Raw genomic sequence first — 72,089 nt, forward strand, 5'->3', positions numbered from 1 at the left:
TCAACTAGCACCATTAGCTCCCGCCTACAGAAAGCGTTGGCTCTCATGATGGCAATGATTTTTTTACACAAACCAGTTTTAATAAAGGTCCTAGAAAAATGTTGATTGGCTAATGTACTTTGTAAATTAGCAGGAACAATTCTATCGGTTAGTGTATGAGTCATGTGACCTACACCCTCACAAATATAAAGTGAGTTATGATAGGCTTGATGCAGTGACATGTGTAAGCTAATTTAAATAAAAAAAAAAAAATGGAAAATCTGCATTTAAAAAACAAAACAAAACATTAGTAACATTCAAACAAACTTTTACATTAGAAAAACCATCCCCTTGGTCAAACCGTACGTATTCTGCGGAAGAAATGACACACACTAACAAGAATAAAGTTTATTGACATTGAAAAAAAAACCAGGATTGCAAACATGTGAAACAAACAATTAAGGTAATTAATATAGTGATTTCCAGTAATCGATTCAAGTATGTTTGCAGAATGAAATAGCAGGCAATCGAAACTGACAGGGCCACTTCCGGAATTGACTTGTGCGAGCGCTCACTGCAACCAAAGAGGAGACGGACGCTCGCTATTTTGTACGTTCGCTAGCTAGAGGAGGGGTTGGGAGAATATGGGGCGGAAGGTTAGCTACGAGCGAACATACGAGCAAGCGCTTGGATTTAAATATTTCCGCTCGTACGGCGGACGAGCGATCGGCCACTTGCATCCGGCTCTGAATCAGGCCCAGTGTACGCACTGCCGACCATTCTGTCTGATGCTTCTGCCCATACTCCTCCAGCAGCAGCCCTGCCTTTGTGTCGTTTCAGCAGATATTTTAGATAGATGATTTTCCAGGATCGCAAGTTAGATTGTAAAGTTGTGTACCCATGAATCAGCACTTTGAACGTGACTTCCGAACGTGACTGTGATCAAAAGTAAAATTGCATCAAAAGTATTAAGTGTGTACCTAGCTTTAGATCTTTGTCCAATCTCTTTTGTAAATTGAATTATAAAATTAATATTATTATATTATAATATAATATTATTAATGTTATAATATTTAGCAGATTTTTTTAAAACTGTACATCTTGCACTATTGCTGTGGTACATACAGGCAGAGGAGTAGCGTGTAGCCAGGGCACCCGGAGCACGTGCATGCCATGGCGCCCCCCTCAAGTGTTCCAGGGAGGAGGCGGGTCCATAAGGGATTAAGTAAAGATAAATAAAAATAAAGATATGGGGCAGCCCCCTGTAGTGGTGCCCATATGCAGTGCCCCTTGTAGTGGTGCCCATATTCAATGCGCTGTTGTGCCCATATGCAGTGCCCCCAGTAGTTGTGCCCCTTAACGTAGTGCCCCTGTAGTTCTGCTCCCCCCATACTGTGCCCCCTGTAGAAGTGCCCATATGAAGTTCCCCCTTGTTGTGGTGCCCATATGCAATGCCCCCTGTTGTGGTGCCCATATGCAATGCTCCCAGTAGTTGTGGGCAGCACAGACTGTGTAATGGTTAACATTACTGCCTCACAACACTGAGGTCATGGGTTCGATTCCCACCATGGCCTTAACTGTGTGGAGTTTGTATATTCTCCCTGTGCTTGCGTGGGTTTCCTCTGGGTACTCCGGTTTCCTCCCACACTCCAAAAATATACTGGTAGGTTAATTGGCTGCAAACATAAAACTTAACCCTAGTGTGTATATGTGTGTGCATGTGATAGGGAACATAGATTTTAAGCTCCACTGGGGCAGGGACTGATGTGAATCACTAACTATTCTATGTAAAGCGCAGCGGAATATGTGTGCGCTATATAAATAACTGGTAATAAATAGATAATAATAATAGTTGTGCCCCTTAAAGTAGTGCCCCTGTAGTTCTGCTCCCCCACATACTGTGCCCCCTGTAGAGGTTCCCATATGCAGTTCCCCCCTGTTGTGGTGCCCATATGCAGTGCCCTCTGTTGTGGTGCCCATATGCAGTGCCCCTGTTGTGGTGCCCATTTGCAATGCCCCCTGTTGTGGTGGCCATATGCAGTACCCCTTGTAGTGGTGCCCTTATGCAGTGTCCCCTGTATAGGTGCCCATATGCAGTGCCCCCAGTAGTTTTGCCCCTGTAGTTCTGCCCCCCATACTGTGCCATGTGCAGTTCCCCCCTGTTGCTGTGCCCATATGCAATTCCCCCCTGTAGTGGTGCCCATATGCAATGCCCCCTGTATAGGTGCCCATATGCAGTGCCCCCACTAGTTGTTGCACTGCATATGTGGCACCACTACAGGGGGCATGTGATAGGGAACATAGATTTTAAGCTCCACTGGGGCAGGGACTGATGTGAATCGCTAACTATTATCTGTAAAGCGCAGCGGAATATGTGTGCGCTATATAAATAACTGTTAATAAATAATAAATAGATAATAATAATAGTTGTGCCCCTTAAAGTAGTGTCCCTGTAGTTCTGACCCCCCATACTGTGCCCCCTATAGTAATGCCCATATGCAGTTCCCCCCTGTAGTGGTCCCCATATGCAATGCCCCCTGTAGTGGTGCCCATATGCATTGCCCCCTGTAGTGGTGCCCTTATGTAGTGCCCCCTGTATAGGTGCCCATGTGCAGTGCCCCTGTAGTTGTGCCCCACCTCCCCTGTAGTTCTGCCCCCTCCCGCCGCCCCCCATTACTTACCTGATCCATCGCGGCCGTCGTCTGTGCTGTCATTGCCGCTGCCGCCTAACTGGATCTAACTAGATCCAGCAGGCGTGGCCGCGCCAGCTCCTCAGCGCGCGGGTGATGATGTCATGACGTCACCCACGCACTGCATCATTGGGAACGCTGGCCTCTGAAGCGATCGGAGGCTTCCTTAGCATCCGATAGCTTCAGAGGCCAACGTTCACAGTTCAATGCTGGCACCGGCAGGCTGTCAGTTAAGACACCTGCTGGGTACACAGCAGCACGCAGCACCTCTGGACATCTACGGCGCCTGGAGCTTGCGCTCCACTGGAGCCACCCTCCCTACGCCCCTGCATACAGGTCCATTTTAATAAAGGGGACAACCCCACAGGACAGGGGCCTGCCATTACAGCTATTAGTAAATTTTGGATTTGAGAGTTTCTAACTCCGCCTTCCAGTGTCCTGTGGACTCATTTTTTCTAGTAGGAAAGTCTCCTCTTTTATTTGATATGTACAGAACCGGCCCTAGGCAAAGGCATAATAAGCTAATGCCTAGGGGCGACTTGAATGCCCAGGGGCATCCGACGGCTCTGCTGCTGCCCCCCGCCTGCCGCTGCTCACCCACTTGCCACTGCCTCCCTGGCGCTGCCGCAATCGGAGCTCAGCTCCGGTCGGCAGCTCAGCACGTGGCCAGGTCAGCTGCGGGTACCAGCTGGGACCTGGCCGCGCTGTCCATATACAGTTAGGGGTGGGCACTGGACAGCTGAGACGAGTCAGCTGTCAGCCCATGCACCCGACCGGCCAGAGAAGAAAGTGGAGTGACATGGGATTTGTAGTTTTTTTTTTTACTGCTCAGACTCTTAGCAGTAAAAGAGAAACTACAAATCCCATGAGTCATTGCGTCCTTTTCACAGATGGCCACCGCCAGAGCAGCCCAGCATGTAAATTGTGAACAGGGGGAATAAAGTAAGAGTGGAATACATGAAGACAGAACTTGAAGAGAGAGGACTCTCTGCCACCAGGTAGGACCACCCAGTGGCTGATCCTAGGGGGGGTAAGGGGAGGAGAGGTCCCCTGAGGTCCCCTTCAAGTCTGCAGAAAGACAATGGACACTGCCTGGGGGTAAACATGTATGTGTTCATATATATATATACAGTAATATATATACACACATATATATATATATATATATATATATATATGTGTATATATATATCAGTCAATTTGAAAAAGAGGGGCCCTCACCAGAATGAATATAAACATCTGCAGGTTTTTATTGCTTACATAACCAGTTGGTCAAACTTTGACAAACTGGATATGTAAGCAATAAAACCTATAGCTGTTTAATATCTACTCTGGTGAGTGCCCCTATTTTTCAAATTGGCTGTGTTAATCTGGACCTCGATTGGTGCCAGTGGGGAGCACCCAAAACTCTGATTATATTGTGAAGATGTGGGTGCGGATTGATTATTTTGCTATATATATATATGTGTGTGTGTGTAGGGGGCACCAGCCAAAATTTTGCCTAGGGCACCAACTTGGCTAGGGCCGGCTCTGGATGTGTAGAGTTAAAAAGTACAAGTTAGAAAAAAAATTAATACTAGTATGAATCCAAAAATATAAATGCTGACACATTTAACTTGTCATAAACCTGAATTTGTACAGATGTGGACAAATTTATTGGTACCCTTACAGCTTATTGAAAGATAACTTAATTCCTCTTGAAAAGTGTTGAAATTAAACTAAAGCTATTATCTCATGTATACCTGCATGCCTTTACTATGTCATAGAATAAATCAAAGAAACTGTGAGAAGAGATAAATTATTGCTTATTCTCCAAATAAATTTTAAAATTCCCTGGGCAGATTTGTTGGTGTCCCTTATAATATAATAATTGGATAATACATAATTGGATTATAGTGATATTCAAAGTAATTGCTTTCTTGAATTAGCATCACACATGTCTTCAATCTTCTAATCAGTCATTCAGCCTATTTAAATGGAGAAAAGTAGTCACTCTGTTTGGTCTCATTATGTGCAACACACTGAGGGCCTTCAGACCCGGTCCCGAGCGCTCGCAACCGGGTCGATGTTTGCCCACTGGGCATGCGCACGACGGAGCCGGCTCCGTCGTGCGCATGTACGAGACCCGGCTAGCGACGGGTGTTCCGTCGCTCCGGGTCTTGCACCAAAGGGGGCGAGCTGTTGATGGTGAGTGACAGCTCGCCCCGTTTGGTGGGCGGGCCGGGGGGGTGGCCGGCCAAACAGAGGCGTTCCCAATGGAACGCTTGCCGTTTGGGGGTGGCCCCACCGACATCACCAGTGATGTCAGTGGGAGAGCTTCCGTCTCTGTTAGAGCCGAAAGCTCTCTGGGGCTTGCGACCACGAGACCCTACCACAAGGGTCTCATCGCAAGCCTGATGGTCACCCACAGCTATGCGAGCGGCCAGGAAGCTGCTCCAAAAAAAAAAAAAATGCCCTGATTCAGAGCGAGCGCTCTGAATCAGGCCCTGAGCACGGACCAGGAAAAGCAGAGGTGAGAGTTGTCTGAGGAGATCAGTAAAACTGGGTACACACGTAAAGATTTTCTGTCCAACCATCCAACTAGTTGATTGGTTGGAATGAAAATCTGGTAAGGTATGAAAGCAAATGACAATCAGCAATTTGCTCCCAAACGCTGGAAAATGGACAAAAACTGTTGTTTGAATAAATTGTTTAGATCAAACATTTAACAAACTTGTCTGACAACCATTTTCATATGTTTTCTGGCATTTAGGAGTAAATTGCTGATCATCAGTTACTCCCATACGTTACCAGATTTTCAATCCAAGCAATCAACTAGTTGGATGGTTGGACAGAAAATCTTTACGTGTGTATGCAGCTTTAGACAGTTATACTCCTTTTACACCAGAGCTAAAACCCGGATTATTACAGGGTTAACCCGGGTACCTCCTTGGTGTAAAAGGGGACTGGTTGGATTCCTGGGTGGAGTGACCCGGCATTCCAACCCAGGTAACTTGCAGGGTTTAACACAGAGTAACCCTGCAGTGTAACGGCATGATCGGGGTCACGATGACCTGGATCGTGCCGCATGCCTGCTGATTGGCCGGCTTCAGTGGTGCTTGGAGATGATGTCATCTCCAAGCGTCCACTTCCGGTGTGAACGTCGCTGACTTGGGAATATCCTGGGTCGGCGCCGGCTAAATTCCGGGTCGGATCCGGTTTGGAACCCTGTTCTAACCTCAGGGTCAGACCTGGAATTTAGGTATAAAAGTAGTATTATAAACAAACACGTTAAAGGTAAAAGCTTTGAGACCATCTCCAATCAGTTTGATATTCCTGTGACTAAAGTTGCAAATATAATTAAGAATTTTAACGTTCATGGGACTGTATACAACCTCCCTAGATGTGGCCGCTAATGATCTTTTCGATCATTAGCCTGTTGGAGGACCTATGACCTTCAACTGAGACAGAACTTTCTGACACTGGGCAGTATGTTTAGCTCCAGAATGCCTTAATAGTCTTGATATTTCACTGTGCCATGCACTGATTCAAGGCACCATGATCAGCACCAAAACATAAATGAGCCTCCTCCAGGTGTCACAGTAGGGACTACTGTTCTTATATTTGGAAGTTTAATTTTTTTGCCTGTGAACATAGGGGGTCATTCAGACCCGCTCGCGAGTGCAGGACACTCGCAAGCGGGTCGATGTTACCCCACTGCGCATGCGCACGACGGAGGGAGCTCCGTCGTGCGCATGCGCGAGACCCGGCTGGCGACGGGGAATTCGTCGCTCAGGGTCTCACACCAAAGGGGGCGTGCTGTCGATGTTGATTGACATCACGCCCCCTTTGGTGGGCGTGCCGGGGGCGTGGCTGCCAGACGGAGGCGTTCCCATGGGAACACCTACCATCTGGAGCCAGCCCCACTGACATCACTAGTGATGTCAGTGGGAGCGATTTTGGCTCTAATAGAACCAAAATCACTCCAGGGCTTGTGGCAGTGAGACCCTACCGCAGAGTCTCCATCGCAAGCCCGATGGTCGCGATGGTCTTGACCATCGCGACCATCATCATGGACTCTCGCATAAGCTGTGGGTGGTCACCCACAGCTATGCGAGCGTCCAGGAGGACGCTCCATTTTCATGTAGGAGGGCCCTGATTCAGAGTGAGCGCTCTGGTCAGAGCGTCCGGCTCTGAATCAGGCCCATAGAGCTGATTTGGCTCCAATTTTGACTGTCTAAAGGACATTCTCCCAGAAAACATAGGATGGTAGATCAGACACTGACATACCTTGACCTTGGAGATCAGTTTGTGTCTGTTTGGAAGTTTTCCTTGGCTCTTTTTCTATCATTCTCACATTCCTTATGTTTAATATGATTATATATATTAAAGTTGTGTTTAACAATGAAAAGTTAAGTAATATGCAGCACAGTATTTACAAGAATGTGAGCTCACCCTTAGCTTTAAACTTTGACATAATTGTACTGCAGACTTACACAACAATCACAAGTTACTCAATGAGCCCATACATCTAAGGTTAAATGGGGTAAAACTCAATTCCAAAGACAGTGGTGTGGGTATCTATGTACAGGTATTTGTTAGCAGTATTGGTTTAATGGAATATAGCCCAGCAAGTCGCATACGTTAGGGTGAAATATAAACCATCTCCTGGGAATTAATGACCTGCCTTTTAAATGTTTAGCTCAGTCATTAGGAAGTAAAACGAAAACATTGTATAGCATTGACAGAGGCCAGCTTTAATAAATGGGAAAAGAGGGCGTGAATGGTGCCAATTTTTTGTTGTTGTTTTATTATGTGACGGGCGATCGGTTGAACTAAATCAATTGGATCGCCCCACAGACTGGTACTACAAAGTTCAGATATTCAAGAGAGCACTGAACACTGGGTCAAAACATTACATTGAATTAATTGTCTGTAGTAACATATTAGTAGGCATTTTAAACAGAATGTAGTCAGGAAGCCGACGGTCGAAATACCGACTGTCAAATCCTGGCAGGGGTCTAATGATAGGTGTCGAAATCCCGACGCCTATCATTATCCCTACGCCGGGAGCCCGACGCCCGGCATACCGAACGAAGGTAAGCCAGGCGGCGGGCGTGGACAGCTGCGGGGGGGAGGGTTAGGTTAGGGGCTCCCGGGGGGGACAGGGTTAGGCACCCCCCCCGGGATGGTTAGGGTAAGGGGGGGTTAGGGTTAGGCACCCCTTGGTGTAGGTTAGGGTTAGGCACCCCCCCGGGAGGGTTAGGTTTAGGCTGCGGGGAGGGGGGGTTAGGTTTCAGCACTTACAAAGGGGAGGTTATGGTTAGGCACTAGGGGGGGAGGTTAGGGCTAGGCACTCCTAAAGGAGGGTTAGGGTTAGGTGGGGGAGATGGTTAGAAATAGTTAATTTACTTACCTTGTCGGGATCTTCACTGACGGTCTTCCGCCGACGGGATTTGAACCGATTTGTCCTGCGGTATTTCATACTGATCCCATTTACACAAGTGTTACAACTAGTTATAACAGACAAACAAACCTAGCAATAAAGCATAAAGGAGCTGGGGGCCACAGGTGAGGGCACAGACACATTACAGTTAGTGTGTGGTTGGTGGCACCGGGTCATAGCTCACTTACTTTAATTGAGCAATGTTATTTTATGTTGAATATAGTTCTGATTGTTCATTTTATTTTCAATTTAGACTGTCCATCGGGTGGGAAAAAAGACATATCCAGTCATTTTAGCTTTTCCTTTCCTCAAAAAGTTATAAACTATAATTACAGTACAAATCATTTTCCATCACAAAAACATGGGCAGAGGAATTTTCTTCATAATGTGTGTAAAGCAGCAAACAAATCACAAACTTGTCATGAAGTCAAACTAGAAAAATTCAGTTTAGTCTGTAACATAAAAATACATAATGGAGTACGTCAACCTCCCAGTACTGCAGTGAGTGCTAAACGTATGCCGTGTAAGTGCAGTTAACTGGTCCTGCACTTTTATTCATAATGACCGGGGACACTGCGGTTCAGAAGGAAGCAGACACCTAAACTACAGACTGCTTTATAAGAAAATGCTAACATTCATAAATCTATGTGTAAACATTTTAGGAAGTTGAAAATACTTGCAATGTCATATAAAGGGTCCCATACATCTGTGTCTGAGTGCCCGTTCTGCCGGTACCGGGGCAGTGCAATTGGGAAAATTCAACAAATTGAAAAATCTCTCTTGATTTTTTACATGTTGAATTTCCCTGACAGATCACCGTCATTTTTCGGCCGACAGATTGCTGATCATCAATGATCGCCGATCCACGAATTGGGTCAGATCGATTGAACGGGGAATCGGGGCCGTAGCTGTATGGGCTCCTTTAGTCTGTGCAGCAGCTTGGAGCTTGATTGGGCTATTTGGAGCAGGAAATATTATGGACTTCTTGCCACAGAAAGGGCAGAATGCATCAAGCATCCATCCCGCTACTCAATGCATGTATGCCGGCGTTAATAACACCGGTATGCATTAAGAAAATCGCAAAGGACAGCTCTCCCAATAAAAGCTGTCCTTTGTGATACAGGGACTTCTGGGTTTATGACCCAGAAGTCCCTCTGCGCATGCGCAGAACGCCACGTGCACCGCAGCGGGCACTGGGATTGGATCCCTCCCTGCTGAAGTAGAAAAGAAGCCTATAGGCTTCTATTGGTCATCGCCATCTGAAAGTGGTTTTGCCCACCGTCTAGCTTAGTGCATATTAGAAATGCGGTCAGACCCCAGAAAACTGCATTTTTTAGGGGTTTGACTGCATAATAGAGGATCGTGCATCCCGCCCATAGGCTTCAATATCGAAGCTGTTATCAGGCAATGTATTGTATCATTATTGGGCATGGTGGTAAATGAGTTTGTAAGATGAACAAACCCCATCGCCAGACATTGCCAGAATATGCCCCTTTCTTATGCTGAATGTTATCAAAACTCAAATACATTATTTTTATTTACCCCTTGACTGCTTCAACCTCCTGGTATCTGGCCTTCCCTTCACCTGTCTTTCCCTTGGTCCTAAAAGCTGCAGTGATAACGATTGTCTTCTCTCATGGTTCCACATACACTCTACAATTCCCTGCATTGATTCCTCATGCCACATTACCTCCAGGGTTCAATTTAGGCCTTCTGTCATGGTCTGCTCAGGAGGATCTCCTTCCGAGGAACTGAAAGCTGAGGTCCTGGGTTGAGGAAGGAATCAGAGGCTAGGGACCTGGATGTATTTCCTCCTCATCCACAAGTATTTTATGTTGACGAGACCTGACCAAAGGCACAGAGTCTAACTTGCTGTTAGGTGTTCACCAGTGACCCCTCCAAGCGGGATATGGGTTTAAGCTCCACCCAGCAAGCAGGTCGCGGCCCTTTGGTCAGGTATCTAATACATGTGGGAAATGGAGGAATGTAACACCGAGGAGGCCCAGGAGAATGTACTTCAGTGTGAAGCACTAGTGAGTCCTGTATTTTGCTGGTACTGTATTGGCACAACAGAATAACTTTCAGGAAAAGTATACTGGATGGAAATGGATAAGGCCCACTGCAGACCTAGACGCACCATTGGCACAGGAGAGTGAAACTTGATTGGTGTTCTGTGTACACGTGCTGAGAACCCAGACGCACCACTGGCACAGTAGAGGGACAATTGGGCTGTACTCGGATGGTATACTGAGTACACATGCTGAGAACCCAGACGCACCGCTGGCTCAGGAGAGTGACACTTGTGTTGTACTCGGGAGTTGTACTGAGTACACAGGCTGAGAACACAGATGCACCGCTGGCACAGGAGAATCACTTTGAGGAGTAGAGACATAACACTAGAGATGACTCGTGAGATGAAAGGAAAAGGAACCTGGAACGAAGCAACGGCAAGCATGCACCAGTAGTAACGACGTTGTACAGGCAACTTCCTGTTGTCCAGAGCCCAGCTACATACCCTAAGGTAGCGGTCCATTGGAGGACAGTGTCAGCTGACAACAACTAGGCTACCATTGGGTAGAGGCCAGTCATATGATGAAGACTGTAATGGCTGCGTCCATGACGGCACCTGCAGGAACCAAATCACAGAGCAACACATGAATGTCCACACAGTCCCTAGGCATAATCCTCAGTGCATCAGATGGCGCCGCACCAGACGTCTGATCGCTGGAGAAGTCGGGAGAAGCCGACGCTGGGGTGAGTAACAGCCGATCCTAGGCTGCAACTTGACACCTTCACCTTCAAAGACTTCATGACTCCATGACTCTTCCCCTTCTCACATCTCTAACCTCATCACATGATAGACTCGTCCTCTTTGATCTGTCTCCGACCTAAGCATCTCCTCTGCTCTGTCAAAGCGCACCTCTTCACTATTGCCTATCCTACCTTACCTGATACTACACTCCACATCCTTTCCCCGCCCCAATAGTACCAATAGTCCATTTTCCATAGACTATGGGGGAGATTAAATCTTGGAGAGAGATAAAGTGAAGAGAGATATAGTACCAACCAAACAGATTCTGAAATTTTTCTAGCACAGCCTGTAACATGACAGAAGCTGATTGGTTTGTAATTGATCTCTCTCCACTTTATCTTTCTCCAAGATTTGGTAAATCTCTGCCTGTAAGCTCTCACAACATGCTTACCGACTTTTAGCTCCCTCCTTCCAGGAGGGAGCTGTCGGGCTTCCATGGTGGGGATCGTGTCGTGGCAAAAGGGGGCATGGGGTGTGACAGCACGATTGCGTCATCGTGACCCCACCCCCTTTTCACAATGTCCATATTAACGACATAATGGCAATGTGAAGTAGGGGGCGGGCTTCGATGACGCGTTTCAGCGCAAATTGTGTCACCACACCCCTGCTGCCGGGGTTTATATTGCAATTGGGGGGGGACGGGTCGCCGGGGGCCAGGAGGCTTGCCTGCCTTTCCGGGGGCCGGGAGCAGCACCCTATTTTCAGGAGGCTCCCGGCCAAATCGGGAGGGTAGGCCAGTATGTCTCACAAACAGAACAATGTCTAGCCTCTGCTCCCTGTTGTACATCCTTAATCAGCCTTGTTTGAACTCATTTTGACTTTATGGAGTGAATTCAGTTACAAGCTCTCTTCAATAATAAACTTTAAGAACATGACAACACAAAACGCTCGCTCCGAGGCCTACCCGTATGCCGTGAGGCCCCACAATGAGGTACAGCCAAAATAGTGATTTTTAATTAATTACAAATTAACATTAATTAATTTAAATTTCACATTTTTTTAGTTGCCTCGGGTGTGTTTTAATACGCTCGTATGTAAAATTTCACTATCTTGGCTTGTAAACTGTGGATTTGTATAGAAAGTCAGAAGGACAGAAATAGTATAAATAGTAGAGATAAGAAAGTTCTTAAATATCACCACTGGAGGCAGCATACAGCAGTACAGAGTGCAAGGCCCCACAAATTTTAGTTGTCTCGGTCGTGTTTTAATACGCTCGTATGTAAAATTTCACGATTTTGGCTTGTAAACTGTGGATTTGCATAGAAGGACAGAAGGACACATTTTTGCTTTTATATAGTAGATGATTTGTACTCTTGACTGCCCCCTGCTGATTAGTTTTGTTGCACCTTATAAATAAACATTGAAGATGATAATGATGATCCAAAACCTTTATATCCGAATCATGACACGTCCTCAGTTTCTCATCTCTTCATGTGAAAACCAGCATATTACTTGGGGAGATTTAGCAAGCATTCTAAAGAGTACAAGTGGAGGTGTTACCCGTAGTAACCAATCAGCTTCTAGCTATCATTTTATAGAATGTACTAGATAAATGATAGCTCGAATCTGATTGATTGATTACTATCGGCAACAACTTCACTTGTCCTCTTTACAAGTGAGTATAAATCTCTCCCTAATAAGTTACACACAATTTAGATTCTCTGTACACGCTAAATACTATTCAAAGGTGCCTATTCATTAAACGTAAAAATTCAATGGAGATAATTAGCTTTAGAACTCTCATGGAGTTCTAGCTAATTATAGGTGGAATTCATCATTCCACCTCTCCATAAGTATCTATTCCGAAAAGCTGTCATTTTTGCGATGACAGCTTTTCGGGAAATAGATACTTTTCCCTCTCTACACTACCTTATCGCATCTGGAAACAGTGCTGCGCATGCGCTGTTACATCTGTAAAACCAGCGCATGCGCAGCACTGCCTACAGATGCGTTAAGTTTTGTACCCGACCCCCCCCACCCCTCTCCCCCCTCCACTCACCTTCCCCCCCCGACTTACCTGTCCGCGCAGCAGCCTCCGGCTCCGTCCTGCTGGTCTGTCATGTGGTTTCCCTGCAGACCACATGACAGATTAGAAAAAAAAATAAAATTTTTTTTTTCTTTTTCTAAACTTTCTTGTGCTCTGCTGGGGAGCACACATGACAGACCAGCCTTCGGAGCCTGAGGACGGAGCAGAGCGCCGGAGGGACTCGTCGGGGGACCTGCACACGCTGATACAGGTAAGTGGATTCTGCTATTCGCCACCTCACAGTGGCGAATAGTAACTGCATCAAATTCCGAAAATTGATAATTTTTGGAATTTGATGAATACCATAATTTCCACATCCCCATACTAATGTATGGGGAGTGTGGAAATTAACGCAGGGGAACTTAGCAAGGAGATATCTGTGATATCTCCTGTGTTAAGTCTGTTCATGAATACCAAAATAACGTTATTTAAGGAAAATGTCCTTAAAAACGTTATTTTAGTGTTGATGAATAGGCCCCAAAGTCCTTATTAAATCAAACTGTGTATTGTTTTCCCATGTGTAATATAGTGGTTTAGAGGAACAATGGAGAATATATTTGCCATTGTACCAGTAAATTGCACTGTTAGCCTGTTGAAGTGTGTGTAATAAAGCAGAGGTCTGGGAAAATGGCCAAATAAAACATAACATGCCGTGTATATTGGCTTCATTCACACCTAAACTTTTTTTCTTTTATTTTTTTTAACTGAAATAAAACTTTTTTTTTTTTTACAAACTTTTGTTGTTATTGTTACAGGAGAACAACCTGCATAGTATATTGCTTGTGCCTGTGACTCTATATAGGACTAGCAGTCTTAGCAAATTAGTGGTGCTCTCTATGACATTTTAAAGTGACAACAAATTTCAAAAACACCTTCCAGCATTTTAATGAAGTGCTTCTTGTGATGGGCAAGGTTTATTGATCTGTAAAACAATGGTACACCCAGGTATATTACACAGGCCGCATCTTAACAATGTAGTCATTGCAACTTTATGTTTAACTGCTGGGCAACATTATACCCCTTTTACACCGGAGCTAAAACCCGGGTTATTGCAGGGTTCCCTGGTGTAAAAGGGGAGAGGGTTGGATCGCCGGGTCGAGTGACCCGGCAATCCAACCCAGGTAAACAGCAGGGATTAACACGGGCGTAGCCCGTGAAACCCAGCTGTGAAAACAGCGCACTCTGGGTCACGATGACCTGGAGTGCGCTGCTAGCCGGCCGATTGGTCCGGCTTCAGTGGCGCTTGGAGATGACATCACCTCCAAGCGTCCACTTTCACGCCGGGAAAGCCGGGTCTATGCAGACCTGACTCCAGTGTGAGCGGCGCCGACTCGGGAGTATCCCGAGTCGGCGCCGGCTAAATTCTGGGTCTGATCCGGATAGTAACTCTGTTCCAACTCCAGGTCAGACCCAGAATTTTGGTGGAAAAGGGGTATTATTCTGTCGCTTTAACCACTTTACTGACAATTTTTCTGCCAAAACCGGTCAGACATTGCCGGGGCCACAGGAGCGTCCGGGGTGTCAGAGAAGATTCGTTCTGCACATGTTTCAAACAAATTTCTGCTTCAAAAACACAGCAGGGTGGTGCAGTCGCACCTTGTCAGCTGAAGCACAGTTGGCTGCATTTGCATCCCATAAGACCATATCAGTTAAGTGATGCAGGGGTCTGTTCACTAAGCCTTGGAGAAAGATAAATTGGACAGAGATAAAGTACTAAGTACTAACCAATCAGCTCCTAACTGTCACTTTACAGGCTGTGTTAGAAAAAAGACAGGAGCTGATTGGTTGGTACTAAATCCCTCTCCACTTTATCTCTCTCCAAGACTTAGTGAATAGGCCCCTAAGTGAATAATATTTCCTTTTGTATCTGCAGAATAATTAATTCTCTACATTATTAGTTAGATTTATTGTGTATTATGTAAAATGTGTTGGTGTAATGAATACAACTTGCAAAACAATATTTTTTCATTCTTTTTTTGTCACTACCATTATTATTTATGTTAAAAGAACACCATTCTGATATTTTCCCTTAATAATATCTCAATCTTGTTCTCTTTATCCCCAAGTAAGTTAGTCATATGGTTTATCTGTACATTCTTGCACTTCTGCTGTCATTAATCATTTACTTGTTTTTAAATCCTACAGATAATCATATACTGGGAGAGAGTGAGGGGCTGTATACACCTTCAGCTTCTGTAATAGCAGAGCTTGGAGAAGAAGCATTTGCTCAGCACAATCAGAGGATCCTAACAACAAGCCTGGTTCCAGACATTCAATTAACTCAACCTTCTCAGAGGATCAGATTTAATCCCACGGTGGGCATTATCGCTCTCTCTGAACACAACGATGTCAAGTTCAACTGTTCTATTGAGCTTCCTTATTTGGACAGTGGAGAACACATAACGTGGTGGAAGAATGGAAAACTGATCTCCCCAGTAGAGCATATCTCTGTCCAGTCTTTTGAAATCCCAGATGGTGTGATGACTACTATGTTATCTACATGCAAGTGAGCATCATAATAATATAGACATGTTTGTGTATAAATGTAAAAAGCAGGGATGCCTGCCTCATTCGTCGCCCGGCCCACTCCCACTCATCATTCAGCCTGCATCATTCATCGCCCGGCCCACTCCCACTCATCATTCAGCCTGCTTCATTCGTCATCCGGCCCACTCCCACTCATCATTCAGCCTGCCTCATTCATCGCCCGGACCACTCCCACTCATCATTCAGCCTGCCTCATTCGTCGTCGGGCCCACTCCCACTCATCATTCAGCCTGCCTCATTCATCGCCCGGCCCACTCCCACTCATCATTCAGCCTGCCTCATTCGTTGTCCGGCCCACTCCCACTCATCATTCAGCCTGTCTTATTCGTCGTCCGGCCCAATCCCACTCATCAATCAGCCTGCCTCATTCATCGCGCGGCCCACTCCCAGTCATAATTCAGCCTGCCTCATTCATCGCCCGCCCCACTCCCACTCATCATTCAGCCTGCCTCATTCATCGCCCGGCCCACTCCCACTCATCATTCAGCCTGCCTCATTCGTCGTCCGGCCCTTAGAATACGCATGGGACTGCACAGTGCAGCAGTGTGCTCCAGCCAGGAGAAGCCCCTGAAAAAGGGTGGCTGGGGCACCTTGTTCCCCCCTTAATCCAGCTCCGGCTATATACTGTACACTGTGTTAATAATCATGAAGTACTGCTACTACAGTTTTCCTATGTTTACATAAATGTGTGCAACCGATCAGATGTAGTTATCATCATCAGTGTACAACTTGATCCAGGATTGTACCACCCACAAGTCAGACCCCACCAACTTGCTGGTTTGCATCTATTTGATGCCCATTTAATTGACTACACGCCCACACCACTCCCTTACTATACTTTGGGCACATCTGCATGAACACTGCCCACTTATGCGCTTCATTCCTGCCACAGTTCCAGCCCCCTAGTTGTACTCAGTTGCAGGTCCAGCGTACACCTGTAACCAGACTTGTATTGCAGAAAGATGGACATGCATACTAAGGAAGAAAATGTGATAGATAGCTCTTCATAACATGATTGCATTCCTGGTCTTAAAGTAGATACGTAAGTAATTCTTATTCCGATGATTTTGTTTTATAAAATAAACTTTTGACAGGATTAAAACAACTCTCCCAATTTCATGACTCAGTCCCTCTGTCCCAATAGAGCTAGGAGGTTTGTCCCTTTTACCATTACTTTGCTTTGCAGTCTCTGTATGTATCAATTTCTTTTACTTGTCTGTAGCTCTATAAGGCCTCTGAATCAAATAATTCTTTATATTGGTCTAATCTTTTTATTTAAGCATTATGGACGTGCAGCGGTCTGATAATGGAACATACAAGTGCAAATTAAAAATTGAGGATGAAGAGCTAGTTTCAGATCCTATTTACATCCAGTTGGAAGGTAAGATCACACACATACAGTAGGCACCTAAACATCTCAAAGAGCATGTGTCTGGTGTAAACATTTTTGTTTGTTTTACGGCAGTCTGCAAGTAATTTCACAAGCTAACTGTAGCACTCTACTAATAGTATAAGCAGTAAATAAATAAGACAGCTCTTGGTTAATCTCATATTATACATGATGCCATCTTCATTGCACTATAAATGCTCTATATCAGAGGTTCCCAAATGTGGTCCTCAAGGAACCCCAACAGTTCAGGTTTTAGAGATCGCCATGGTTGAGCACAGGTGGTTAAATCAAATGAATCGATGCACTAATGAAGTCACCTGTGGTCAAGCATGGATATCCTTAAAACCAGGACTGTTAAAGGGGGGTATCCACTAGACGATTAAGATGAACGATTACGATCGTTCAATCGTTTGCAAAAGTGTCTAAAATGATCAGCGATGCGTGTGCCTGCTGGTCATTTAGACATCTATCATCTTTCCAACATGCTGGTCAACCTGACGATATCGTCAGGTTCAGCATGTATCCAGATGATTGATGACCCTGCACTGAACGACTGCTTGTTCAGTGCAGGTTCATCACACGTGTGACAAACGACTGAACGATTACAATGTCGCAATCGTGCAGTCGTTTTCAGATCTTGTCATGGATACCCCCCTTTAGGGTGCCTTGAGAACCGAGTTTGGGAAGCTCTGCTCTATATGGATACAAAACAAAAATACAGATGTCATAATCATGTGTTATACTATTGCAAATTTCTAGATATTTAGCAAAATGAAAGACCGAGTTATTTTAATACCTGCAAGTCCTACAGTGACAGCATCCTTCAAATAACAATGAAATGTATTAAAAATCAAATGCACTCATATTTCAGAGGTGACTGCATTTGGTTGCATTTGCAATTTTTCATCGCAAATCCATCGCAACTCCTTACTAATATGCAGATCCATCGATAATTGGCCACCCGAGTAACAATATGGTCATGCAGAATGAACGTCTGAACTGAGACGTCGGAGCCATGATTTGTGCGCACGGGATCGCAGACACAGGCAGCTTTACATCCCAAAACCGGTCGCAGCTAGCCTGCATTTCTGGCTGCACGCCTCGTAACCTCCACCAAACGGCCCTTAACTGTCACTGCTTGCAACTATCGTAATGGATTTCGATGCATACGCAGTGCGACTCAGACGTATGCGCTGATAGCCGATAATCGCTCAACTGCAAAAACATCGACATAGCTTACAACTCTGAATCAGGTCCTAAGTCAAGTTAAGAGGATCAAAGTAAACACATAAATTGTCATACAGCTAGTTGCGACTTACTGTTTATATTAGGGGTGGGCAATAAGCGCCCTCCCTGATGTTGTAAACCTACACATCCCAGCATGCCCTGCTGCAGTTTTGCTATTTGGCTGTTCTAAAAATGTTGCAATGCATGCTGGGATTTGTAGTTCAACAGCTGCTGGAGGGCTGCTTATTGCCCACCCCTGGTTTATATCATTGAAATTATATAAATCATTCATTGGTGACATTTTTTAAAGTTTGCACTATTATGATTTTTTTGTGATACAGAAGACAAGTGATAATATTAAGGTAGTTATTTTAGTCATGAGTGCCACAAATTTATAGAAGCTGAGCTATATTTTTATTAATGCCACATGTAAAAGAGGAACAACTTATTGTGTGGACTATGGCCCTGATTCAGAGCCGGACGCTCTGACAGAGCGCTCGCTCTGAATCAGGGCCATTCTTAATTTTAGAGCAGCCTCCTGGCCGCTCGTATAGCTGTGGGTGACCACCCACAGCTATAGCGAGCGGCCAGGAAGATGGTCGCGATGGTCAAGACCATCGCGACCATCGGACTTACGACGAGACCCTTGTGGTAGGGTCTCGTTGCCGCAAGTCCCAGTGGACTTCTTGCTCTTACAGAGCACTCTGTCACTTAACATTGACAGCACGCCCCCTTTGTAGCGAGACCTGGAGCGACGGCTTGCCCATCGCTATCCGGGTCTCGCGCATGCGCATGACGGAGCCGCCTCCGTCGTGCGCATGCGCACTGGGCCAACATCGACCCGCTTGTGAGCGTTCAGCGCTCGCGAGCGGGTCTGAATCAGGCCCTATGTACAGTATGCACCTCTTTTGGATTGCTATTTTTTTTTTAAATGAGTGTTGTGAAATCTATCTATTTATTTAGGTTTATTTTTTTCAAAGGCAATATTTATTTCCATGTACAGTACTTGCTATAAAGTACTGTGAGTATAAATAGAACCCCGTTCTCATGTTAGCTACTTTTTTCTTCAGGTCTTCCACATTTCATTCAGCAGCCAGAGACGTTAAATGTCTCTCGGAACGCTCCATTTAATCTCACCTGTGAAGCTGTTGGACCCCCTGAACCTGTGGAGATTTATTGGTACCGAAACAGCAAAAAGATCAATAACATTCCTGAAGTTTCACCAGCAGTTCTCCATGTGTTTGGTAAGTCATCTGTAAATTATCATTTTTTATTTTATTTATCATTTATATATGTTTTATACTAGATTATTTATGTTTATGTCTATATTGCTATATATTTGAATATCATTTTTTATTTTATTTATCATTTATATATGTTTTATACTAGATTATTTACGTTTATGTCTATATTGCTATATATTTGAATATTTTTTTATTTTATTTATCATTTATATATGTTTTATACTAGATTATTTACGTTTATGTCTATATTGCTATATATTTGAATATCATTTTTTATTTTATTTATCATTTATATATGTTTTATACTAGATTATTTACGTTTATGTCTATATTGCTATATATTTGAATATAATTTTTTATTTTATTTATCATTTATATATGTTTTATACTAGATTATTTACGTTTATGTCTATATTGCTATATATTTGAATTTACTAATGTATTTAGATAGACATATGATTAAACAACATTTGTTTAAACCAAAATATGAGGTCATTGTATAATTGGAGCAGATGTGGTTTGGGTATTATATATATGAGTATACACATATAGACATATATGTGTCAACATATGCATGTCAAATAAGAATATATTATATATTCATAATCTGAGATGAAATTATAGAAACATATAGATATGTATGCTTTATACAACAGTATTTTTTAATATATATATTTTTTTAATAGATTTTTGAAGTATAAATAATTTAATTCGTTGACATTCAATACTGAGTGTTTTGAAAATCTTCAACTGTTGATAGGATTGATTATATACAGCTGATCATCAGGTATAAATGAAGTGAGGTCTGCTCACAGATATCATTGTCTCCTGAGGAAGCCGCCGAGATTGTGTTGGAGGCGGAGAAACGCGTAGAGACTTGTTACAACTCCTTTTCATCTGCCAAACGCCACTCCCTGCCATGTGCTGATCGGTCCACTTCACCGTGTACCTATCTTGGGCCCTGCGAATTTGGAGAGAGATCTGACCACAGCGGCAGGAGAGACGGGCGCCATATCCCACGTGGAGTGAGTCACTAGGAATCGGCTCTACTTTGCTCCACTAGCACATTGGACTGTATGCTTCAATTGGTGCCACAGACTGATGTTGCGACAATAGGAGAAAGACGCCTGCTTTACTCCAGACCGACAGAGCCTTATATTCCTGTCCGGAGAAGGGGGAGAGAGAGAAATTTACATACAACAGCGGTGAGAGTAAAATAATTTTTTTCTGCCTACTAGCAGCTCCATATACCGCTGTGGATAAATTTAATCAGGAGAGAAAAAATATCCAGGAGCCCATTTAGGGTATATATCCTTTCGGACAAACACCTCTCAGATATCTATGAGCTAATTGCAAAGAAGCTCTGTGTAGCCGTCTATTGCCGTATAAATCAAAACAGGAACCTGATATACATTAGACATCATTTATGCGTGGAAATTCTTTATTAAGGAAAATCAATACCCACACAGAGATATATAATTCCTGAACCTTTCACAGTGGGATAGAGACTTTTTTTGCAGCACTAATAAATCAGTGGTGGCAGTTCTGCGTGTTATATACACAAAGGGATACAAAGTTGCAACAGTATTATCACAAAACAGATACAATAGTATCATATTTCATAGTACCCTTGGAACAGACAGTCCTTACTGAATGAAATATCCACCTTTGCTTATAGTGTTGTATTTTTGTTTTTGTTATTTGTTTTTATTGACCAATTGGTATATTTTATATGTTGTAAATTATATGTGATAGGTGCTATATACAAGCTTTATTCTAATATGGTAATAATAATTTTTTGGTAATAAATTATTGGATACTAGACAGCGCCTATTTACTTTTCTTCCTGTTTCATCTGTAAATTACTACACTATAACATCTGGAGCATCATTTACAGACAATGATAAAAAGTGACTATACTAAAGTGACTAACTACACCTATTTAAGAGGACAAGTGGAAGTGTGCCCATATCAGCCAATTAGATTATAGCTATCCTTTATCTAGTACATTGTATAAAATGATAGTTAGAATGTGATTGGTTGCTAAGGGCAACACCTCCACTTGTCCTCTGTAGAAGGTTTCAACCAGTCAGCTATGTGCTTCAATTGTTTACTTGCTCTTGACAGATAAAAGCTATTGCACATTTACACCTCTTTGCACTATTAGTAACTATGCCTTACAACATATCATTCCAACCAATCTGGACTGAGAAAAATTAAGATCACCATGAGCGGCTGCCCCTTTGTCACTAACGAGATGCAGGTACTGATGACGTCTGCAACCAGTATACTTATTGTGTACCGTGCCTTTCTCTTCACACCGTTGTGGTATTCAAAAGAGAAAGAAGTGAAAATTACATAGTTTTAGATTCAGACACTTTGGACCTAATAGAGAGTTAATCATACGTATCTGAACTGTGTGAGTCATTTCAACTGCATCTCCACTTACTAAGTTACTACGGAAAAGGTATAACTGGGATAAGCCGGCCCTATCTCTTGCACCTAGTATAGGGCATGTGCAAAGTGATAATGATGACGGTTACCATGCATACAGATAGGTGGTGGGTGCATTACAAGATGCCTAGAAATCTGTATTTAAGCCTGAGATCCACCCAACTGTGCATCAGACACATAAGGCCAGATTCAGATATGCACACAAATGCCATCGCAGCTGTAATTTCTCATAGATCTCAATTGTGAAAATATGCTGATGACTCATTCGCCGTCCAGTGCTTAGTGACGCCCACTGAAAGCATCTCACATCTGCCGCTTATGGACAAAACCGGAAACATTGGATACATTGAACGCAGATCAGGCAGCAATCAGTCTCCTGAGTAAGTCTAAGCTGTCACAGACATAGCGGATCTCCAGACATGCAGAGGGTTCTCCTGCTGCGAACAAGGGCACAGTGGCTTACTTAAGGATGCCCAGAAAACAGTGTGTAAACGTTACCAACTTGCCTGTGTTTTTTAGCCACAACCCTGTTACCTCCCCCAAATGCTGACTACCTGTCACTCAGCTTGCAAATGAGTCCTCTATGCAAGCATAATTGCCATTCAATTGCTGCGCGTGTGCAGCGCTGTTGTCGCGCTAACAATACCTCAGTCTGCATAAACATCGGCGTTTGTGTGCGGATCTGAATCAGACTCATAGTTTTTACTCTGTTTATATGTACAGTAATCACAAATCCTGGAACCTTTTGTGGTGGATGGAAAATGCTTATTCATGATGTCATCATTAGCGATTATTTGTAAGGTGCTACAAAGTCCGCTGCGCTGGACAGTCAGAGTAAGAATATAATAAAGGCACATTGGGAACTGGTGGTTTGGCATAACTAACATGCAGACAGATCAGTGAACAGTTTGGCCATGTACATTCAGATGTTTTGCTGAACTGGTTGGAGAAGAACGACATGGCCTCATACAGTCCTACTCATCTTGGTCATCCAGTGTCTCTGCTTTGGTAATGGCTGTCAGAGGTGGACCTGTTTTTCTGCCGTACTGAATGAAATGTGAATCAATTGATTTTTTTTTTTTTCAGATAATCATTTTTATTGGCTAAATATTTTGCATAAATATAACACACAACCAACTACATACAAGCAGAGCCGTAACTAGACTTTTATGGTGCCCTGTGTCAGAAAGAGCATTGGCGCCCCCCCACCCTAACAGGGCAGCGTCATTACTTTACCTGGTGGGTAGTTATGTGACAAAGTTCTGTTGGATACTCTGGAGTTTGTGTTATTGATTGTGTAAGGCACCCTTGGCAGTTCCTACCTGCTGTGTATGTTAGTTTGTGCTGCATTGATGGGCTGTACTGATGCTGGCTGTCCTTTCACTGTAGATCTTATTTTATTAAATAAGAATTTTCTGGTAAAATGTATGGACACCCGCAGTGGGAGTATACCAGTCCTCTACTGCTATATAAACAAATGGTAAATCGTAAAGGATTCATCTGATAAATGAGCATTGTGACTTCACTGACATATAATTAATAAGCAATTTCCCACTATAACAGTGCCACGATTTCTTTTCAGCACTCTCACACGGCTGCAATTTTACAGACTTGCATACAACACATACAGTTTATAGTCACACACATAGACACATCCAGCATATTTTTTAAAAGTTCATTTTAGAAACATTAAAATAAGCTAGCACCCATTTGCAAGTACCCCAAATTTGACTGGACTACTTATTTTCACCAAAAATTACTGCTTTATGCCACTCTTCACCACTTTTGCAAAGACGCTAATAAGAAGCAATTTAAACTACTTAAGTACCCCAAACACTTTTATTAGGGCTATTAGTACACATCTACAGTGATTCCCTGTTAGTGCATCTTTTTTTGGAGTACAGACTGATTTCCCCACTGCTGACAGTACTTTCCGCCGGTTCCGAATTCGCCGCTTTCCGTTTTCGTGTGTTTAGGAATTGAATAGGGCGAAAAGCGGGGACGCGCAGGAAAAGTTTTCGCCTCTGAAACAGGCGAAGGAGATGGAAAGTTGGACAGATGACACTTGTGTGAGAATCTGGATGTGGGTATATGGGGGCAGAGGGAGGCAGATTGAAGCCTTGCCTAGTGTGCTGAGAAACCTTGCACCAGTCCTGCATATCCAAACTTAAATCTAAATTGCAGTCTGTCATTTGTGGACTACATGCAAAAGTAGACAGTATTTAACCTGAACACAAGAAAAAAAAAAATTTCACCCTTAGCATTGCTTATGGTTTATCCAGGTGCAAAGGTGCAAAGTTACTCCATTTATTATAAGGGCCCTTATATTAAGGCTGACTCGAAAAAAACTGAATTCTCCCATAGAGAACTCCTGAGAGGTGAGGGGGAGGCATGGTGTTTAAGGGACTACACCTCAAAAGCTATTGGAGGTACAGAGCTGAAATTTGGCATGGATGGGTAGAACCGTCGCTCGGTGCTGCATGCCAAATTTCAGGGGTTTTGTTATTGTTGTGGAACTACAGGTACCAGTGGGCCCGTAATGTGCATGCAGGGGAGACTTGCTGGGACCTGTAGTTCCACAGCAAAAGACAATATTTTTAACTCTTTCAAATGCACCACACTACATCAATCAACCCGGCACCCACCGGCCAGGTGTGCCGGGGTTAGCACCGGGCTATCAGCCTAGGCCTGGGGTGCCCTGGAGAGGGGACCACTTTATTGGGGGGGTCCCCAGCTCCCCAGGGATCCCCAGCCTGGGCTGATTAGCGGTCAGGGTTAATGCTTCAGCTGGGGGACCCGGTGAAAGGGCTCCCCTGACTGTGGCATTAGCCCCCTCTAGAAAAAGTCCGGTGCTGGTTCTGGAATTATAGGGGGACCCTACTAATTTTTCCCCCTGTATTTCCAGAACCAGGACCGGATCAGAGCCCGGCGCTGGTTGCGCTTAAATACAGGGGACCCCTAAGTTGTTTTTTCCACGTATTTTGCACAACCAGCACAGGGTCACTAAAAGCCTGGGGCTCGTTGCTCTTTTACGTCACACCGTTTTTTTTTCATTTTACACAGGTTTTTAATTTTTAGGCATAGATGCATGCATCTGTGTCTTGATGCTAGCAGCACAGATCTCCCTGATTCATGCCTACAAGCATCATATGCGGATCCGAACGACATATCATACAGGCATAAACACTGAGCGATATGCTGCTGGATCGTGTACAAGATTGGTAGATCTTGCCCAGGGCCGTAACTAGGGTAGTGCAACCAGTGCTGTGACACATAGCACCGCAGGGGGAACTGGGCCTGATTCAGATCCGCTCGCGAGTGCTCGCAAGTGGGTCGATGGTGCCCTAATGCGCATGCGCACAACGGAGGGAGCCAGCCGTCGTTATGGGTCTCGCACCAAAGGGGGCGTGCTGTCGATGGTGAGTGACAGCATGCCCCCTTTGGTGGGCGTGCCGGGGACGTTGCTGCCCAGACGGAGGCGTTCCCATGGGAATGCCTACCGTCTGGGTCCAGCCCCACTGACATCACTAGTGATGTTAGTGGGAGTGCTTTTGGCTCTGATAGAGCCAAAAGCACTCCAGGGCTTGCGGCAACGAGACCCTAACGCAGGGTCTCGTCGCAAGCCCGATGGTTGCGATGGTCTTGACCATCACGACCATCTTTTTGGCCGCTCGCATAAGCTGTGGGTGGTCACCCACAGCTATGCGAGCGGCCAGGAGGCCACTCCAATTTTAGGTAGGAGGGCCCTGATTCAGAGCGAGCGCTCTGGTCAGAGCGTCCGGCTCTGAATCAGGCCCACTGTTTGGGCCTGTTAATTTTCCTGTTTATTATCATTCTCACTTGTAGCTTCCTTTTCTTTTATCCCCAGCAATTCCTAGCCTATTTTATCTCTTCCCTGGCCCTTCCCCATAAGGCCATGACCCTTTTTCAGGTGCACTTTCTTATGTCCCTATTTAAAAAATGCACTCTCTGGCACAGGGCACCACAAAATATAGTTACGGCTCTGATCTTGCCTGCTGTAGGCAAGATCTGCAGATGCGATGTACGACCTGCGGGGAAGCGCATCGTGATCATGAGTGGACACGATTTGGACATATTTTACATGATTTGACGTTCCAATGCGTCACAATCGGGCACATTGTGCAAAATATCATCTAGTGTGTTCGCACTTTAAGGACTGTACTACCCGAATGACGGCTTAGTGGCGGGATTTCACTGATATGAAATGTCAGAAAACCTACTGAATTTCTTCTACTCAAACCTAAAAAAGCAATGAAATTCTGATCATTAAGGCTGATGTCTTGATGGACGTGTTCCTTGCGCAATACAGATATGGTATGCCATCACACCCTGTGGTTAACTGCAGATTCAGCACTCTCACAGAGTGAGATTGCTGTCACTCACAAAATGGTAGAGCTGCTAATTCACAGAATGGAATGCTCATTGGAATACACACATGCAGTCTATGCAACTGAGGTCTGAGCAGAAGATAGAGCTGCACAGATGGGATAAGAGTGGAGTGGATGAGGGAAGAGACAGAGCGGTATGGATGGGGACAGATAGGCGTAGAGAGGGGGGGAAGATTAAGCAGCACATATGGAAAGGTGCCAATGTGATGCAGATTGGGTGGAAAACAGTGTGGCAAAGTGATGCAGATGGGTGGAAAACAGTGGTGTGGATGCAGGGGAGACAGAGTGGCACGGTTTGGGTGAACAATGCGACATGGATGGGGATACAGATGACATGGATTTGGGAACATAGAGCAGCACAGATGGGTAAAGACAGATTGGTATGGATGAGGGAATACAGACTATGGGAGAACACACATAAATAGGGATTGGGGAAGACAGATTGGTGCAGATGGGGGAAGACAGTGTCACGGTTGGGTGGGCAGAGTGATGCAGATGGAGAAAGAAAGAGTGGCAGAGATGAGGGGAAGACAGAGTGGTGTGGCTGGGGGGAAGGTAGTGGTGCATATGGACAGGGTTGGACTGGCCCACAGGGGTACAGGGGAAATCCCCGGTGGGCCCCACTGCCTGGGGCCCACCCCCTCCTCTAGGTGTCATGTTCCACACTGTGTACTGAATTGTACATTGTTACTGTATTAGATGGTCAGTTACCTTGTGGAGCAGGAACATGGATGAACATCAGTTATTGGTTTGCTTCTATAGAATCTATACCAAGACTTGCTTGATAGTTAGCCAAGCAACTGTGGTGGCTGGCCACACCCCCTCTGGTGGATGACCACACCCTTTAAGCATGGGCTCCTAACACTGCATTCCCCTGGTGGGCCCTTTATGCCAGCAGTAGGGATTGGGGAAGATAGAGCAGCATAGAGGCACAGATAGTGTAAATGTATAGACAGAGCAGGATAGTTTTAAAAATTAGGGAGCTGAATGTGTATTCTGAATGAGATGGATGTATGGAGTGAGAAGGATGTTGGAACCCAGTGGGATTGTTGTGGTGAACGAATGGGAAGATTGTGGGCACTGAGTGCAATGTGTGTGCCACATAACTGCTCAGACCTCAGTTGCATAGACTGTATGTGTGTATTCCAATGAGCACACAAATCTGTGAATTAGCAGCTCTACCATTTTGTGAGTGACAGCAATCTCACTTTGTGAGAGTTCTGAATCTGCAGTTAACCACAGGTGTCATGGCATACCATATCTGTATTGCGCAAGGAACATGTCCATTAAGGCATCAGCCTTAATGATCGGAATTTCATTGCTTTTTTGAGTTTGAGTGCCAGAAATTCAGTAGGTTTTGTGAAATTTCAGATCATGTCTAATGAAGCTGTAATGGGACATGTGAAACCGTAAGGTTTTTTGTCTATGGAATTTATTTATTATTTTTGCTGTTTTGCTCCAAAATCAGAAACAGCCCCTAAATGTTATACAGAATCCATTAATGCCATTTTGTACAGTAAAGTTATTAGTTTGGGCTTGTGCTTTTTGTCTTACTACTTGTTTTGCTATTATGTTTTTAATAATGTATTAACCTTGTTTTAAAAATATAAAAAATGTTTGATTGGACTGCATGTAGGGAAGATCAGATGATGCGACCAATGACTCCACAGGAGTGCGCACTGCACACAATATAGTGCATACACACTGGGCGATTTTAATGATTTGTCGTTACGACGCAACGGAATCAGGTCTAGTGTGCAGGGGCCTTTACAATGCATTAATATAAGCTTAAACACTTTATAAAGCTCTACTTAGAAGAACATACTTTTTATAACAGTCACAAGCAGCAATTTCAGTGGTCATATTACACCAATTAGTTCTCATCTACAGTCGGGCAGGGTGGCATCTGCCCCCTGGCCGATACACTTTTAAGGATTTAGGGGCACGCCCATGAGGCAGGCAGAGGATGCTCCCAGGCAACAATTAGAGCTCACAAGCAACATTCTCTGCCTTTCTACCGTCGCCTGTCATGTCCGGACTTCAGTCCAGAGTCTGTCAGACTGTCACTCTAGGCACACACAGCGAATCAGCAATGCAGCCTGAGCGGGTGCCGCCTCACTAAACTGTAAGCTGCTAGCATTATTGATTGGTGGATGGTGCTAGCCATCCACCAATCACAGTTGTGGGAGTATCTAAATGCTGATTGGTGGATGGCTGGAGCTATCCACCAATAAATGGAAACTACAGTGCAAGTGGCCAATCAGGCTCAGGTTAAGAGCCAAAAACAAAAGAACACAGAAGGGACTGCAGCAGCAGAAGCCTGGACTAGGGTATGTAGATGTATTGGGCAGTCCCCATAGAACTGAGGTCTCATTTAATATTGATCTTTTATCAGCAGTTGGGGCATGATTTTAATTGAGGGGAAGAGGGGTTGTCACTTATAGGGGTGTTAATTGACAGGATTTCAATTGACAGAGAAGGGGGAGGTTGTTAGGTCTGCGGTCGGTGGGGGCGGACAGTTCTAGAATATGATTGCAATTCTAGGGGAAGGGGTTGTTAGATTTAGGGGCAGTTCTGGGACATGATTTTAATTGAGGTAAAAGGAGGGGTTGTCAGTTCTTTGACATGGGTCAGGGCCCGACTTGGGGGGCAGTTCTGAGGTATTATTTACATTCAGGTAGTTGTCAAGTTTGAGACTGATTATAAAGTAATTGAGGAAGGAGGGGTGATTGTCAGGTACAGGGTATGTTTGCAATTGAGGGAGGAGGGTTGTCAAGTTTGGGGTATGATTATAATTGGAGGAGTGGGGGAGATTGTCAGGTGTGGGGTATGATCATAATTGAAGGAGTCTGTGTGATCTGGGCTCTGATTTTAAACTAGAGAGGAAGGGGAACTGACCTGTCAGATCTGGAAACTAATTTTTAATGAGGAAGGGTGGTGTCAGATTTGGGATCTACTTGTTAATGTATAAAAAATTGGGAATGATCTATTTCTTTTAACAATATAAAGTAGTCACTGTTTTGCTTGTGTTGTTGGTGTATATGTAGCAAATTGTTTGTTTTAAGGGTTAAATAAATGTATGTTTTAATATCAAGTCAGTAATATTCTTATATATTTTTACCTATAGGGGTCGATTCAATTAGCCATGAGGTGGCTTGCCCCGTGAGTAAGTGCAGCTATATACCGCAGTTTTGATGGCTCTGAACACGCAGCTTTTTGTTTGCAGCGCTGTGTACAAAAAAATTGATGTCTGGGGCGGTATTGAGCCGGGACTGGGCAAGTTCAGCTGCCATTGCTGACGTTTCTACACCATTTCAACTGAAGCTTTCTTCTCTTGCGACTAATTGAATTGACCCCATAGAGTGGCACTTTACTAACTCCATGTATTAGTCGTACTATTAATTATTTATGATTTGTCCTGGTTTGTGTCAGTGCCAGCGCTCACGTTTGTATTTTGTACATCTTATGGTACACCTGACCACTACGCATATGTTTAGCTTTTGATAATTATCATCATCATACATCAGACTACACTTGTTGAAGAAGATGCACCAGGCGTATTTACACTTAGGACTAGGGGTGTGCACCGGCCACTTTTCGTGTTTTGTGTTTTGGTTTTGGATCTGGATCTTTCTTCGTGTTTTGGATCTGGATTGGTTTTGCCAAAACCACCCTTCCGTGTTTTGGGTTCTGGGTTTTGTGTTTTGGATCTGTATTTTTTTTTAAAAAAAGCATAAAAACAGCTAAAATCACAGAATTTGTGTGTTTTTCTGCTCCTATGCTATTATTAACCTCAATAACCTTAATTTCCACTCATTTCCAGTCTATTCTGAACACCTCACACCTCACAATAGTGTTTTTATGTCCAAAAGGTTGCACCGAGGTAGCTGGATGACTATGCTAAGAGATACGAGTGGGCGGCACAAACACGTGGTCCATCTAGGAGTGGCACTGCAGCGGCAGACAGGATGGCAGTTTGAAAAACTAGGCCCCAAACTATACATAATGCAAAGAAAAAAAAGATGCGCAAGATGGAATTGTCCTTGGGCCCTCCCACCCACCGTTATGTTGTATAAACAGGACATGCACACTTTAACAAACCAAACATTTCAGCGCCAGGGTCTACCACACGACTGTGGCTGAAATGATTGGTTCGTTTGGGCCCCCACAAAACAAGCTGGCAATTAATCTGTCCCTGCACAAACTGGCTCTACGGAGGCAAGATGTCATCCTCATCCACCGATTCCTCACCCTCTTCAGTGTTGTGTACATCCTCATCCTCACAGAGTATTAATTCGTCCCCGCTGGAATCCACAACCACAGGTCCCTCTGTACGTTCTGGAGGCTGGTCTCCCTGGAAGAGTTGATAATTCATTTTATGAACATCATCTTCTCCACATTTTGTGGAAGCAACCTCCTACGCCTTTCGCTGACAAGGTTCCCGGCTGCACTAAACACTCTTTCGGAGTACACACTGGAGGGGGGCAACTCAGGTAAAATAGAGCCAGTTTGAACAGGGACCTCCAAATTGCTTCTTTTTCCTGCCAGTCCAGGTACGGACTCTCTGACATGGCTACTTGGATGCTGTCACCGATGTAATCCTTTAACAGACAGACGCACGCTTGTCGCTGCTGCTTTGAGGATGCAAGTGCGGCTACAGCCCACACAATTCACAAAGACAGAAAAAAAAAAGAACAATATTTTTATTGTTTGTGTAGCACACTTTGAGGGTGTCACCACCCTTTAACAGACAGACGCACGCTTGTCGCTGCTGCTTTGAGAATGCAGGTGGAATCTAGACGGGATTTGGAACCGGGGACACACTACCTCCATCAATTGTCTAAATCCCACTGCACTAATGGCGGATACCGGACGCACGTCTAACACCAACATAGCAGTCAAGGCCTCAGTTATACGTTTTGCTTCAGGATGACTGCTGTCGTACTTCATCCTCATCGCTAGGGACTGTTGGAGGGTCAATTGTTTAGTAAAAGTAGTGATGTTCCTACTTCCTCTCTGGGATGATGAACAACTCCCAGCAGCAGCAATAGCACTAGGAGGAAGTGGTTCTTGATCTTTCCCTATTTTATTTTTATCGGAGAAAGTTTGGTCCTCCATTTATGTTATATTGATATATACGTGCGGCTAAAGCGCACACAAACACAGAAAATATTTTTTTATTTTTGCTGGAGAGTAGTGCACTTTGTGGGTTACACCACCCTTTAAGAAATGAGCCAGCCGGCTCTTTACTTATGGGACACAGGCGCACGCTTGGTGCTGCTCCTTTGTTGATGCATGTGCAGCCACAGTGCACACAAGTCACAAACACAGAAAATATATATTTTTTTGGTTTGGACTGGAGTGTACTTTGGGGGTTACAGCACCCTTTAACGGTCAAGCCAGCCGGCCCTTTACTTATGACACAGGCGCACGCTTGGCACTACTTTGTTGATGCACGTGCGGCTACTGCGCACACAATTCACAAACACAGAAAATATATTTTTTTTTGGTTTGGACTGGAGTGTACTTTGGGGGTTACAGCACCCTTTAACGGTCAAGCCAGCCGGCCCTTTACTTATGACATAGGCGCACGCTTGGCACTACTTTGTTGATGCACGTGCGGCTACTGCGCACACAATTCACAAACACACAAAAAATATTATTTTTTTAGCACTTGGGGGGAGCACCCCTGATGGACAGAGCATCCCCTGGACAACACTACAGCACCCCTTTAGGACTGGGACTCTGCACAGGACTTTGGAGTGGACACAGCCCCTATGGACAACTGACTGCACAACACAGTCCAGCCAGCCCCTATGGACTTTGGAGGAGTGGACACAGCTAGTATGGACAACAGCAGCACAGCACAACACAGCCAGCCCCTATGGACTTTGAAGTAGTGGACAACAGCAGCACAGCACAGCACAACACTACTCTGCACTACACTACACTACACACCCCAGCCAGCCCTAACTCCCACCCTCCCTCTTCACTGTCCGCAGCCGAGTGAGAAAATGGCGCCGACGCGGGTATCTTATATAGGTTCCAAAACCCGCGAGACTCGGAAGGCGGGATGATGACGTTTTGCCTCGATTTCAGATCCGAGTCAGGCGGGAAAAGTCGAGCCTGACTCGGATCTGCCTCGGATCGGGGGGGCTCGGGGGGGTTCGGATTTCAGAAATCCGAACCCGCTCACCCCTACTTAGGACCAACTCAGTGGCTGCAGTTCCATCAATACGCCCTCACTGAACATTACCTACATGAAATTGCTAATTACAGCCTAGTTACGCCTCCTCAGCCATTAGTGGAGATTCATTTGAAATGCGTACTACCCTGTGTCAGTTACACTTGCATATGCCTGGTTTGTGCCTATTTTTCTTTTGCTGTATGCTGGTAGCAAGCCAGGGCCACTTGCTTGTATTTTCCCCTCAGGCTAAAAGCTGCCAGACGCTGACTATTACCATTCACCAAATAATGTAACAAGTAATCCCAGACCAAACATTTTTTTGTAATTGCCATTTAGTAGGACTTCCATAATGCAGATTACTTGCAAATGTACATTAATTAGTAACACATATATGAAACATAATACACAAGAAAAATAAAAGAATTGTCTAATATTGGTGAACACTTGAATGGAAAAAAGGAGAAAACTTCCTCTTAAAATATAACATTTATTGGTAAAGTATAAAACATCATACACATTAAAGTATTGAAAATATATAAACACATAAAAAAAGTGATACAAAGTTGGAAATGTGAGGTAATAAAATGTCACATTGAATGCTGCTATTTTTGTATTAAATTATACAGTACTGTACTAAATTGTTTGAGTAACCATGACTATAAATAGAGAATAGTGTTAGTAAGGTAAGTCCATATAACCCATAGAGAGGGAAATCCCCAATAAAGTATATAATAAAAAAAACATAAAACATATATAATTATAGAGAGATAGAGATCATATATGGTTTATATACTGGAAATAACACAGTTTAAACTTATAGCTAATAATAAAATGGCCCCCATTCAAGACCTATTCATCTTCCTCCTCAACATCACTAAAACCTGGCTTTCTCCCACAGGTGTCTACTATGGTGACCTCTTTTTTACTCACTCAACAGGTGATGGTGTGTTCTTCAAGGCTTTCATCTCCTCCAAATCTTCCAACTACCAGTGTCTCATCACCACCTTCTCTGCCCTCCCCCACTCCTATATCTCCTTCCCTATCTGCCTATATCTCCTCCCCTATCTGCCTATATCACCTCCCCTATCTGCCTATATCTCCTTCCCTATCTGCCTATATCTCCTCCCCTACCTATATCTCCTCCCCTACCTATATCTCCTCCCCTATCTGCCTATATCTCCTCCCCTACCTATATCTCCTCCCCTATCTGCCTCTGACTTTGTCATCTATTCACCTCCAACATAGAATCTATCAGATAGGAAATCTCTACCTGCCACCTTCTAACCCTATCTCCTATCCTACTTCTTCTCCCTCTAGCTATTACTCATTTTACTCCATCATAGGAAACAAATCCAAGTTCTTCTCTCTTTTCCCTTGGTCCCCCTAACTCATCTCTCTCCTATTCAATCTACCCTTAACATTAGGTCATATTTCTTTGATATGCTAACAATAATAATTGCAATAATAATAGTAATAACAATAATGACAGTATCAGAGATATGTACTGTCAATTTTATTTTTAAAATAACTAAAACACAAACTGTAGGTTTTATTTTTATATGGACACATCTGTACCATGTTTTAGTTAAAACCCGGCCTCCACCACCCCTACATAGCCGGCCAGTCACACGCCTTTGATATTTATTATTATTATTATTATTATTATAGTTATTAGTTTAAATAATCTCTCTTCTCCCCTGGACCCCCTAACTTCTCTCTGCCCTTTTCACTCTCCCTTTAACCCGTACCTTCAGCAATAATAGCATTAGTAGTAGTAATAATAATAAAACCCGGCCTCCACCTCCCCTAAATAGCGGGCCTGTCACACTCCTTTGATGTTTATTATTATTATAATTATTGTTATTAGTTTAAATAAGCTCTCTTCTCTACTGGTCCCCCCTAACTCCTCTCTTCCCTATTCACTCTCCTCTTAAACCCTTCCTTCAGCAATAATAGCAGTAGTAGTAGTAATAATAACAATAATAAAACCCGGCCTCCACCACCCCTATGTAGCCGGCCAGTCACACTCCTTTAATGTTTACTATTATTATTGTTATTAGTTTAAATAATCTCTCTTCTCCCTTGGTCCCCCATAACTCCTCTCTCCCCTATAAACTCTCCCCTTAAGCCCTCCCTTTAGCAATAATAGCCATATTAGTAGAAGTAATGATAATAATAATAATAATAATAATTATTATAATAATAATAAAATCCGGCCTCCACCTCCCCTATATAGCCGGCCTGTCACACTCCTTTGATGTTTATTATTATTATAATTATTGTTATTAGTTTAAATAATCTCTCTTCTCCCCTGGTCCCCCCTAACTCCTCTCTCCCCTATTCACTCTCCCCTTAAACCCTCCCTATAGCAAAAATAGCAGTAGTAATAATAATAATAATAACAATAATAAAACCCGGCCTCCACCACCCCTAAATAGCCGGCCTGTCACACTCCTTTGATGTTTATTATTATTATTGTTATTAGTTTAAATAATCTCTCTTCTCCTCTGGTCTCCCCTAACTCCTCTCTCCCCTATTAACTCTCCCCTTAAACCCTTCCTTCAGCAATAATAGCAGTAGTAGTAGTAATAATTAAAATAATAACAATAATAAAACTCGCCCTCCACCACCCCTATATAGCCGGCCAGCCACACTCCTTTAATGTTTACTATTATTATTGTTATTAGTTTAAATAATCTCTCTTCTCCCCTGGTCCCCCCTAACTCCTCTCTCCCCTATTAACTCTCCCCTTAAGCCCTCCCTTCAGCAATAATAGCCATAGTAGTAGAAGTAATGATAATGATAATAATAATAATAATAATAATAATAAAACCCGGCCTCCACCACCCCTATATAGCCGGCCAGTCACACTCCTTTGATGTTTATTATTATTATTATTATTATTATTAGTTTCAATAATCTCTCTTCTCCCCTGGTCCCCCCTAACTCCTCTCTCCCCTATTCACTCTCCCCTTAACCCCTCCCTATAGCAAAAATAGCAGTAGTAATAATAATAATAATAACAATAATAAAACCCGGCCTCCACCACCCCTAAATAGCCGGCCTGTCACACTCCTTTGATGTTTATTATTATTATAATTATTGTTATTAGTTTAAATAATCTCTCTTCTCCCCTGGTCTCCCCTAACTCCTCTCTCCCCTATTAACTCTCCCCTTAAGCCCTCCCTTTAGCAATAATAGCCATAGTAGTAGAAGTAATAATAATAATAATAATAATAAAACCCTGCCTCCACCTCCCCTAAATAGCCGGCCAGTCACACACCTTTGATGTTTCTTTTGTTTTTATTATTATTATTATTAATATTAGTTCCCTCCTAACTCATCTATCCCCGATTAAATCTCCCCTTAACCCTTCCCCTTAGCAATAATAATAATAGTAGTAATAATAGTTAAAATGATAATAAAAATAATAGGAATAAGAATAGTAATAACAATGAAATAATAATAATAGTAATAACATCTAATGTATCTAAATTATTTGTAGAAAATTTAAAAATACTAAAAATATAAACATGTTTTAAAAATTCTAAAAACATAAACATGTTCTTCTTTTCTTCATCATGGCTCTGAAGTGCTGTATAATAACAAAAAGAAAAAAGTAAGACTTTAATGTGTGTTTTCTATGGTAAAAAACACACACACTGCAGTATCTTATTCTGTTTGTTGCTGTGTGAACCTGCACGGCCTCCAACATGCATTGTCATCTCCTGCCAATATGTCTTATTTCTATACCCAGCACCTTCATCATTAGATCTCTCATATTGTGACTATTCATGATATTAATTATCGGGGTTCGGACCCCGATAATTAACATTGTAACTCAATGCAAGCACCGGAGCAATTCATCATTGCTCCAGCGTAGAGACAGCTGATCCCAAAATCAGCTGTCTCCCCGAACTGTTTCACTGTTCCTTTCAGAGCAGTGAGACAAGTGCACATGTGTAACCTACAGGTCACGTATGCGCATAAGAGCCCCGTCGTCTAGAGAAGGGAGTCGGACAGGGTTGGAGGGATCCGAAAGAACCCTCTTTGCTATCCGGGACTCATTCCATAGGAAAGGAGTAGGCTGTGAGCCCGGAACCGGAGTACTTGTCATCTAAAGATGGCGAATGCTCCCGCACTCAAGTCCCGAAAATATTGTATTTTCGGAGCTTGATTAATTCTGACCCCATACTAGTGTATGGGGACAATGGCCCATTCAGCGTGAGGAAGGTAAACAGAAGATATCACAGACACCTTCTTGATGAATGGCCCGATAACTTAATTTCTACAATTGCAGGTGAAAATGTTCATTTTCCCCTGCTTTTGTAGAAATTAAGTGATGATGAATAGGCCCCTATATGATGAAACAAGGGATGCACAGGATGTTATTGTTCATTTACTCATTTAATCAGTATGTGAGGTAATATATTCCCTATCCTGCATTACCTATTATCACACAGACAGCAGGCGCGTAACCAAATGGGATAGGCCATCCCCTTCCCCAAGTTCAGTCATACATTGTGTGGCTGCACAGTGACTGGGTATGAGATCATCTTACACAGTAGCAAACTGATTGGTGGATGGTGCTGGTCATTCACAAGATGGAGTAGCTGGAGGTCTCCATACTTTAATTAGTGAATGTCTGAAACTATCCACTAATCAGAGTGCAGGCTGCTGTCACATGGCCTGTACAGTGCACAGACAGACAGCAAGACACCACAGGAGGGGCAAGTTATTTAATTGTTTCACCCTATAGATATGTGATCTAATTCCATAATAATTATACCAATAAACTTTTGGGAGTGGGCTCAGTCCAGGGGCGTATCTATAATGGGTGCAGGGTGTGCGGGGAACATGGGCCCCTGGGTCCAAGGGGGCCACGCACCGCACACCCTGCACCCATAATATTACATACCTCTCCGGAGTCCCACGTCGGTGCGCGGGTCCTTCGCTGTAAAACGACTAGACATTGTCCCGTTTTTTTGCGCATGCGCAGTACAGGGAAAATGGCCACCGCTGCAGTGCCCAGAGTCTGTAACTCCAGCGCTGGCCGCGCACAGCTCAGTGCACTGCCGGCCGCCGGGCGGAGAGGAGGGGGCCCGTGTCGGAGACTGCACACGGGCCCCCTCCTCTCTAGAAACAGCCCTGGCTCAGTCTCATAATTACTTCAGAGATCTGATTTTATATTATATTATATAGAAGGTAGATTTAAATTATATTATACTGTATTATATTATGTATATTATATTTTGCTGCTAGAGATCTACGGTCTCATTTAGCATTATTGCAGAGATTGGTAAGGAGGGGAATATTCTATATTATAATGTCATCGGAGATATGGGGCCTGATTTTGAATTACAGAGATTGAAGTATGGGGTACTCTATATTAAAATGCCAACAGAGATCTCATGAACAACCATGGCTGTGTATGAATCTAATAATTAAGACACTTTCATAGAGGAGCTGACTATAAAAACTCAAAGTTCAATATTATCATCAGCATCAATCAAGTGATTTGCTGAGTGACAGATATGAGCCCTGAGATGTATAAGTCACCCTCTTAGAATTTACCTTCTTCATCCAGCGAGAAGTCTAAACTATTCCTGCTGGGAGGTGGTGACATAATCTGTAGAGCACATCCTCAGAGGTGACCTCAGAAGAATAGAAAAGAAAATGTGTTAAAATTATACTCAACTTATATAGAGAATATACACATAAAATATAAACATGAATACGAAAACCATCAGCCTGAAACCATCTCTTCGTTCCATAACCATCTTCCAGGTGTTAGGCCATCTCGCTCCATGCAGGTGGAAGGCTGGTGTTCTGGGGATGGTCCTCCAGTTGGAGCCCACATATGAGAACCCTCTGAACAGCTCCTGGTCTATTGAGCTCAGTGGTGTTATCTGAGCCTCTGCTGCTTCCATCTCCTCGATGTTACATCCTCGGGAGCTGTGTTCAATGGTGGGCTACAGGAAGAAGAGACAAATAAACATCCATGTACTAAAATCTGATTTCAAATTCATAAAAGCTGAAAATGAAAGAAAAAAGTAAGATGTGATAGCACAGACTAGTGTAATGTGGTTCTGCTCAGTGGCCTCTCTATAAGGGTGCGGGGTGTGCAGTGCATATATTGTAGGCTGCAAAGTCTACTGGGGCCCAAACCATACCAGGGTCAAAACTAGGATTTTTCTCACCGGCGGGAAGGCAGTAATTTGGCCCCTCCCCCCCAAAAAAACAACAAAGACATTTTTTTACGTGCAATGCATGTGCACTCCTCAAAAGGGTGTGTGGTTTCATGTATTACATTACGCCACACAGTAATGCCCCCAACACATTATACCACAGTAATGTCCCTTTTACAACACATTATGCCACACTAATGCCCCTTACACATTATGCCACAGTAATGCCCCTTAAACATTAAGCCACCTTAATACCCCTTACACATTATGCCATAATAATGCCCTCTTACACATTATGCCACAATACCCACCATAATGCACCTTACACATTTATGTCCCCCTTCCTTCCCCAAAGCCTTTCACCTTGTTCCCAGGATTTGAAGCCCCTCACCCTAAAATTTGGAGCTGCACGCCGCATTGGCAAGCTTGCTTTCCAGCTAAGGATTTCGGGCCACATGCCTGCATTGGCAGGCAACCGTCTGCAGCCCTTGAGAGACAAACCACCATCATTCTAATGTGACACCGGTCACGGGCCAATCAGAACTTGCAGACCGGCAGCCACTGCTGATTTGCAGCTGGTCCACGAGCTCTGATTGGCTTTCGATTGGCGCTACATGAGAATGATTGCAGCTCTGTGTCTCTGCAGGGCAGCTGCCTGCCAGTCTTGGCGTGCGGCTCCAAACTCACACTAACAGCCAGGTGCCTAGGCCCCCGATCAGCAGCCTGTTCTCAGTGCCCCCAAGACCAGCATCAAGGGCATGTGCCCCCCTAGTAGCTGCCCTGACCATACACCCTGCACCCATGTTCAATACTCAGCTCTCCGGAGTTCCATGTTTGCAGTGGCTGGACTCAATATAATAATGTACATGAAATCACTTACTACATATGGGTGCAATGTGATTGCAGTTATTTCATTAGCTAAATAAAGCAAGTAATGCCACAGTGATCACCATGTAGATAGGCTGAGCGATGTCCTCTCATCATAAAATGATAGTTGACCTTCATCATTTTATTATATATGTAAATGACCCTTATTATCTTTAAATGCATTAATTGTGCAAAACTGCTTTTTTTCCTATACTTACTAGGTCAGGGACATGTGGTGGTGGGAGTCTAAGGGCTTCCAGCGAGACCCAATCCATACGCTGGAACAAAGGATGCTGGCGGATGTTTCCGGTGACTCCCAAACGCCTGGATGGATTTTTACACAGGAGCTGCTTAACGATGTCTTTAGCCACAGCTCCTGCCTTGTGGAACCGTCTGGGATGGAAGCGACGGGTTCCGGTAAACATTTCATTAATGATGACACCAAATGAATACCAATCCACTCCAGCGTTGTACTCCTCTCCTGCCAGCATCTACCATAGAGAGAGATATTATAGCACATTGTTGCTCTATCATTATCTACTATATGCCATGTGTCTGTGTCTCATTGGCACTAGTTCTTTGCTATTATCATCCCACTTTCAGTAGGTATTACTTTGGGCAGCATTCTATTAGCTGAGTCTTTGCCGCAAATTGCTCAAAGTGGCTAAAAACGTCACAACCGTGACTAGGAATGGTCATATAGCGCTTTCTATTGATGGTCACCTTCCATGGTGCCATCAATGATAACCATCGATGGTGCAAAACAAAACATCTATGGAAAACCATTGATGGTTTGCACCACTTGATGGCCACTGCTGCCTAGTAAATAGTGGGTCGCGGGCCAATATAAAACATGGGGTGGGACTTAGCAGGCTACCAGGGGGCGCAGCTAAGCTCCTTGTCTCTCTGTAGAAAAAAAAAACATTGAGCTCCATTGGTTCTCTGCAATTGATAGCAAAACCATCGCCCATCGGTAGTAAACCATTAATGCTTGTTAAATATCGATGGTTGATGGCCATCCTTAGCCATGTTCCACGGACAGAACTCACAGTGAATCTGCCACTCAGTGATGTCACTATGGAAGTGTGAGCAGTGTCATTGTGCAGGGCCCTTGGTATGGCACTGTCTCTGTCCCAGGCTCCTGTATTTGGCTTGCAGGGTGCCTGATCACTACAAACACACACCCTGCAGCCTGTAGAGCTGCCTGGAGTGTCGTAACACAATGAAGTCACATATTCATGGGCGGGGCTGGCACAGGGTGCCACAGAGTCCTTCCCCAGCACTGCTGTCACACATGCTTGCTCCTGGGTAGGCAGGTCAGTGATGCTCTTATTAAGAGTACAATAAAGGTGTGATGACACAGCTATGAACAGATGGAGGCCAGAATTATTATTTGGGGTAGATCAGGGACGTGTGCACATTCACTGATGATGATGATCACCAGCACTAGCGACCCACTTGTCAATGAATGATGGCGAATGCACCACTTATGCTGGCAGGACATATAGGGCCTGTTTCTGAATTGGACGCAATGCCGATGGTCACAGAGTTGGGCAATGTTTTGCTACTGCGCTTACCCAAAAATCCCTAAAACTCCTACGGCGCATGTGTTACACAGTGTGTGCGCACAAAGACACTGATGAGCTGCACACCATCAGACATTTCTAGGAGAAGTGCTTGGCATTCCTGGGTGGTGACTGGGAGGTGGCTAAACAGATGCACAGAGATGGTCTGTCTTATGGGCGTGTCAGTAACGTGTTTGTGTACATGGGTGCTCAATCACTCACGGCGAGGCCATACTTGTATAATCTGCACCTGCCATAGGGCTGGTATAAGTTTCTATGGTGTTACCGATGGTGGTGACTACAGATGCACCAGGCAGTATTACAGCATCTACATATGCCCATAGTGACGTCTCAGTCCTTGCACACACAGATGTACACCAGGGAAGGACTGTGTAGTGGCATTACATAGTATCACATACGGGCGATCACCAAAGACACAGACACGTCTGCTCCCACCTCTGACTTAGGCCCATAATGTTTTATTTGTGTGTGGTGTAACCATTTTTTTCTCCATATGGAGAGTTTTTTCTATGTTTTAGAAAAGATTTTTACAATTTATGTCTAAAAGTGATGTATACACTGTATTTTGCAGTCAAAACAAATGGCAAAAAACATTGAATAATAATGTAATAAATGTATGTTACATCTGCCAGGCGTAAGCCGGAGCATATGCTGCTGATAGTAATAATATATTATACCCCTCACCTCTGGTGCCATATATCCAGGGGTTCCAGCGTAGGCTGTGGCTGTCTGGTCACCAAAGATGTTATCGATTGCCAGTCCGAAATCAGCAATTTTCAGATGACCAGACTCTGCCATCAGGATGTTATCTGGCTTTAGGTCTCTATAAAGAAAGATTTATGATAAATGAGAACTGTTTTGTCTAGTGAGAAATATATACTGTACATGAATTACTAGTAGTATTACAGGAGTCACATTTTGCAGACAGCGCCACCTAGTGATTACAGTGATTTCAGTTCTTACTTTAAGCGTAATAAGAAAGTGCACATCACTGTGACCTGATTATGTATGAAATTGGAATTATTAGTATAATTACCGATGGATGATACCCTTAGAGTGCAGGTGTTGTACACCACATGTGATCTCAGCTGCGTAGAACCTTAAAGAGAAGAAATTATTGTAACTTGTTGACATTAGAAAAAGGTAGAAAACCTGATATCCCCACTTACCCCCTTATGTCATACACTGCCCCTGTCACATGACACCCTGTTATCACTGACACATTCTCACAACTATGCCCCCACATGATCAGCACATTGACATATATGCAAGACATTCCATGATCTAATAGGCCATATGTTAGCAGGGCTATCAAGACAATGGTGGGACCAGGTGATATATAGGGGGTGTGGTCAAATCCCCCTGAAAAAATTAGTGGAAAACACTATGTGCACCTGCAAAGGGGGGTGTTTATCCCCCTCGACAGCTGGCCCAGGCACCCTGCCAAGCCCCTCAAACAAGTCCAGGCCCCGGTAATTAGTCTCTGCTCCCCCTTCTCTCTGTGCCCCTGCATGTTATTCTATCCATACTCACATTCCACATAAAGACCAAATTAAGGTGATCAGACCGTACATTGAACATTTGCCATTCCCTGGAGAGGATGGCCCAGGTGTATGGGATGGGGGCATGTACATTAAAGTCTGCATTTTATTTAAGTCTAACTCCTTTCAATGTAATGCAGCTCAAAACTGAGTATTATTATCTTAAACAAGCTCTATTGATAAGGACAAGGTACCCCAGTAATGTTAGCTGCTGGGCCATCTAGCATCCCAGCTTTGGGTAAAGGTGTAGGGGTAGGAAATAGTAAGGGGAATTTACAAAAGGTGTACAACCCTTATACTGTCCCTATCTCTGCACACCCTGTTACAGTTCATTTCAGTACATGTCTGTTGTATTTGAGGTGCTTACGTTGCGCTGGTGATGTCCAAGCAGCCTTTCCTCTGCAGGAACTGGTATAAGTCCCCGCCACTCGCGTATTCCAGACCCAGAAATAGATGGTTCTGTTTGATTGGACATACACAATAGTCATATAATACATTTTATTAGGAGAACATGGCAACAACTCCAAGTGAGCGTACTGGCTCATAGTAACATTATTACCCAAGAAGAGATGAAACCTGCATTTATGTTAAATTTGTGAATATAAATAAAGAATTCTAACTAATGATCCTTGTCTAAAATACACTGTACCGTGGTCTGGAAGGCAAGGTGACCATGGATGAGGAAGGCACTACCAGACGCAACCTCTAGCACCCTGCGCTCCACAAACACCAGCTCCGGGTCCTTCAATAGCAGCTTTCTCTTCTTGATGACCTTCACTGCCAGTCGCTGACCAGTCAGAGAGTCCTCCGCCAGCAGGACCTACAGGTGATAGAGGCATACACACACAATCATATTTCTACTTACATTTTATTACCTCCATACGCATCCAGGTAGCTCCATATCTTTAGAGGTTAGCGGTATATTGTAAGGCCTACCCGGCTACTTTCCTGGAATGAGACTCCAGAATATTCCCAGATTAATGATGTGACTGAGGGGAATAGTGCCATTAAGTCCTGACCCCACTGCAGGGCCGCATTAAGGGGGGGCAACAGGGGCAGTTATCCCTGGGCCCCACACACAGAGGGGCCCCCACACAGGATCAGTGTGACACTGCCGAGAACAGGTGTCCAGTGACAGTGCCGCTGCATACAGCTCAGAGCGGCTCCCAAGTCTTCTTCGCACCAGCGCCACGTGACACATTACGTCCGTGACGCCGATTGGAGGACCAGGCAGTAGCTCTGCCGGGAGGAGGTCACGCCCGCACGCCATCACTCAGGTAAGTCAGCGGCAGAGGCTTTGGGGGTAGGAGGGCAGAAGGCTTAGGGGGAAGGGGGGAAGCTCCATGTGGCTTGAAGGGGCCCCCGCAATTTATGGGGCCCCCACAAGCCTTAATCTGGCCCTGCCCCACTGCTTTATGGTGATGCTTAATGACATACATGGAGTGACAATGATAATATATTCATGATGCCTCCTTTACTACAATGTCTGAGTCACACAGTTGTTACCTGAGTTATGTAACCACAGTCACATGACTTACCTTCCCAAAGCTGCCCTGGCCCAGTAGATGGCAGAAGAACAGCCTCTTGATGTATGTAGAGACTGTTTCTCCAGGAGCAGCTTCCTTAACACCACTTCCTCCTTATAGGGATAAAAAAGTGAACAATGTAACATTTACTATTCAGAGTTAGGGCTCTATTTATTATCATTAGTTTTACTAAAATTAAGTGAAAAAGGGTGTTTTCACACCCTTTTCACATTATTTTAGTTTCACCTAAAGCTACTACAGAGCAATTGGAGTAGAATTCGTAAAATTCTACTCCAACCCCTACGTATCACTTATTTTTAGTAATCAGATCCCATTTCCCATAATTGGAATGGGAAATGCAATCTGTGTGCAAGTTACTAAAAATAAATTGTGAAAAATATACCTGGGGAGGCCCTGTGATAATAACGCCACGTGGCGTTATCCAGGGTCTCCCCGGTTACCGGACTCCTGCTCCGCTCTAACATGCAGAGCAGAGCCCGGAGTCGGTCCCAGTGATCAGCTGTGTGGTCTAAACAGACCACACGCTGATACACTGCAAAAAAAAAGTAAAAAAAAAATTTACTTACCTGAGTCCAGGTACCGGTGTTCAGGGCTCCAGTGATGTCCTCCCTCCGGTCAGCTGGTCTCCCTTACTGCACTGCGGCCCGGTCATCATTCCGTTGCATGCAGTGACTGCATATGTCGTCACAGTAGCTAATGTATGCACACCCATGTAATGGCGTTCAAACGGACAGGCACGCCTGGGTTTCTCCTACCACTCCCTCGTCACCACCCCCAAACACTGACATCCCATTACTCACTCTGCGATGGCTTTCTATCTGCATGTGTAAATGCAATGCTAACCTTCACATGCGCACTGCGGTGCATACGCATGCGCAGTATGCACCATTGACCGATATGCGTATGCAGTTGCAATTGCGATCCATGCTGTTTCAGGCCCTTAGTTCCATATATGCAATGCTGGAGCTATTATGGCCAACTCGCATTGCACTCTGCATTTAAAACCAGACTCATGATCATTATCCAGCTGCATGCAGTCAGCTGTTATCATGCTTGTAATTAACTAGTTTATTTAAGGTGGTAAAAGATTATGGTTTTACAGATGCAGCAAAGTTTGTTGCAGCAAACAGAATGTATTATGCTATTTATTCATATAACCCGGGTTACTGACAGCTTAACTCAGACCCTCCAATGCATACTTGTCTACTCTCCCGGGACTCTCCCGATAATCGGGTGCTGCTCCCGGCACCCCGCAAGACTAGGCAAGTCCCCCGGAATGGCCTCCGGCACCTCGCAAACCCGCAAAAGTGGGCGGTCCGGGGGTGCGATGGCGCGATTCACACTGAATCTCGTCATCATAGCCCCGCCCCCTGCCTTATAATGCCAGTAATATTGGCATTCTAAAGTGGGGGGTGGGGCCACTATGATGCGATCGCATTTGAACGCCCCCGCTCCGCCTACCTGAACCGCCTCCATCCTCCCTGCTGGATGGACCTGGCAGCCCCCTCCCGAAGCCCCCTGCAGAAAAGTCGGTAAGTATGCTCCAACGTGACCATTCCATTAGGAATAAAATGCTCTGCTCCTGGACTTCCCTCTTAATTTATGATTGCAGACACCTGTGCTGAAACACCTATCTCATCAATTACCTAGTTCAGCACAGGTGACTGCAATCATACATTAGGTGGGACCCAAGGAGCAGAGCATTTTGTATCTAATGGAATGGGTCATGTTAACTGTGATTCAAGATATCAGAGGTAAGAGGACCCCATACATCAGAGCTTGATTGCAGCAATCGTGCAGTTTGCAATCGATTGTGTATAAAAATCTTTCCCTTTTTCAATCGATTGCAGAATTGCCAGAATCGATTGAAAAAGGGAAAGATTTATCTACACAATCAATTGCAAATTGCACGATTGCTGCAATCAATCCCTGATGTATGGGGGCCTTTAGTTGTGACAAACCATTTACTGCACTAAATCCTGCCCCATATGTAAATAACTGGATAAAACCACATACTCTTCAGCAGTAAACATGTACCTATTGTAGTCAGCTGTAAGGTGCCCATGCAGGAGAGCACAATCTCTTTCTCATAGTAATTATGCCTGCTGCCCCTTTAAATTAAGCATCCTATTTCCATAGCCATGTAACAGCACTGGGTGTGGTTATCACTATCTAGTCCCCTATGCCCGATATCCCCTAACAATGCATGATAAAAGGGAAATGCTGCATTTTCTATCTAGAAGGAGTAATCACCCCCTCCCCCCGACACATAGTGATTGCATTATGGCTGGTGGGGCAATTTAAGGCTAGGTGGTGCTAAGCAGCTGCAGAGGTGAGAGGACTGCACATGAATAACAGGTATAAATCACATACCTACAGTATAACCTAAGGCCATCAGGCTGAGGGGGAGGATATACAGATTGAGGGGACATGACAGCAGAAAACAAGCTACAGAAGGTCACTAAGGGTATATCTTCAGTTGAGCCATGGGCAGGGCCACCAACAGAAATCTTGGGGCCTGGTACACTGATATCTCTGGGGGCCCCCTTGACCCCCCTCAGCCACATATATCTCCCCTGCATTTGCCAAAACACGTGTTAAAGCTATACATTGAACAGAGATACCCCCATATATATATTAGCTATACACTGAACAGAGATACCCCCATACATATTACAGAGACAATGAGCCTTTGTCACCCCTGTATTGCCACATAATGCCAACACCACTACTGCAAGTCATATGTTGCAGAAGTAACCACTTTATCATCTATAACTTGCCCAGGACCCCACGATAGAGAGATAGAGAGATAGAGAGATAGATAGATAGATAGATATGATATAGGAGACAGATAGATAGATAGATGTGACATAGATAGAGATAAATATGATATAGGAGACATAGACAAATAGATGAGACAGATATGAGATAGATAGATAGATAGATAGATAGATAGATAGATGTGACATAGATAGAGAGATAAATATATAGGAGACATAAATAAATAGATGAGGCAGATATGAGATAGATAGATAGATAGATAGATATGATATAGGAGACAGATAGATAGATAGATAGATAGATAGATGTGACATAGATAGATAGATGCATACCTCCCAACATTCTAACTTAGCTAGGTATCTATGGAAAATGGGAAAGAGCCTCGCGACTTCCCCCATTTTCTTCACTTTGGGGGACGTGCTTGGGGAGAGCGGTTTGTGCTCTCCCCAACTTCCCCCCCACCGCGGGACACTGCGGCCCGCGGGTGGGACAGCGGGACAGTCCCAGAAAAACGGGATGTCCCACATCCAGTTGGGAGGTATGTAGATGTGATATAGATAGATAGATATGAGATAGATAGATAAAAATGAGATAGATAGATAGATAGATCGATCGATAGATACTGTAGATAGATAGCTATGAGATAGACAGATATTAGATAGATATGAGATAGATAGATAGATATGAGATAGATAGACCATTTTAAAGCCACCCTCTGCTTATACCCATTTTTTTATGTTATATATATATGGCAGTAGCAGCACAGCGTTTTTGTTTTAAATACTATCCCATAATATTCTATATGTAAATCCAATGCAAATCTAATTAAATTAATTGATTTTGCTTACCGCATCTCACAGTTAGTGTGTGTTTCAGTCAGCTGCTGCGCTGCCATTCAGTGACTGTCAGATGCTATGGACTGGTTGGGACTGCCAGCTAGGGAGGGTCAGGTCTCATACATAAGTGTCATAGATAGGATTCTGTAGTGTGGAGGGACTGGAGTGGTGGTGCTGCAGGGCTGCATATTGACAGTGCATATGGATTAGTTTTGCATTGGACACCATTACTGGGGGGGAGCTACTACTGGGGACACCATTACTGGGGGGGGGCTACTACAACTGGGGACACCATTACTAGGGGGGAGCCACTACTACTGGGGACACCATTCCTGGGGGGGAGCTACTACTACTGGGGACACCATTACTGGGGGGAGCTCCTACTACTGGGGACACCATTACTGGGGGGGACCTACTACTACTGGAGGCACCATTATTGGGGGGGAGCTACTACTACAGGGGACACCATTACTGGGGGGGAGCTACTACTACAGGGGACACCATTACTGGGGTGGAGCTACTACTACTGGGGGCACCATTACTGGGGGGAAGCTACTACTACTGGGGACACCATTACTGGGGGTGGAGCTACTACTGGGGACACCATTACTGGGGGGGCTACTACTGGGGGTACTGCATCGGGAGGGGGAACCTCTACTGGGGACTACTATTGGGGGGAAACTACTACTGGGGGCACTATATAAGGGGCTTACTACTAGGGGACCACTACTGGGGGCACTAAATAGGGAGAACCACTACAGGGGACCCTGTATAGGTGGGATCGCTGCTGGGGGCCTGCATAAGGGGGACCACTACTGGAGGCACTGAATAAGGGGAACTAATAAGGGGCTGCATAAGGGGGACCAATACTGGAGGCACTGTATAAGGGGAACTAATGGGGGGCTACTTAAGGGGGACCACTACTGGGGGTACTGTAAAAGGGGCACTACTATGGGCCTGCATAAGAGGGACCACAACTGGGGACATTGTGTACTGGGGGTACTGTATAAGGGGCACTACTGGGGTTAAGGTGCATATGGAAAGGAATGGTCAGAGTGACGATAAAGGTGTGTGTCATGTTGACATGCCCCATTTTTAAGTGTCCACGCCCATTTTTCCACCATTTTTAGCCTTCCTGGTGCTATTCTGGCTTGAATACATACTGCTTATCTTCCCAACATGCTCCTCCATCTCCATTTGGAGTTTCTATAGAGGAGTGTATAAAGAGGAGCAAAATATAAAAAAGCTCAGGGATGGGCTATATATATATATATATACTAGGGGTGTGCACCGGCCACTTTTCGTGTTTTGTGTTTTGGTTTTGGATCTGGATCTTTCTTCGTGTTTTGGATCTGGATTGGTTTTGCCAAAACCACCCTTCCGTGTTTTGGGTTCTGGGTTTTGTGTTTTGGATCTGTAGTTTTTTGAAAAAAAGCATAAAAACAGCTAAAATCACAGAATTTGTAGGTTTTTCTGCTCCTATGCTATTATTAACCTCAATAACCTTAATTTCCACTCATTTCCAGTCTATTCTGAATACCTCAAACCTCACAATAGTGTTTTTATGTCCAAAAGGTTGCACCGAGGTAGCTGGATGACTATGCGAAGCGACACGAGTGGGCGGCACAAACACGTGACCCATCTAGGCGTGAAACTGCAGTGGCAGACAGGATGGCATTGAAAAACTAGGCCCCAAACTGTACATAATGCAAAGAAAAAAAAGAGGTGCAAGATGGAATTGTCCTTGGGCCCTCCCACCCACCCTTATGTTGTATAAACAGGACATGCACACTTTAACAAACCAATCATTTCAGCGCCAGGGTCTGCCACACAACTGTGGCTGAAATGATTGGTTCGTTTGGGCCCCCACAAAACAAGCTGGCAATTTATCTGTCCCTGCACAAACTGGCTCTACGGAGGCAAGATGTCATCCTCATCCTCCTCATCCACCGATTCCTCACCCTCTTCAGTGTGTACATCCTCATCCTCACAGAGTATTAATTCGTCCCTGCTGGAACCACAGGTCCCTCTGTACGTTCTGGAGGCTGGTCTCCCTGGAAGAGTTGATAATTCATTTTATGAACATCATCTTCTCCACATTTTGTGGAAGCAACCTCCTACGCCTTTCGCTGACAAGGTTCCCGGCTGCACTAAACACTCTTTCGGAGTACACACTGGAGGGGGGGCAACTCAGGTAAAATAGAGCCAGTTTGTACAGGGACCTCCAAATTGCTTCTTTTTCCTGCCAGTACAGGTACGGACTGTCTGACATGCCTACTTGGATGCTGTCACCGATGTAATCCTTTAACAGACAGACGCACGCTTGTCGCTGCTGCTTTGAGGATTCAAGTGCGGCTACAGCCCACACAATTCACAAAGACAAAAAAGAAGAATATTTTTATTGTTTGTGTAGCACACTTTGAGGGTTACACCACCCTTTAACAGACAGACGCACGCTTGTTGCTGCTGCTTTAAGGATGCAGGTGCGGCTACAGCCCACACAATTCACAAAGACAAAAAAGAAGAATATTTTTATTGTTTGTGTAGCACACTTTGAGGGTGTCACCACCCTTTAACAGACAGACGCACGCTTGTCGCTGCTGCTTTGAGGATGCAAGTGCGGCTACATCGCACACAAGTCACAAACACATTAAAAAAATAGTTTTTTATTTTTTGGAGCACTTTGAGAGTTACACCACCCTTTAACAGACAGACGCACGCTTGTTGCTGCTGCTTTAAGGATGCAGGTGCGGCTACAGCCCACACATTTCACAAAGACCGAAAAAAAAAGAACAATATTTTAATTGTTTGTGTAGAACACTTTGAGGTGTCACCACCCTTTAACAGACAGACGCACGCTTGTCGCTGCTGCTTTAAGGATGCAGGTGCGGCTACAGCCCACACAATTCACATAGACAGAAAAAAGAAGAAGAATATTTTTATTGTTTGTGTAGCACACTTTGAGGGTGTCACCACCCTTTAACAGACAGACGAAACGCTTGTCGCTGCTGCTTTAAGGATGCAGGTGCGGCTACAGCCCACACAATTCACATAGACAGAAAAAAGAAGAAGAATATTTTTATTGTTTGTGTAGCACACTTTGAGGGTGTCACCACCCTTTAACAGACAGACGCACGCTTGTCGCTGCTGCTTTAAGGATGCAGGTGCGGCTACAGCCCACACAATTCACATAGACAGAAAAAAGAAGAAGAATATTTTTATTGTTTGTGTAGCACACTTTGAGGGTGTCACCACCCTTTAACAGACAGACGCACGCTTGTCGCTGCTGCTTTAAGGATGCAGGTGCGGCTACAGCCCACACAATTCACAAAGACAGAAAAAAGAAGAAGAATATTTTTATTGTTTGTGTAGCACACTTTGAGGGTGTCACCACCCTTTAACAGACAGACGCACGCTTGTCGCTGCTGCTTTGAGGATGCAAGTGCGGCTACATCGCACACAAGTCACAAACACATTAAAAAAATAGTTTTTTATTTTTTGGAGCACTTTGAGAGTTGCACCACCCTTTAACAGACAGACGCACGCTTGTCGCTGCTGCTTTAAGGATGCAGGTGCGGCTACAGCCCACACAATTCACAAAGACAGAAAAAAAAACAACAATATTTTAATTGTTTGTGTAGCACACTTTGAGGGTGTCACCACCCTTTAACAGACAGACGCACGCTTGTCGCTGCTGCTTTGAGGATGCAGGTGGAATCTAGACGGGATTTGGAACCGAGGACACACTACCTCCATCAATTGTCTAAATCCCACTGCACTAATGTCGGATACCGGACGCACGTCTAACACCAACATAGCAGTCAAGGCCTCAGTTATACGTTTTGCTTCAGGATGACTGCTGTCGTACTTCATCCTCATCGCTAGGGACTGTTGGAGGGTCAATTGTTTAGTAAAAGTAGTGATGTTCCTACTTCCTCTCTGGGATGATGAACAACTCCCAGCAGCAGCAACAGCACTAGGAGGAAGTGGTTCTTGATCTTTCCCTATTTTATTTTTATCGGAGAAAGTTTGGTCCTCCATTTATGTTATATTGATATATACGTGCGGCTAAAGCGCACACAAACACAGAAAATATTTTTTTATTTTTGCTGGAGAGTAGTGCACTTTGTGGGTTACACCACCCTTTAAGAAATGAGCCAGCCAGCTCTTTACTTATGGGACACAGGCGCACGCTTGGCGCTGCTCCTTTGATGATGCACGTGCAGCCACAGTGCACACAAGTCACAAACACAGAAAATATATATTTTTTTGGTTTGGAGTGTACTTTGGGGGTTACAGAACCCTTTAACGGTCAAGCCTGCCGGCCCTTTACTTATGACACAGGCGCACGCTTGGCACTACTTTGTTGATGCACGTGCGGCTACTGCGCACACAATTCACAAACACAGAAAATAATTTTTTTTTTGGTTTGGACTGGAGAGTACTTTCGGGGGTTACAGCACCCTTTAACGGTCTAGCCAGCCGGCCCTTTACTTATGACACAGGTGCACGCTTGGCACTACTTTGTTGATACACGTGCGGCTACTGCGCACACAATTCACAAACACAGAAAATAATTTTTTTTTTGGTTTGGACTGGAGTGTACTTTGGGGGTTACAGCACCCTTTAACGGTCAAGCCAGCCGGCCCTTTACTTATGACACAGGCGCACGCTTGGCACTACTTTGTTGATGCACATGCGGCTACTGCACACACAATTCACAAACACAGAAAATAATTTTTTTTTTGGTTTGGACTGGAGTGTACTTTGGGGGTTACAGCACCCTTTAACGGTCAAGCCAGCCGGCCATTTACTTATGACACAGGCGCACGCTTGGCACTACTTTGTTGATGCACGTGCGGCTACTGCGCACACAATTCACAAACACAGAAAATAATTTTTTTTTTGGTTTGGACTGGAGTGTACTTTCGGGGGTTACAGCACCCTTAACGGTCAAGCCAGCTGGCCCTTTACTTATGACACAGGCGCATGCTTGGCACTACTTTGTTGATGCACGTGCGGCTACTGCGCACACAATTCACAAACACAGAAAATAATTTTTTTTTTGGTTTGGACTGGAGTGTACTTTCGGGGGTTACAGCACCCTTAACGGTCAAGCCAGCTGGCCCTTTACTTATGACACAGGCGCACGCTTGGCACTACTTTGTTGATGCACGTGCGGCTACTGCGCACACAATTCACAAACACAGAAAATATATTATTTTTTTAGCACTTGGGGGGAGCACCCCTGATGGACAGAGCACCCCCTGGACAACACTACAGCACCCCTTTAGGACTGGGACACTGCACAGGACTTTGGAGTGGACACAGCCCCTATGGAGAACTGACTGCACAACACAGTCCAGCCAGCCCCTATGGACTTTGAAGTAGTGGACACAGCCCCTATTAACAACAGCAGCACAGCACAACACAGCCAGCCCCTATGGACTTTGAAGTAGTGGACAACAGCAGCACTACACTACACTACACAGCCCTAACTCCCACCCTCCCTCTTCACTGTCCACAGCCGAGTGAGAAAATGGCGCCGACGCGGGTACCTTATATAGGATCCAAAACCCGCGAGACTCGGAAGGCGGGATGATGACGTTTTGCCTCGATTTCAGATCCGAGTCAGGCGGGAAAAGTCGAGCCTGATTCGGATCGGACTCGGATCGGGGGGGTTCGGATTTCAGAAATCCGAACCCGCTCACCCCTAATATATACATATATCTATATAAGCATTTTTTACAAATCTGTGTCATTATACTGCTTGGAACGGCTACAGGGACTGATTGTACAAGATCCCTCTATCCTGGTTGTTTTCAGGCTGAAAGGAGGATTTTTCTTCATATGACGCTATTCTGAGATGATACTATATAAAATAAGCATCTACACCTTTATTTAATGTTTTGATGCTTGATGAGTTGCAAAAATGTTAAAGAGCTGTAGGGAGCAATGGCTTCTGCTCTACAGTGTGATACTGTGCAAGCTGGTATTAATGGAGAAGATAATTGCGTTATCTTCTCTGGTAACACTTTGCTGTATAGTGGGAATAGTACTGAAAAATGTGGTAACACTCATATCCGCATTGTTTAGTAGAAATGTGTTTGCTGAATAGAGCCCCAACTGTGATATTTTTAGGAAAAGCAACAGAGATCATTATCCGAGGTAAAAAAAGACTAATAACAGACAGTCCCAGGTAGTCCCTTGAACAGCAAAGTACATTTTTGTATTTATTAATGCATGTTTATCCATATAAATTAAGGTTTTTTATTGATTAATGCACATTTCATCACTGTAGTTCTCTTTCATAGAATATATGAAACTCTTTTTCTTTATATACTACACTTTAGCATTAAGCAAGTTCTTGTTGGAATTACCACAACCCCACTAATGGCAGTATATCACCTCACTAGTGGTTGGCCTTACCCCTAAGTGGGACCCATGATTACATTCCCTTTAGGGGCAGTAGATGTAGTCTTGGACCATGCTAACTTGAGCAAACAGTTAGAGACCCAAGAGATGGAAAATAACAGATAAAGAAGACTTATAGCCAAATTAAACACATATTTCTAATTATATTCATAATTTCAGCCGCAAATCCTCATATTGTTATACTGCATGTGATGGGCATAAATGACTACCTCAGATAATATTGAATAATTACTTCATAAAGGTTATCATATTTACCACCAGTTCCACTTTTTATAAAGGCAAAAGGTACATAATTTGTCAGATGTGTGATTCTCATAGGAAATGGGTGTGGTAATTGTGGATAATGGGAGATGTCTAAACTGTCCAGATTGTTTTTGTTGTTTTCTTGTAAGGTTTGTATTATTCCAAGTCTACTGGTTGTCATGTCTTATATATTGATATGGCCATACCTGCTCGTTCCTGTCTCCTTCTAGAGTCACCAAAGTGAATGACCTCCCCAGATGTTTTCCTTCTCTTCCTGTCTGCAATCATTCCACTGTCTATGCCAATTTCTTCTATCTGATCCTCTCTCTTCCTCCTCTTATCACTCTTTTGGTTGGTATAATCCATAGAAAAACTTTTCTGGCTCCCATCATCAGAGCTGTTTTTCACATGCAGGCACTTCTTTCTTCCTTTCTTGGGAGACTTGGTGGAAATCCTCTTTTTGGCCTTCTTGATGGCCCAAGACTCCTCCAAACTGTCAGATATCTGTCTTTTCTTCAAAGCCATCATCTTCTTTCTTCTCTTGTAAATAGAAAACTCCTCATCCTCTGAGCTCCTGGCTTCCTCCAGATGTGACGCCATCCTGCCAACAGTCCAACTGTCTCTGACTCCCAACTGCCACTCAGAGTTTTGAAAGTAAACAGCAGCAGGTGATCATGTGACAGCAGCATGGCAGCTGATGATGGCACCAGCTATGCTTTACCAGACAGCCCACCACCAAATCAGGGTAATTAAAAAAAAAAAACATTAATTCATATACATTTTTGAGCTTGGAAGAGGGCCTCATTGGTAAAAAACAAGAATGCTCTCTATAATGAATATCACTAGGATACTATCTTTATTTGACTGTCACATTCTGTATTGTATATCGTTCACTAGAATGTTCCATGTATTGTTTTTCAGCCACTAGGATGCTTTATGTATTATGATCTTTGTATTGTATGGTACTCATTATGATGCAGTCTGTATGGTATGTTAATCATTAAGATGCACTCTGTATTGTATATAAGTGGTCACTAGTGGTCATACACAATATAATTACAATACAGTACAATACAATAAACTCTAGTGACCAATGTATTAGTCACTAGTATAATATGCTTCTAACATTCAAAATAGTATAATATATGCTTTGCCTTACTCACAATACAGTTTGAATGGTGCATTCATTAGAGTATTTTTGTTTAATTCAAACAAAAAAAGCATTCATTGAATTGTTGATGCTAGTGATTGAACTCCACAGTACAGCAAGGACCTCCCAGGCTCTGCTATTATTACCTCAATGCTAATCTTGGAATTGCCACAACTGCTGGATTAGGTGAACTAGTAATTTAATCAATGCTGTACTCCACCCACTGGTGTGCTGACTCCAGCGCAAGGCAGTGCAGTACTTGTGTCCTAGCTCCATCTGCTGTGACAGGTTCCACCTGCAGTTGCTGATATTCTGCCTACCAAGTTGCATAAGTCTCACTTACCACTGATGTAGCTAGGACTAAGAGGTGTGCTAACATCACATTATTTTGTGTTGGCCACACCTACAGTTGCTGTTACTCTGCCTACCATGTTGCACTGATGTGGCTAGGAGAGGTGTGCTAACTCAACATTCTTTTGTGTTGGCCATACCTACCCTTATTATTTCCCACCTAAATAGGGTACTTTCAGAATAGAATTTTTTTCAGCGCCACATTCATTTCCCAATCTACTCCCGTACATACGTTTTTCTTACCAATATTAAAGTAAAGATATTAAAATGAAGATGTTAGAACTCACTGATTATAAGAAATGACATCAGACATCACTAATATACTGAATATATTAACATTACTTGTGTCTTATATAGTAATACTTAACAATTTTCAAATATGTTTTATTTTACATGTAGGTAGAGTATTTGTGGACAAAATTATCAAAAAAATTCTTCAAATCATTTGTAGTGTTTAGTTAATAAATTACATTAGAATTAGTATTTTTAATCAGTTTTTGCCTTTGACTTTTATGATGTATCTTCTGTTGTAAATTAAATACTTGTTTATTTATGTAAGCCATGTGAAATACTCACAAGCATGGGTTTGCACGATGGAGGTAAGGTGGGTGCTGGTCATTGAAATTAACACATAACAGTAGTAGATACAGTATTTCATTGTTGCATGTTCACAAAATCTGATTTTGTTTTATTATTGTATTATTAATTAGCAATTTTTTGCTGTCATTGAAATGTTGGGTTTCTTATGTAATAAAAAATTACTTAACAATTATAATTAGAGTTACAGCATATTTTTGGTTATTAATCTTCCTCTGGTCTTCATCTGGATGTCCTCTGTTTTAAAGCATAAGGGGACAGAACAATCTGTAGTCAAACATCATAATGTTTACAGCAACACAGAGTATTTCAGGACAGGAATGTGTGGATCTTGTTGGAGGCAGTGTGGTATCCACTAGTGTTATTGTGTACTTAGAGGTGTGAGTACAAAGTACCCAAGCCTGGGCCTTTCTGTGGGCCTGTGGTTCTGGGGAGAAAATGAACAGACCACAAAGATGTTGCGATCACACACCGATGCATTTGTGGTGTCACACACATGCTATAAGAGCCTGCCCTCTTTCCCCATTATTAGGGCCTGCCTGAGCTCCTGACAGCACTGTGTTTAAGTGAGTATAGGGTTAGATTTGGCTGGGGTAGTGTCATAATGTGAGGCAGGGCCGTAACTAGGGTAGTGCGGCCGATGCCGTGGCACAGGGCACCGCAGGACAGGGGGCGCTGTTCGGGCCTGTCAATTTTCTGTTTATTATCATTCTCACCTGTAGCTTCCTCTTATTTTATCCCCAGCATCTTCTGGACTCTCCTATCTTTTCCCTGGCCCTTCCCCGTGAGGCCATGCCCTTTTTTCGGGTGCGTTATGTCCCTATTCGAAAAATACGGGGGCGCCATTGATCTTTCTGGCACAGGGCACCAAAAAGTCTAGTTACAGCTCTGATGTGAGGAGTCAAACCAGAAAGTCACAGATTGAGGAAGGAGCATTGTCCTCCATAATGATGTGAGCATCATATCAATCTGATTTGAGAGGAGTGTTATAGGAAGCCAACTCCATTGCGAATATCACATTTCTAAATAAAACCAATATTATTCAAATGTGTTTTGAGTAAACCAGTCATGGTATGTGCATGAATATTAAAAAACACTTACAATAAATAATAAGCACAGTATTGGTAGGACTGTGACCCTATTGCTAGGACTACACACTGAGACTACTGTATGTGTACCGGAACGATACAGGTCGACATATCATATTCAGGGTACACATTAGAACAATGGAATGAACGATGGAACAATCCCTCGTTCCGTCCTTCATTAACACGCATGGAGCAGCAAGCGATATCATCAGGTTTGATATGCAGCACATCAAATCTGATGATGACACTTGCGACCATGGGAGGGGGTATTTCGTGCATACATACTGCACGATATGCACGCTAAGATGTTACAATTTGGCCAAATCCCAACGAAATCATCTCAGTGTGTACCCACCTTTAGTCAATCTTTAGCATATATAATTACTCCAAGTACATTCTAATATGTTAACATGGGGGCCATTTACAAACCAATATTAACTCATACTGGCGTCTCTCATCCCCACGCATTACTTGCTCCCATTCACAGTTACAGGACTTTCTTCGGGCAGCACCCACTCTATGGAATGGCTTACCACGCACAATAAGACTTACATCTAGTCTCCAATCCTTCAAGCGTTTCCTGAAAACCCACCTCTTCAGAGCTTATCAGATTCCAGAACCGCCCACATAACCTTCATAGCTTCCATGTCTAATTACATCCCCTTTCACAGTCCACACATAACCTCACACACTGTCTTTCTTTTACATCCTCCTGATATTTGGCCAACATTCCTGTGTGACTGGATCATGCAGCCCACCAAGAAACTGCATTCTGGCCAGACCAAATTGCAATATATAGCACCTATCCTTGTGTATCAACGCCTATTTCCTTATAGACTGTAAGCTTGCGAGCAGAGCCTTCCTACCTATATATCTGTCTGTTATTACCCAGTTTTGTTCTATTAATATTCCAATTGTAAAGCACAACGGAATATGCTGCGCTATGTAAGAAACTGTTAATAAATAATAATACTATATTTGGATGAGAATGTTTATTTTGCATATTTTAAATAAATATTTGAATTACTTAAAAAAATCCAAAAAATACAATGTTAATCTCTAAAAAAAAAAAAAGTATTTTCCATATTATAATTTTAGTTTGCATAGCTAAATTGTATCTTTTGTAAATAACATATTTTACTCAGCATGTGAATTGTTACAAAGTAGTATAATAATTGATATCACATTCGCTTAAGAGTGGAAATGTAACAAATGATTCATATCATATCATCTAGCAGTGTGGGAGTTTAGCCCAGTAGGGCTTATACGTATAGTTATGTGTAAAATTGATTCTGCTCAACTTGTCCTGATTTCATCCCACTTACTGTATGTGATCAACAAAAATATGTTTTCTACATTACAGTACGTTTGGAAAAATCCCTTTAAGGACTATTGGAAAAAACTGACAAGAAGAGTGCAACAAAACTCGTTGTCATGGATACCAGTGACCTATTATCCGATAAGACTGGGTTTTCTATGCAGTACATTTTAATATATCACAGTGGGCTGATTTATTCGTTTCACCCGTGTACAGAATGTTAAACAAGGTACTTGATCAAAGTTTGTTATTCAGATACAATTTCATTTCTCTGTTGGTGATCAGTAATTCATAGAAACTGATGAAATTACATTTTAATAGATATAGGTCCAGGGCAAAATGGCTGCTGTGGGGAATTGCTTAATGTAGATTATTGGATGACTTTGAAAAGCTAACTTTGCTGTATAAACATGACTCAATACTCATATAGATAACATTGTAAAAAGTGTATAAATGTATTATAGTAAGGTGTAACTGTTATTCTAGTGAGACAGTATTTGAATGAAAATGTTCCTAAATTATTTACCCGAGGCCCAATTTATCAATGAGTTGTATTCTTGTTATCACTCATTACTAATCTTAAATGGTGCTCCAACCAATCAGCTCCTAACTATCATGTGTTTGAAAAATGACAGTTAGGAGCTGATTGGTTGGAGCACCATTTAAGATTAGTAACGACCAACGAGTGATAATCTGGACCTAAAGAAGTTAGAAAATTTCACAGTAGTACTTGTTGACCACCAAAGTTGTTTTTTTTGTATACAGTAAATTGTTCATTATTGTTCATTATTGAAAGTATTAAGATATTACAATAAGACTGAAAGAACAACAGTAAAAGTCTATTAATTCAAATACAAAATAATAGAAAAGTATAATATAAAATGTTTAAAAGTAAAATAAAAAAGTCTTATCCAAGAATTATGGTCTTTGTCTTATTCAAATATCAATCGAAGGACAATGTAATTAAAAATATATTTTTTAGAATAAACAAAAACAAAACAACATAAACAACGTAAAGCGGAAGAACAAAGAAAGAGGAGGGGGGGTGGATAAGTGTACGGTACAGTCAGGATACAAAAGTGCAGGTTTCAAAATTGGAATGGATATGAAAGGTGAAGTGACCCCTTGCACGTGACACAACTATTTTATTTTTTGTAATCAAGCCACAAACACCATATACTAACAAAGGGCCTGCTTCATTACCGATCGCAACTGCGATTATGCACACAATCGGCCAATTGTTGTTATGCGCATGCATATGCATCGCAGTGCGCGAAGGCTTCACTGCGAACGGACTGCGATTACACTGACTACACAGACCCATTGCAGAGTGATTGACAGGAAGTGATCGTTTGGGGGTGGCGACAGGGGGATGGCAGCGAAATGCAGACGTGCCAGTGCATTTGAACGCCGTTACAGGGACGTGCATAACTTAGCACCCGCGATGCCATTTGCAGTTTGGGCTTTCACTGCGTATGATGAGGTTATCAATTTCTGAGCAAGGTCAGACCTTGTGCAAGTGTGTGTGAGGCTGCGATGGTACTCAATGTTTCGTAGACATGCAAAGTATTACGGATGTGTGTAAGGTAAAGTGGGCATCAGATTGCAGTTATTTTGGCAGTGAGACTACGTGCGTAATCGCAGTTGCGATCGCAATAGCGATCTGTAAGAATCAGGCCCAAAGTCCTTATAATGATCTCTGTATGACATTGTGATGTTGTTCATGTTATTAAAAAAATCTTTGTTTTCTTTTGTTTTTTTAGGAGGGAACCAATTTTGTCAACACTTCTGTCTGATTACATGTTTGTGGGCTTTCCATTCAGTAACCTTGGCAGTGCCAAGAATATTATTGTGGTTTAAGTAATTGTTTATAGCCAAATCAAGTTGACCTTTATAGGAAGAGTCTTGTAAGTTGTAACAATATTTATTCACTCTTTAAAACATGAATTAGATGTAAGGTGGCCCAGAGGCACAGTTAGAAAACTAGGGGCATTTCCTGACCAAGTGATTTGGCTGATTTGAAATTATTTAAGGCAACAAATATGTCTATGTCTAAGGAAGAGATAATCTATCCTGGAGTACGCTGCATATGGATAGGAAGAGGAGTAGTCATGGTTCCCCGGATGTAAAAGTATCCAGGTATTGGCTTGCACCAATCCCAATGTGAAGGTACAAATATTCTGTTAGAGGAATCAGTTAAAGTGTTCTGAGCCCAATTGAGGTCTCCAACCAAGACTGTAATTCTCTTCAAGAGAGGCTCAATGTCTTTATCACCTTAATGATAAAGGGCCTGATTCAGAGCCGCTCGTAAGCGGCCTCTCGTTCGCTCCGAGTGATGTTTGCCCAACTGCGCATGCGTACGGATCGTTATACGCATGCGTGAACCAGTCAGTGCGGTCGAAATTCATGTGCTCGCAAAATAGCGAATGCCTGATAATTTGAGTGACAGAAAGAGGCGTATGTGGGTGGTAACAGGGGTAGGTGCTTGAAAACGGGGAGTGGAGATCAGAACGCAGGCGTGCTTAAAGGTCAAAACGGGCGTTTTATGGGTGTGCATAATTAAAAAAGCAGCGTCATTGACCACGTCACTGGGTTATTTTATAGCCAGAACTGCTCGCAAGATTGTGGTAGCAAAAACCAACCACAAGAATAGCGAGCAGTTCATACGCTGGTCGATGTACTCGATTAATCTAATAAATAGCGGACATGACATAGGATGCGAGGGCCAGGGGGCGTAGTTTCCAAAAAACGACCACAAGTTTTGTTCGCTCGTTCAGACCTAGAGGCGTGAACAGACCGCAAAGAGCGAACGGTTCATTTGAATAGCCACCCCTATTTTCTGGATGAGCGAGTGCTAATTGCGTCCGGCTCTGAATCAGGCCCAAACTCTGATTGACCCAGGACAAAGAGATATGAGAACATCTGATCAAATACTTTTCCTGTAATGTGGAGACCTTTGCCAACCATTGAGGGCATGGTGTGTGATATTGGTCTAAAATAGTCCATTGGAAAACAAAATCACTACACTTTTAGCCTTTCCCTAGGGTTGAGTGGGGAGGGCTATAGTGTGTTAGCTTTCCCCCTAATAAGTGGATGGAAAGGGATGGAGAGAGGGGTAATGGTAGAGTAGCAGTTTAGGGGCAGGCGTCCCTGACCCCTAAATAAAGTCACAAGTCCGGGGTAGGTGGATATTTCTTAAATAGCAAATGTTAGTCAATGTTGGAGAGACATCAGCTGTCTTCAGTGTTCCGTATCCAGCGTCCTCTTCTTGGTAGTATTCCGGACCTAGATACCGGTGTGCGTGCACCGCGCTACTGCCAGCTTGGTCCCCGCAGTGTACGCCGGAACCTAGGTCACTTCCGGCTGCGTGGCATCAATGGGCGCCGCGAACCTGAAAGACCCCGGTCCCGGTGTTACCGCGTGCTTGACTCAACCATTGGTGAGACTGGTGCATGTTCTTCCGCGCTGTTTCCGGCTTGGTCTCCGCAGTGTATGCCGGTACCTAAACAAGAAAAAATAGTGGAGCGCTGACTGTGACTAACCAGATAATTGTAACTTGAACGCATTTAATTCAGATAAAAATATTAAAAAATAACTGTAGTTAAATAACAAATTATAAGAAACTCAATCACAGAAATATACATACAATTACAAAATCATATACACCATACACAACATGTATTACGAATGGATCCAGTTCAAAAATTGCAGAAATGTCAATCAGGGTTAGTGGTTAGAAACAAATATATATGCCTACTTATTCTTGTCCAATTTAGTTAGTAGTCAAAGCAAGCAAATTCAGCAGCCATTGGGTTAGTAAGCCAGTAAATCGCAAACTGGCATAAGCAATGTCAATCACAGGTTCTGAGTGTGTAAAATAAATCCTCCTAGTGTTGATCAGACACTAAGGAGTTATATAGAATAGATCATAAGGTGCAAATGCATTCAAGCAAAATTCATGCTATAAATCAGCTCTTACAGCATAGGCGATAGCAAATCTCCATTGGATGTTACTATGGTAAGTCCACTGTTGAAAGGGAGTTATTCACTGTGCACAGTGTACCGGGGGATGTGGCACCAGTAGCTGATGTTGAAGAGCCGTTTTGGAAAGCCGTGTCTCTAAACTGCTTTTTCAAGCCGCCGGTGTGCGGGGAAACTAGTTGAGGACACGGACCACTTGTGAGAGCTGAACCCAATTGCTGCCGCAGACTCATCCCCTGGGACTATTTCCATATATCTCTCCCGCTCACACATCATACACAAAGCTGAAGACCCGCGCAGCCTCCTGTAAGTGAGACACTCAGAGGACTGCGGACGGATTTCTCCATCAGGATAGACAGTGGTTTTGTGTGCAATTTATATTATATATGCTGCTGGAGTTGGAGCTACCATCATCTGCAAGCCACTGGAGCGGCGGGACCGTCAAGAGGGGAGTGAGTACAGCGGAGAACTGAGGGCCTGATTCAGACCCGCTCGTGAGCGCTGAGCGCTGGCAAGCAGGTCGATGTTGCTCAAGTGCGCATGCGCACGACGGAGGCGGCTCCGTCGTGCGCATGCGCGAGACCCGAATAACGACGGCCAAGCCGTCATTATGGGTCTCGCACCAAAGGGGGCGTGCTGTCAATGGTGATTGACAGCACGCCCCCTTTGGTGGGTGTGGCGGGGCATGGCTGCCTAGATGGAGGCGTTCCCATGGGAACACCTACCGTCTGGGGCCGGCCCCACTGACATCACTAGTGATGTCAGTGGGAGTGCTTTTGGCTCTGATAGAGCCAAAAGCACTCCAGGGCTTGCAGCAGATGAGACCCTACCACAAGTGTCTCGTCGCAAGTGACCATCGTGACCATCATTTTGGCCGCTCGCTGTAGCGGTGGGTGGTCACCCACAGCTATGCAAGCGGCTAGGGGGCCGCTCCTAAAAGTAAGAGGGACGGCCCTGATTCAGAGCGAGCGCTTTGTCAGAGCGTCTGGCTCTGAATCAGGGCCTGAGTTCTGTCATTCCGCATTATCACATTGGAAGTGCACATTCACAGCGCATTGTGGAACATTGTCAGCTACTTAGTTTTATTGGGCCACTCAGCTCTCAACTCACTGCTGTTCAGCAGTTTGTTTCTCAGTATTGGACACACTGTTGCTAAATGCTGTGGAACACTGTCAGCTACTTAGTTTTATTGGGCCATTCAGTTTTCAATTCATTGCTACATGAAAATATAAATTCTTTTTCTCAGTTATTCAGAACATTGCAGCTAACTGGGTCATTTTCACTTGGCTCTTTGAAGCATCAGAGCTCAGATGTTCAATCCATCAATTTGAGAATAATAGAGATATTTTACTGTGATTGTTTATTTTTCAATTGTAATTTGTGCTTCATTTGAAGACATTTTATTTATTTAAATACATACTGTGTGTATAGAATTATTCTTATACTCCTGGGAGTCTTATTGATATTTTTGAAAGTTTATATATACTGATATTTGAGCTTTAAATAAAGGTGGTTTATAAATACAATCCCTGATATGTGTTTTTAGATGCCACCTACTTTTTGTGTATTTCTTTATTGTTGTTGGAAGTGTGGCAAAAACTTCCTGTGGGCGTGCTGCAATCTACACAAGGAGGGGGGTCAACAGCACACCATTACTGGTGCTTGGGGCTATCTATCTTTTTTAAACGTATTGACTGGTAAGTGTCTGTGCAAGGAAGTCTCCTCACTCTAGGAATGTGAGTTGTAAATGTAATTTGGGCAATTGATGGTGGGGGTAAAATAGGGAAGGAAGAAAAGGATGCGCAGTAAACAGATAGTGTGCAGCTTACTTTTCTGCTGGGGTTAGCCATAGATACAATGGGAAGAGAGTGGGGAAATGTGTGAAATATTCCATAAAGAGAGACAAGTCAATGCTGGTAGGACTAGCTAAATACTAATAAGAACCAACAGAATAAAAGCTGTATTAGGCATTGGGAGGAGATATGGTCAATATCCTGGCAAAGGGGATGCCGGAGCTTAGAATACCAAGTCCGGAATCCCGACACCTGTCAGAATCCTGGCGCGGCATCCCGACCACCGGCATCCTGAAGGTAAGTAGCAGGATTAGCGCTAGGGTTAGGCACTAGGGGGAGGGTTAGGCACTAAAAGGGGGAGGGTTAGGTTTAGGGTGCGGGGAGGGTGGAGGTTAGGTTCAGGCACTGGGGTGGGATGGTTAGGGGTAGTGAAAGGGGGAGGGTTAGGATACCTACTGACAGGTGTTGGTATCCTAACTCTGTCGGGATGCCGGCCTCGGCATTTTGACCACTGGGATCCCAAGCTCTGCCATCCTATACCCAACCCATTGGGAGTACAGTATGTGATGGTAACAGTTTTGAGTTTTAAAACTAACATATTTATATACAGTATATCAACAAGACAAATAGTTATAATCAATAACTAATGACTAAAAACTTCAACAAACAGTCCTTATTAAAAAGGTATTTCATTTCTATTAATAAACTACAAAGCATAAAGAAAAATAAATTATTTTCAGCCAGGATGCCACACATCAGTATTATAACTACATCCCCTCTGAACTCTATGCAATTTCCCTTGATGAGCAGAAAATGTGGGTATTAGGCTGGCTGATGCAGATGCCATTTATTAAGAACTACAGCTTCTTTGACTCTTTGAGTAGGACCTGCTACCAATTGAAAGAATCCTGGATGCTAAAGGGGAAGCCCCAGCAATATTTTATATTTTGTTTGCACAAGTAGGGGTTTGAGTTGTAAATGTTGTTGTAGGTAGTAAATCCTGGAACACTTAACATATATTATATTATTTCATCTAGTTGTTATTTTTAGTATGATGGACATAGAAAGGTTAGTGGCTGGCACCAATGTAATGGAAGAGGTTTCCCTAGTTTGCAGCCAAGGAGAAGAATAGGGGCTTTCCAACACCCCCCACCAAACTTCTATAGTAATAGATTATTTATCCAGTAATACTAATAACAAGGACATTTTTAGGCCACAGTATAGTATTTAGATTAATTTTGTTGGGTAATCCTCCTTACTCAATAATGAGCTATTTATGAATCAGAGAATGTCCATTCCAGGCAGGTGTAATGAAAATACCAAATGGTTTTATTGAAAAAAAAATATACATATAATTTTTTAATTTCACAGTATCCTGGAGATATAATAACTCCTATAATGGACACACAATAAAATCAATTTGATTCACAACTTACAGAAGAAAATATAACTGTATATTATACAATCATATAAAATATTCTAGATCTATATAAAAAATCATTAGGAACAGACAACAAAAATAAAGCATAAATATAATTAAAAAAAGGTTGTATAATTTATTTTGTCATTTTTCCTAAACACATTGAAACTACAAAATAGTAACACTTTTTTTATGTTAAACCCAAATGTACCCATCTTCTTATTATAAGTAATTTAGAATTCTGTACATTTGTGCATAAAGTAAGGATATTCAGTAATGTTTGTTATGAGAAGGAAAAGAAGATGGCAATCCAATGACTGATATCAGGTAGATCTTTCTTGGAAGCAAAGCACTACACTGCTGGTACAGAATTAGAAGTAAAACGGGTGTACATCGTTACTCATAAGAAACATGTTGGGAAAAAAGAGTAGTTCTGGACACACAGTATGCAGAGTTGTCTGCATGTCCAGATGCGTATGCTTCTGCATCAGCAGTATATGCACCTGGCTTACAACAAGTCATCATCTTCAGTGCGTGTACTTGCATCTGCCCTTTACTGGGTGCACAAACTATGGCCCTCATTCAGAGCCGTACGCTCTGAGCAGAGCGCACGCTCTGAATGAGGGCCGGGCTCCATTTTCATGGAGCGTCCTCCTGGACGCTCGTATAGCTGTGGGTCACCACCCACAGGCTATACGAGCGTGCTTTGTGATGGCCGCGATGGTCGAGACCATCGCGACCATCGAATTTGCGAGCCGGAGCCTGCGGTTGAGGTTTTCAACCGCAAGCTCCGGAGTGATTTTGGCTCTATCAGAGCCAAAATCACTCCCACTGACATCACTAGTGATGTCAGTGGGCCGGCTTCTGACGGGAGGCGTTCCCGTGGGAACGCCCCCGTCAGGGAGGCACGCCCCCGGCACGCCCACCAAAGGGGGCGTGCTGTCAATCAACATTGACAGCACGCCCCCTTTGATCGGACACAACGAGCGAAGGACTTTCCTTCGCTCGTCGCGTCTGGCGCATGCGCACGACGGAGCTCCCTCCGTCGTGCGCATGCTCAGTGCATAACATCGACCCACTTGCGAGCGGACAGCCGCTCGCGAGTGTGTCTGAATCAGGCCCTATGACTCCTAATAGGAGTATTCACACTTATGTTCTGATCTGCATGGATCACATTTGAATGAACATTGGGCCTGATTCAGACCCACTCGTGAGCGGCTGTCCGCTCGCAAGTGGGTCGATGTTATGCACTGAGCATGCGCACGACGGAGGGAGCTCCGTAGTGCGCATGCGCCAGACGCGACGAGCGAAGGAAAGTCCTTCGCTCGTTGTGTCCGATCAAAGGGGGCGTGCTGTCAATGTTGATTGACAGCACGCCCCCTTTGGTGGGCGTGCCGGGGGCGTGCCTCCCTGACGGGGGCGTTCCCACGGGAACGCCTCCCGTCAGAAGCCGGCCCACTGACATCACTAGTGATGTCAGTGAGAGTGATTTTGGCTCTGATAGAGCCAAAATCACTCCGGAGCTTGCGGTTGAAAACCTCAACCGCAGGCTCCGGCTCGCAGTTTCGATGGTCGCGATGGTCAAGACCATCGCGGCCATCAAACTGCACGCTCGTATAGCCTGTGGGTGGTCACCCACAGCTATACGAGCGTCCAGGAGGCCGCTCCATTTTCATGGAGGGCGGCCCTCATTCAGAGCGTGCGCTCTGCTCAGAGCGTACGGCTCTGAATGAGGGCCATAGACTACTAGAGATCGCCCCTTCACACTACCATTCGGCCTCTCCAGTCGTTATTGTAGATACATTCAGGACGCAATCAATGCTGCTTTCTCGCACTCTATAAAGCATGCAGAGAGACAATTCACAGGAGAACCGCTAGGCAAACGGGTGTATGTTTAGTTCTACATCAGTCCCCATGCGGCTCTTGTTGTGTATACTTTAAAAGACCCAGGTTCTCCTTCAGTATAGGTGGTTATGTTATCTGACCTTTTTAAGGTGCTTTGTAGCTAACTGTGTTTGGGATTCTGTAATTGAAAAAAATTATTTCAGATACCTGCTTCCCTGGAGTTGTATAAGACCTGCTCCTTCTCTGGCTGTGGCTTATAGCACCACTACTCCTATAGTGAAGTTCCAATGAAGCATGTTGCGATTCTAGCTGAACTACTACTGAGCACTCCGTTGGAGAAGCAGTACAGCATGAAAGCAGCAGGGCAGGGAGATTGGGTTTCAACTATTGTTGAAAATGTTTAAAGGTCACCAGAAGTCTTACTCTAACTCCCAATGAGTCTGGTGCCTTTGATGTGGGGGCACACTGAGGGTCTGATTCATACCCGTACTCAAGTGGGGATTCGGTTGCTATTGTCCGATGTTTTGGGTATTGTGCCAGAGTCGAAGTGCCCATGTGCAACAAAAATGCTTCTTCTTTCACTATATGGGGGAAGCCACAGCATAACTGACAGGCTCCAGTCGCTTAGGTGCAGCGATGGGAAGGAGCGTCTAAAAAGCTGGTGCCACCGGCATTTTAGAGGCTTGCCGATGCCAGCGACCGATGCAGATTTACTGGCCTTGGCAGCTTATTTGTGATGGATATTCTGTGGAACCTTGGTGTTACTCAGATATCCCATGGTCCATCGATGTTTCCGATGGTGATCTGATGCTGTGGGGATACCTGCAGCGGATCTGAGAAGGCACAGTTGGGCGTCTCAATTAAAAAAACGACACCTGCATCATTTACATACTGTGCCTTCTTAGAGCCACTGCTACTGAAGATGCAGCACCAATCACTCCTGCGTCCATCTCTGAAGCAGGCCCTGAGTTGTCTGATATTTGCTGCATGCTATGCCGGGTTTAACATGTGTACTGGACAGGATGTAGTGATATTGCCGGCGGACGCGATGCCCGGCATAATGCCGATGCCGCTATCCCGAATGAGAACAGGATACCGGCGTCGGCATCCTGAACGTCCACGGCCGTGTAAGTATTGGAATGTCCCGGGGAAGGGGGAGCTAGGTTTAGGCACCCTGGGGAGGAAATTAGGGTTAGGCACCCCCCCGGGGAGTGTTAGGGTTAGGCTGCAGAGTGGGGAGGTTAGGGTTAGGCACCACTGGGGGGAGAATTAGGGTTAGGCACCCCCCTGGGAGACAGGTTTATGGTGCCAGGAGGGGGGGTTAGGGTTAGGCACCACCGAGGGGATGTTAGGGTTAGGTACCCACCCAGCGTGGTTAGGGTTAGGCACCACAAGGAGAGGGTTAGGGTTAGTGAGGATAGAGTGGAGGGTTAGAGTACTTACCTTCCCTCATCGGGATCTCTTCCTGTCGGGCTTCTGTTGTCGAGATTTCGATACCATTCCGTACTGGACAATGTTGGTGATGTACTGCCATCTTACTTACTTTTTGTCTGGCCAATATATAGTTGTATAAGCAGTTGTAGCAGTAGCTGTTTACAGTTTTTTAAGCTGTCATTTCAATGTAATTTGTGTATACAAAATAGTGATTCACTCAGTTACAGCAGCTAGGGACATAGGGGCTGATTCAGACCTGCTTGCAAGCGCTATGCACTCGCAAGCGGGTCGATGTTTGCCCCCTGCGCATGCGCCGCCTCCGGTGTGCGCATGCGCGAGACCCGGCCAGCGACTGGCGCTCCGTCGCTACGGATCTCGCACCAAAATGGGGCGGCTGTTTATTGTTATTGACAGCTCGCCCCGTTTTGGAGGCGGACGGGGGGGCTGGACAAACGGAGGCGTTCCCGAGGGAACACCTTCCTTTTGTGAGCGTCCCTACTGACATCACTAGTGATGTCAGTAGGTGGACTTCCTGCTCTATTAGAGCAGGAAGTCCACTGGGGCTTGCGATGGATGAGACCCTACCACAAGGGTCTCGTCACAAGCCCAATGGTCGCGACAATCGCGACCATCACCTGGCTGCTCGCAAAAGCTGTGGGTGGTCACCCACAGCTTAGCAAGCGGGCAGGAGGCCAGAACAAAAAAAAACGCCCTGATTCAGAACGAGCGCTCTTAAAGAGCGTGCGGCTCTGAATCAGGCCCATAGTTTGAACACAGTATTCTCTTACTGCACCAAAGAAAGACTTTTGCCAAAGTTTTTATTACAAGGGACATAAAAAAAAGTACTAAGTGGCCATGTTAGTCTATGTCACTGTTACAAATAATATCATAGTGCTGGGTAGGGGTGGGCAGCCCACTCCTGTGCTAGAGAGCACCTCCTTGCCTTCAGCTTGGAACCATTAAGAGAATGAAAGGGTGTTTGTAACACAGCAAATAAAATGTGTCACTAGAATATTGACAGAAGCAGTGTCAGCAGGGGGCTTGATGAGCTGTGATTGTTGGCACTGCATGATATTATGGGAAATTCTGCCCAGACGAGAAGGAAACTAATGTTTTCCATTAAACTGTCAGCAGAAAATTACTGTATGTGTAGAGTGGCACCAGCAAAATCAGTGCACTGATGTAACGTGAGGATGTTCTAGTCATCATGGTGGTTCCTTCAAAAAATGTATATAGGGCCTCAAAGTACAAGTTATGTCCCTGGTAACATGGTGGAATTAAACATTATATGAGATTCTTTAGTATCAAATAAATACAGTGCAGGAATTTCAGATGGTGCGTAGTCTCCTCAAGGTCTATGGTCATGTGAAAACCAATTAAAGAGGGAGAGACAGGTAAGATGGGGCAGGATGCACTATAATGAATAATGCAGTCAAACCTCTAAAAATGCTGTTTCCACATTTCCCATATGCAAGAAGCTTGGACCCAATAAGCAACATGATCTATAGATGGCGTTGCCTAATAAAAGCCTGTGGTCATAAATCCGGAAGTCCCCACACCGCAAAGATCAGCTCTTATCGGTAGAGCTGTCTTTTGCTTAAATATTCATGCATACAGCATTAATAAACGCCGCTATGCATGCGCTCAATGGCGGGATGCTCCACATCCAAAATGCGATGCTTGATGCATCCTGTCCATTCGCTGTTTAACCCGTCCTACAGTTCCCTTTTAATGCTGGCAGTATGCCTTGAGAACAAAGCAAGAGACAGGGTTTAGAGCACAGGGAGGGATGGATGGTTGTGGGGATGAGACATATACTGTAGCAGAATCAGAGATTAATAGATGCATAATTTTTGATGCTGTGCTGAAAACCAAAGACTTTTTCTAAGTATTTTTTAAGGGCCCCAGATACAATTGGATACTAGGCCTAAAGACAGCAGAGGTGCCATTAGTCAGCTGCAGCATGACAGTGTATTGCTCTTTGACATAATTAGGGTTGTTGGACTGGTTGACTAGCACATTTTACTACTTCCCATATTAGACAAGTCCCGCATTCAGTTGCTAGATCTAGACAGTATTTTTTTTTAAGGAGAACAGCAGTTTTCGGAGGTTTTACCACAAAATTAATTTTATACATATCACCCCTACCTGCTCCTGTTTCTTATGACATACAGGGAATGGGTAAGTAATGCTGGCTGTCGGGATGCCTCCTTTCAGAATACCGACAGCGGCATCCCGATGGTTGGTATCCTGACAGGGTTAAGGTATGTATACTTACCCTTCCCCTCCTAAACCTCCCTTCTTGTAGCCTAACCCTAACCCTCCTTACCCCATACCCTAACCCTCCCCGTTAGTGCCTAAATCTAACCCTCTCCCCTTAGTGCCTAACCCTAACCCCCCCCCCCCGGTGGTGCCTAATCCTCCCCCCTAGGGGTGCCTAACCCCAACCTCATCCCCGAAAAACCTAGCCCTAACCCCGCTATGCTCCCTAAACCTAACCCTCCCCCCCTCCCCGCAGCTCTGCAGCTAACGCTGCCCCGGACTTACCTCGTTCGGCTTGGCATCCTTCGGCGTTCCGGCATCGGGATTAAGATAAGCGTCAGTATCTTTGGTCCCTTGTCATGCTTTGGATGTTGGTATTGAGACTGACGGCTGCGATGCCGTCGGTCTCATTACTACATCCCGACATACAGTATTA

At 44.0% G+C, this 72,089-nt stretch overlaps 2 protein-coding genes across 8 annotated transcripts; one reads left to right on the forward strand and one right to left on the reverse strand.

Annotated features, from left to right (window-relative positions):
- The first annotated feature begins 3,562 nt into the window (after window positions 1-3,562).
- LOC148518360 (tyrosine-protein kinase Mer-like) lies at window positions 3,563-59,493 on the forward strand. 7 transcript variants are annotated; one of them, XM_088477591.1, is made up of 6 exons: window positions 3,563-3,667; window positions 15,078-15,438; window positions 16,760-16,860; window positions 19,167-19,340; window positions 54,966-55,159; window positions 58,964-59,493. In XM_088477591.1, exons 2-5 carry the CDS (start codon window positions 15,413-15,415, stop codon window positions 55,064-55,066), a joined length of 402 nt encoding a protein of 133 aa, XP_088333717.1. In that variant the 5' UTR covers window positions 3,563-3,667; window positions 15,078-15,412; the 3' UTR covers window positions 55,067-55,159; window positions 58,964-59,493. The 7 variants fall into 7 exon arrangements, with proteins under 7 accessions (XP_088333717.1, XP_088333719.1, XP_088333720.1 ...); XM_088477593.1 differs by lacking the exon at window positions 54,966-55,159; XM_088477594.1 differs by lacking the exons at window positions 54,966-55,159; window positions 58,964-59,493 and adding an exon at window positions 20,101-21,119.
- Window positions 38,084-54,939, reverse strand: LOC148518361 (protein kinase C delta type-like). The gene is made up of 8 exons (XM_088477433.1): window positions 54,621-54,939; window positions 44,111-44,211; window positions 43,222-43,392; window positions 42,940-43,031; window positions 42,068-42,130; window positions 41,716-41,854; window positions 39,664-39,936; window positions 38,084-38,362 (listed from the first exon to the last, which is right to left on the reverse strand). The coding sequence occupies exons 1-8, from the start codon at window positions 54,937-54,939 to the stop codon at window positions 38,084-38,086; spliced, it is 1,437 nt and encodes a 478-aa protein (XP_088333559.1).
- Window positions 59,494-72,089: the final 12,596 nt, after the last annotated feature.

The sequence above is a fragment of the Taudactylus pleione genome, unplaced genomic scaffold (assembly GCF_031769625.1).
Source record: "Taudactylus pleione unplaced genomic scaffold, aTauple2 ptg000201l, whole genome shotgun sequence".
Classification (NCBI taxonomy): Eukaryota; Metazoa; Chordata; class Amphibia; order Anura; family Myobatrachidae; genus Taudactylus; species Taudactylus pleione.

Coding starts and splice junctions, on each gene's coding strand:
- LOC148518360 (XM_088477590.1), top strand. CDS start 15,413: ATGACTACTATGTTATCTACATGCAA. Junction 15,439..16,759: donor ACTATGTTATCTACATGCAA/GTGAGCATCATA, acceptor TTTTTATTTAAG/CATTATGGACGTGCAGCGGT. Junction 16,861..19,166: donor TATTTACATCCAGTTGGAAG/GTAAGATCACAC, acceptor TTTTTTCTTCAG/GTCTTCCACATTTCATTCAG.
- LOC148518361 (XM_088477433.1), bottom strand. CDS start 54,939: ATGGCTTTGAAGAAAAGACAGATATCTGACAGTTTGGAGGAGTCTTGG. Junction 44,212..54,620: donor AAGGAGACAGGAACGAGCAG/GTATGGCCATAT, acceptor TATCCCTATAAG/GAGGAAGTGGTGTTAAGGAA. Junction 43,032..43,221: donor ACCTTGCCTTCCAGACCACG/GTACAGTGTATT, acceptor CCAATCAAACAG/AACCATCTATTTCTGGGTCT.